Source organism: Aegilops tauschii, chromosome 4, assembly GCF_002575655.3.
Source record: "Aegilops tauschii subsp. strangulata cultivar AL8/78 chromosome 4, Aet v6.0, whole genome shotgun sequence".
NCBI classification, from domain to species: Eukaryota; Viridiplantae; Streptophyta; class Magnoliopsida; order Poales; family Poaceae; genus Aegilops; species Aegilops tauschii.
Genome location: NC_053038.3, coordinates 71,339,700 through 71,411,206, shown reverse-complemented (window position 1 = coordinate 71,411,206; position 71,507 = coordinate 71,339,700). Strand labels below are relative to the sequence as shown.

General features: G+C 44.7%; 4 protein-coding genes and 1 long non-coding RNA gene across 9 annotated transcripts; 2 read left to right on the top strand and 3 right to left on the bottom strand.

Annotated features, from left to right (window-relative positions):
• Positions 1-26,737: 26,737 nt before the first annotated feature.
• Positions 26,738-34,197, top strand: LOC109733440 (DExH-box ATP-dependent RNA helicase DExH10). 3 transcript variants are annotated; one of them, XM_020292660.4, is made up of 17 exons: positions 26,738-26,954; positions 27,662-28,678; positions 28,941-29,255; positions 29,464-29,568; positions 29,675-29,743; positions 30,563-30,730; positions 30,807-30,878; positions 30,953-31,069; positions 31,261-31,482; positions 31,608-31,766; positions 32,213-32,302; positions 32,391-32,486; positions 32,558-32,711; positions 32,791-32,939; positions 33,031-33,126; positions 33,338-33,430; positions 33,874-34,197. In XM_020292660.4, the coding sequence occupies exons 2-17, from the start codon at positions 27,680-27,682 to the stop codon at positions 33,982-33,984; spliced, it is 3,015 nt and encodes a 1,004-aa protein (XP_020148249.1). In that variant the 5' UTR covers positions 26,738-26,954; positions 27,662-27,679; the 3' UTR covers positions 33,985-34,197. The 3 variants fall into 3 exon arrangements, with proteins under 3 accessions (XP_020148249.1, XP_073352401.1, XP_045083351.1); XM_073496300.1 differs by having other exon boundaries at positions 26,739-27,571; XM_045227416.2 differs by having other exon boundaries at positions 26,745-26,954; positions 27,595-28,678.
• A 5,320-nt stretch (positions 34,198-39,517) lies between these two features.
• LOC109733441 (uncharacterized) lies at positions 39,518-42,432 on the bottom strand. Of its 3 annotated transcripts, none has more exons than XR_012181392.1 (5): positions 42,077-42,432; positions 41,853-41,994; positions 41,413-41,624; positions 41,086-41,304; positions 39,518-39,945 (listed from the first exon to the last, which is right to left on the bottom strand). It is a non-coding gene; the product is annotated as an uncharacterized lncRNA (long non-coding RNA). The 3 variants fall into 3 exon arrangements; XR_012181390.1 differs by having other exon boundaries at positions 39,605-40,635; XR_012181391.1 differs by lacking the exon at positions 39,518-39,945 and adding an exon at positions 40,296-40,635 and having other exon boundaries at positions 40,805-41,304.
• Positions 42,433-43,408: 976 nt separating this feature from the next.
• LOC109733442 (cleavage stimulating factor 64) lies at positions 43,409-48,904 on the bottom strand. Its single transcript, XM_020292663.4, has 10 exons — positions 48,700-48,904; positions 48,067-48,145; positions 47,286-47,460; positions 46,239-46,272; positions 45,882-46,120; positions 45,718-45,795; positions 45,125-45,160; positions 44,625-45,035; positions 44,091-44,336; positions 43,409-43,870 (listed from the first exon to the last, which is right to left on the bottom strand). Exons 1-10 carry the CDS (start codon positions 48,740-48,742, stop codon positions 43,739-43,741), a joined length of 1,473 nt encoding a protein of 490 aa, XP_020148252.1. The 5' UTR covers positions 48,743-48,904; the 3' UTR covers positions 43,409-43,738.
• A 1,013-nt stretch (positions 48,905-49,917) lies between these two features.
• LOC141021663 (uncharacterized) lies at positions 49,918-51,596 on the top strand. The gene is made up of 2 exons (XM_073497516.1): positions 49,918-50,875; positions 51,592-51,596. Exons 1-2 carry the CDS (start codon positions 49,918-49,920, stop codon positions 51,594-51,596), a joined length of 963 nt encoding a protein of 320 aa, XP_073353617.1.
• Positions 51,597-52,724: 1,128 nt separating this feature from the next.
• Positions 52,725-62,360, bottom strand: LOC109733443 (probable catabolite repression protein creC). The gene is made up of 11 exons (XM_020292664.4): positions 61,861-62,360; positions 61,082-61,396; positions 60,884-60,992; positions 60,698-60,797; positions 59,927-60,014; positions 59,758-59,841; positions 57,994-58,090; positions 57,815-57,902; positions 54,401-54,506; positions 54,217-54,309; positions 52,725-53,610 (listed from the first exon to the last, which is right to left on the bottom strand). Exons 1-11 carry the CDS (start codon positions 62,026-62,028, stop codon positions 53,170-53,172), a joined length of 1,689 nt encoding a protein of 562 aa, XP_020148253.1. The 5' UTR covers positions 62,029-62,360; the 3' UTR covers positions 52,725-53,169.
• Positions 62,361-71,507: the final 9,147 nt, after the last annotated feature.

The following is a 71,507-nucleotide window of genomic DNA, read 5'->3' as shown; positions in this document are numbered from 1 at the left end:
AGCGCTCTGGATACGAATGAATGGCGAAAAAATGGATGATTAAGAGGTGCACCGGCATGAGAAAACATTTGAAACGAGGAAAGGAATATGATCAACACTGTAAGCTTGAATTGGATCCACCGGAGAAGAAACAACAACGAAGGATGATGAACTTGAAACTGTTGAGCATCTTCATGAGAAATCACCGGTTAAGAACATGGAGGAAAAGAATGAAGAGACTTCACATCCATAAGATGGATACTTGATTAAGAAATCTGAGTGTTTTAAGAAAAAGGGTGGGAGGGCGGGAAAAACAAAGACAACTTGGGACGGATGAAGCAAACACCGTTGCAAAGAACTGAGAATTGATCTCGCGAATGTTGAAAAGATCGGATTTACTTGAAGAGAAGCACACCGTTTGGGAAGGAATTAACATGGCAACCTCGATGATCAAGAAGGATTAGTATTCACATAGCAATATGAGAACACCGTTTAGGAAAAATATGGATTCAACATTTGACTTCGAAGCAACTCGAATACCATAAATAAAACAAAACCAAGGATTGGCTTGCGGAATAAGCCGGAACAAACATATGATAGAGATTTCGTCCGAAGTTTTCGTGGTGGGGCCCACACGGGCTCGATCGTACAGCACCATCATGTACAAGGCAGTGCACATGACATACGAAACGTCCCCGAGTCGGCATAGCCAAGGACTCTTTAAGACACTACGAGACCACTGTAAAACCAACCGTGGAAAGGCGGACCACTAGACGTCGAACCCCAATCTCATATCATGCGTCTGTCGGAAAGATATCCTAAGAGCTACTTGAATTCCCACTTATAAACTCCCGAAACTTTCTGGTTATGCAATCTGGTGTTGGGGATACAGGGGACACAAAATATATCACCCAAACTAGCAATCCCTAGATCCAGCTGTATCCATCCGTCAACACATAACCAAGAAACCTTCGGAAATCGTGTACCTCAACCTTCGAAAAACATCCGTTATACGAGTTATGGCAATAGTCCCGAACTCCCGCCCCAGTACTGGGTGGCGTCGAGGTGATCTCACCAACAACTGCATAAAAGAGATTTTCGATGTCGGCGAAACTCAGGTATTCCAGAACTGCAACGATAAAATTGTGTCGACAACACCTCGGAGCTCAACTCCCCGGGACACTGCCACAACCCCTAAATGTCAGGAGGCACCAAGAACAATGTTCTCGTTACAAAACCATTGGAACGATTCCAAGATACCCGCGTGATCCTAAAAAAAATTTTAGTGAAATTTGAGGAGAGAAGAGTCAAAACTTCTACGTCAGGAGACCTCACCAGAGCGACGAAGGGGCTGAGGAGTAAAAAGAATCCTACTCTCCGATATATATAATCCTAAGACTCAAAACATTTTTGTTCTAGACTCAACAACGCCAGCGATTAGATCAAGCAGGGGGCTCCTAAGTCGGGGATGGCTCTGATTACCAACTTGTAACGCCCACGATGCGGCTATATCTCCCACGTGTCGAGGCACGACTTAGAGGCATAACCGCATTGTGGTTTTGTCGCAAGAAGGGTCATCTTCACACAATCCCATGTAATGAACAAGAATGGGATAACGAGAGTTGGCTTACAATCGCCACTTCACACAATACATAAATATAATTCATACATCATCCAAAATACACACATAGACCGACTACGGTCAAAATCCAAATGAAAAATAAGATAACCCCAAATGCTAGATCCCCCGATCGTCCCAACTGGGCTCCACTACTGATCATCAGGAAAAGACACATAGTAACGACCACGTTCCTCGTCGAACTCCCACTTGAGGTCGATCTCATCATCTGCACTGGCATCGTCGGCACCTGCAACTGTTTTGGTAGAATCTGTGAGTCACGAGGACTCAGCAATCTCACACCCACGAGATCAAGACTATTTAAGCTTATAGGAAAGGATGGTGTAATGAGGTGGAGCTGCAGCAGGCACTAAGCATATATAGTGGCTAACATACGCAAAAGAGAGCGAGAAGAGAAGCAACGGAACGGTCGTCATCTAGTAATGACCAAGAAGTGATCCTGAACTCCTACTTACGTCATTCATAACTCAAACCGTGTTCACTTCCCGGGCTCCGCCGAGAAGAGACCATCACGGCTACACACACAGTTGATGTATTTTAATTAAATAAAGTGACAAGTCCTCTACAAACGGACATTAACAAATTCCCATCTGCCTCATAACCACGGGCACGGCTTTCGAAAGATATTACCCTGCAGGGGTGTCCCAACTTAGCCCATCATAAGCTCTCACGGTCAACGAAGGATAAACCTTCTCCCGGAAAGACCCGATCAATCTGGGAATCCCGGTTTACAAGACATTTCGACAATGGTAAAACAAGACCAGCAAAGCCGCCCGATGTGCCGACAAATCCCGATAGGAGCTGCACATATCTCATTCTCAGGGCAACACCGGATGAGACATCCTACGAGTAAAACCAGACCTCGAGTTTCCACGAGGGGGCCCCGCAGTCTACTCAGTTCGGACCAACACTCGAAGGAGCACTGGCCCGGGGGGGTTAAAATAAAGATGACCCTCGGGCTCGCGAAAACCCGGGGGAAAAGGCTTAGGTGGCAAATGGTAAAACCGAGGTTGGGCCTTGCTGGAGGAGTTTTATTCAAGGCGAACTGTCAAGGGGGTCCCATAAATCACCCAACCGCGTAAGGAACGCAAACTCAAGGAACATAATACCGGTATGACGGAAACTAGGGCGGCAAGAGTGGAACAAAACACCAGGCATAAGGCCGAGCCTTCCACTCTTTACCAAATATATAGATGCATTAATTAAATAAGAGATATTGTGATATCCCAAAATATCCATGTTCCAACATGGAACCAACTTCATCTTCACCTGCAACTAGCAACGCTATAAGAAGGGCTGAGCAAAAGCGGTAACTTAGCCAAACAACGGTTTGCTAGGAAAGGATGGTTAGAGGCTTGACATGGCAATATGGGAGGCATGATATAGCAAGTGGTAGGTAGCGCAGCATGGCAATAGAGCGAACAACTAGCAAAGCAAAGATAGAAGTGATTTCGAGGGTATGGTCATCTTGCCTGCAAGGTTCTCAGAGTTGTCGAAAGCTTGATCCTCGTAAGCGTACTCAACGGGTTCCTCGTTCACGAACTCGTCTCCTGGCTCTACCCAAGACAAGAACACAAGCAATGGAACCACAATCGAACACGGGAAATGCACAAGCAACACGATGCACAACAAGAATGATAAGCAAGATATGATATGCGATGCATATGCGTGCTCCGGAAGGAAAATGATGAACAAGGCAGTAACTTGGCAAACCAAGCATTCCACTGGAAAGATGAGATGATTTCGGTTGAAATCGATATAAAGATCACCGGAAACGGATGCACGGTTTGCAAATGGCAAGCAAAACAAGAATGACACGAATCTGCAATTAACAGCATGATAGCACTTAGAATGCAACAAGAAACTATGCTACAGTACTCCAACATAGAAACAAAGCATATGAAAGTAATCTATAGGTGATGCTTGACAAAATATAAACACTAAGCTACGGCTAGATCACACTACAGCAGGTTTAAACAAGCATGGCAAAAGTGCAAAAGATAACAGGTTCACAGACTTGGTGAAATTACTGGACATGACTGAAACAGCATCAGGTCGCAATATTCAGAGCACGAAAACAACATGCTACAGGAACTTAACATGGCAAAACAAGGCATGGCAGTATTCTACTAAAAGCATATGACAAAAGTCCCTTACTGACCATAAGCCAAAAAGGACCAGAAGATATGATGGCAACCAAGTAAACATAGCAAGTTTCGTTAACAGGTTTCAGACTTGGCAGAAAACAGAGTATGACAGAAACAGACATTATGAGGGTATCTTGGTGAGCTTGATGCACTCACCACAAAGTAATGCATGACAAAATAAGCATACCTACAGGAAGATGGCATGTTTATAAAGCTATCCATGGCAAGAGCAATTACATAGCATGTATGAAACAACTACAACAACCTTGGCAAAATTGAATAACACGTAAACAATCTGCCAGAAATATTTTATAGCAAAAGTAGAGCAAGCTTGAGTCATGCTATGGCACTCCATAATTGCAAACAAGGGCATGAATGGATCAATTACAACAATATCTACAAAACATCCTTACTGGACATCTCCAAAATAAGCATGGATCTCTCTGTAGCCACATGGATACATAGCAACAAAATAACAGCAGTCACAGACCTAGAGAAAATACTAAGTCTCTGAAATCAGAAACATTACGATGCCTAGTTTGCATGCTTGTGCTAGTCACCACAGAGATCACAAAAATACATGGCATACACCTCTGTAAAGATGGCATGGCATACAACAAAACACATGTAGAGCTCATGCCCATAAGATGCACAGATTAAATGCAACAAAAATAACAAATCCTCAAGTTTTGATAAGTAACAGCAGATCACAGCAACTAGCACTCTTGCACCAGAGATTTTGGCATCAAGATGGGCTCAAATGAACATGGTGCAATGGAACAAAATGAAGAGCATCACGAGACAAACATTTCGGTATATTACACGCGCGAAACGGAGCTATATGCAGAGAGTTATGATGCGATGAACATAGCAATATACTGTGAAAATATAAGGAGTTGGAAATATTTTGACGGGGGGAAAGTCAACCTAGGGTCTCCTCGATCGGATCTGGAGCAGGCGGCCTCGAGCTCGCCGGTGGCCGGAGCTGGAGCTGCTCACCGGAGCGGGGAGGAGGAAGAGGCGGCCGGCTGAAGGGAGGAGAGGCGGAGGGGGCGACGAGCGGGGCCGGCGGAGCTCGCCGGCTCGGGCTGCGACCGCGGCGGAGGGCGGCGGCGGCGCTCGGGCCTCGGCGGCGCGAGCGGGCGGCGGCGCGGGCACGCGAGGAGGCGGGCGCGAGCGGGCGGCGGCGCGGGAGGAACGGGCCGGGAGGGCCCCGTACGGGCTCTCCGGGCCGGCGGCGCGGGACGGGCGGCGGTGACACGTGGCGGCGGCTGGTTGGACGCGGGCGGCGGTGGAGAAGCGTCCGGCGTGGTACGGACACGTCCGGTGGCGGCAGGGAGATTTTTAGGGTTTTGATCTGCGAATGTATTCGGAGGGGGAGGGTATATATAGGTAGAGGGAGCTAGGAGAGTCCAAATGAGGTGCGGTTTTCGCCCACACGATCGTGATCGAACGACCTACAGCATGGAAGTGACTTAGAGGAGTTTTGGGCTGTTTAGAGAGGGGTTTTGCTGCAACACACAGAAGGACTTTGCGGTTACCCGGTTAACCGTTGGAGTACCAAACGACCTCCAAATGGAACGAAACTTGACCGGTGGTATACCAAGGCCACTTGACAAGCCTCGGTCCATTCCGAGAGCGTTCAACACCCGCTCACGAAAAGAAAACAAGAGGGGTGCACCGGAGGAGGTGGGAGTGCCGGATTGCAAAACGGACAACGGGGAAAATGCTCGGATGCATGAGACGAACACGTATGCAAATGCAATGCACATGATGACATGATATGAAATGCATGACATGAACAAAATGCAAAACGAAAAACAAACCCGACCACGGAGGGAATATCATAACACATAGCCGGAAATGGCAAGAGTTGGAGTTACAAATATGGAAAGTTACATCCGGGGTGTTACAACACTCCACCACTACGAGAGGATCTCGTCCCGAGATCTAGGATGGCACCGAAGGGAAAACGGAAGAGGAAGAGGTAAAACAAAATTGCTTCTTTGACAAACGAGTGAAACCAAAGAACCTTGAGAGGTCTCAAAGCTTGAGGAAAAGACACAACGGAGATAAGCGAATTGAGAGCACTCCGTAGTAAACGGAAGCAAGGAACACCATGAGAACCTTGAGGTTAATTGACACGATAGATATTTAAACCACTCCGGTTAAAACAAGATAGGGAAGGAATAAGAATGATATAATTTGGGCAGCACTCCGACTGTAAATGGAAGGAACTGAATATGATCTCGACAAGATGAGAGGATACTCGATGAATTTACCAACACACTGCCTCCGTAACTAATGAAAGAATGGCACAAGGGGTAAGAAAGATTTCAGACAGCACTCCGGTTGAGAAGGGAGGCAAAACTTACCAAAATGGGAAGAACTTGAAAAGAGGGCACGACACTCCGGTTGGAAATGGATAAGCACGAAAAGAACACGGTCCTCACAAACCGAGAAGATGAGTGAAGAGAGCAACATCACAATGCCTCCGGAAGAAATAAATAATAGAAGATAGATCCTTGGAATAAAGAATGTAGAAGAAAATGACAACTTCTGCCACAAATGAGCTTGGAAAACATCCTTCCAAGAAGGTAATAACGGAGTGGGCTTATGGAACACATCTCAAAATTATGAGGTGACAAACGGCCACTAAAGGAAACCAATGGTTTGAGTGAGAGCACCAAGGCGATGAAAAGCTTCTTTCACCAAGAGGATAGGAGAAAACTTGGATCATTGATAAGCACCACAAATAGCTACATTCCTTAGGGAAGGTTGTAGGTGAAAAATAACCCAAGATAACTCCAACAAAGAGATTGACTGGTCGAAAAAAATTAGAAAGGTTGAACCAACGATGAAAAGAATTTGAAATATCTTGGAAAGACATATGACTGATGATAACTCATTCTTACGTCAAACTTTGCAATGAATTTGAGAATAACTCCGGAAAGAATTATAAGAGTCAGGTAAGATCCTGGGAAAAGACCTGTGGGTTAGGGCCCACTCAAAATAAACACCGTTGAATGATTAAAAGAAAGATTGCGTCGGTTGAATTAAATGGCTTGAATGAGATAACAACCTCAAAATAGCTTAAACTGATTAAGAATGGCAGCTTGAATTTTCTGAGATATCTTCAGCGCTCTGGATACGAATGAATGGCGAAAAAATGGATGATTAAGAGGTGCACCGGCATGAGAAAACATTTGAAACGAGGAAAGGAATATGATCAACACTGTAAGCTTGAATTGGATCCACCGGAGAAGAAACAACAACGAAGGATGATGAACTTGAAACTGTTGAGCATCTTCATGAGAAATCACCGGTTAAGAACATGGAGGAAAAGAATGAAGAGACTTCACATCCATAAGATGGATACTTGATTAAGAAATCTGAGTGTTTTAAGAAAAAGGGTGGGAGGGCGGGAAAAACAAAGACAACTTGGGACGGATGAAGCAAACACCGTTGCAAAGAACTGAGAATTGATCTCGCGAATGTTGAAAAGATCGGATTTACTTGAAGAGAAGCACACCGTTTGGGAAGGAATTAACATGGCAACCTCGATGATCAAGAAGGATTAGTATTCACATAGCAATATGAGAACACCGTTTAGGAAAAATATGGATTCAACATTTGACTTCGAAGCAACTCGAATACCATAAATAAAACAAAACCAAGGATTGGCTTGCGGAATAAGCCGGAACAAACATATGATAGAGATTTCGTCCGAAGTTTTCGTGGTGGGGCCCACACGGGCTCGATCGTACAGCACCATCATGTACAAGGCAGTGCACATGACATACGAAACGTCCCCGAGTCGGCATAGCCAAGGACTCTTTAAGACACTACGAGACCACTGTAAAACCAACCGTGGAAAGGCGGACCACTAGACGTCGAACCCCAATCTCATATCATGCGTCTGTCGGAAAGATATCCTAAGAGCTACTTGAATTCCCACTTATAAACTCCCGAAACTTTCTGGTTATGCAATCTGGTGTTGGGGATACAGGGGACACAAAACATATCACCCAAACTAGCAATCCCTAGATCCAGCTGTATCCATCCGTCAACACATAACCAAGAAACCTTCGGAAATCGTGTACCTCAACCTTCGAAAAACATCCGTTATGCGAGTTATGGCAATACTCCCGAACTCCCGCCCCAGTACTGGGTGGCGTCGAGGTGATCTCACCAACAACTGCATAAAAGAGATTTTCGATGTCGGCGAAACTCAGGTATTCCAGAACTGCAACGATAAAATTGTGTCGACAACACCTCGGAGCTCAACTCCCCGGGACACTGCCACAACCCCTAAATGTCAGGAGGCACCAAGAACAATGTTCTCGTTACAAAACCATCGGAACGATTCCAAGATACCCGCGTGATCCTAAAAAAAATTTTAGTGAAATCTGAGGAGAGAAGAGTCAAAACTTCTACGTCAGGAGACCTCACCAGAGCGACGAAGGGGCTGAGGAGTAAAAAGAATCCTACTCTCCGATATATATAATCCTAAGACTCAAAACATTTTTGTTCTAGACTCAACAACGCCAGCGATTCGATCAAGCAGGGGGCTCCTAAGTCGGGGATGGCTCTGATTACCAACTTGTAACGCCCACGATGCGGCTATATCTCCCACGTGTCGAGGCACGACTTAGAGGCATAACCGCATTGTGGTTTTGTCGCAAGAAGGGTCATCTTCACACAATCCCATGTAATGAACAAGAATGGGATAACGAGAGTTGGCTTACAATCGCCACTTCACACAATACATAAATATAATTCATACATCATCCAAAATACACACATAGACCGACTAAGGTCAAAATCCAAATGAAAAATAAGATAACCCCAAATGCTAGATCCCCCGATCGTCCCAACTGGGCTCCACTACTGATCATCAGGAAAAGACACATAGTAACGACCACGTTCCTCGTCGAACTCCCACTTGAGGTCGATCTCATCATCTGCACTGGCATCGTCGGCACCTGCAACTGTTTTGGTAGAATCTGTGAGTCACGAGGACTCAGCAATCTCACACCCACGAGATCAAGACTATTTAAGCTTATAGGAAAGGATGGTGTAATGAGGTGGAGCTGCAGCAGGCACTAAGCATATATAGTGGCTAACATACGCAAAAGAGAGCGAGAAGAGAAGCAACGGAACGGTCGTCATCTAGTAATGACCAAGAAGTGATCCTGAACTCCTACTTACGTCATTCATAACTCAAACCGTGTTCACTTCCCGGGCTCCGCCGAGAAGAGACCATCACGGCTACACACACAGTTGATGTATTTTAATTAAATAAAGTGACAAGTCCTCTACAAACGGACATTAACAAATTCCCATCTGCCTCATAACCACGGGCACGGCTTTCGAAAGATATTACCCTGCAGGGGTGTCCCAACTTAGCCCATCATAAGCTCTCACGGTCAACGAAGGATAAACCTTCTCCCGGAAAGACCCGATCAATCTGGGAATCCCGGTTTACAAGACATTTCGACAATGGTAAAACAAGACCAGCAAAGCCGCCCGATGTGCCGACAAATCCCGATAGGAGCTGCACATATCTCATTCTCAGGGCAACACCGGATGAGACATCCTACGAGTAAAACCAGACCTCGAGTTTCCACGAGGGGGCCCCGCAGTCTACTCAGTTCGGACCAACACTCGAAGGAGCACTGGCCCGGGGGGGTTAAAATAAAGATGACCCTCGGGCTCGCGAAAACCCGGGGGAAAAGGCTTAGGTGGCAAATGGTAAAACCGAGGTTGGGCCTTGCTGGAGGAGTTTTATTCAAGGCGAACTGTCAAGGGGGTCCCATAAATCACCCAACCGCGTAAGGAACGCAAACTCAAGGAACATAATACCGGTATGACGGAAACTAGGGCGGCAAGAGTGGAACAAAACACCAGGCATAAGGCCGAGCCTTCCACTCTTTACCAAATATATAGATGCATTAATTAAATAAGAGATATTGTGATATCCCAAAATATCCATGTTCCAACATGGAACCAACTTCATCTTCACCTGCAACTAGCAACGCTATAAGAAGGGCTGAGCAAAAGCGGTAACTTAGCCAAACAACGGTTTGCTAGGAAAGGATGGTTAGAGGCTTGACATGGCAATATGGGAGGCATGATATAGCAAGTGGTAGGTAGCGCAGCATGGCAATAGAGCGAACAACTAGCAAAGCAAAGATAGAAGTGATTTCGAGGGTATGGTCATCTTGCCTGCAAGGTTCTCAGAGTTGTCGAAAGCTTGATCCTCGTAAGCGTACTCAACGGGTTCCTCGTTCACGAACTCGTCTCCTGGCTCTACCCAAGACAAGAACACAAGCAATGGAACCACAATCGAACACGGGAAATGCACAAGCAACACGATGCACAACAAGAATGATAAGCAAGATATGATATGCGATGCATATGCGTGCTCCGGAAGGAAAATGATGAACAAGGCAGTAACTTGGCAAACCAAGCATTCCACTGGAAAGATGAGATGATTTCGGTTGAAATCGATATAAAGATCACCGGAAACGGATGCACGGTTTGCAAATGGCAAGCAAAACAAGAATGACACGAATCTGCAATTAACAGCATGATAGCACTTAGAATGCAACAAGAAACTATGCTACAGTACTCCAACATAGAAACAAAGCATATGACGGTAATCTACAGGTGATGCTTGACAAAAGATGAACACTAAGCTACGGCTAGATCACACTACAGCAGGTTTAAACAAGCATGGCAAAAGTGCAAAAGATAACAGGTTCACAGACTTGGTGAAATTACTGGACATGACTGAAACAGCATCAGGTCGCAATATTCAGAGCACGAAAACAACATGCTACAGGAACTTAACATGGCAAAACAAGGCATGGCAGTATTCTACTAAAAGCATATGACAAAAGTCCCTTACTGACCATAAGCCAAAAAGGACCAGAAGATATGATGGCAACCAAGTAAACATAGCAAGTTTCGTTAACAGGTTTCAGACTTGGCAGAAAACAGAGTATGACAGAAACAGACATTATGAGGGTATCTTGGTGAGCTTGATGCACTCACCACAAAGTAATGCATGACAAAATAAGCATACCTACAGGAAGATGGCATGTTTATAAAGCTATCCATGGCAAGAGCAATTACATAGCATGTATGAAACAACTACAACAACCTTGGCAAAATTGAATAACACGTAAACAATCTGCCAGAAATATTTTATAGCAAAAGTAGAGCAAGATTGAGTCATGCTATGGCACTCCATAATTGCAAACAAGGGCATGAATGGATCAATTACAACAATATCTACAAAACATCCTTACTGAGCGTCTCCAAAATAAGCATGGATCTCTCTATAGCCACATGGATACATAGTAACAAAATAACAGCAGTCACAGACCTAGAGAAAATACTAAGTCTCTGAAATCAGAAACATTACGACGCCTAGTTTGCATGCTTGTGCTAGTCACCACAGAGATCACAAAAATACATGGCATACACCTCTGTAAAGATGGCATGGCATACAACAAAACACATGTAGAGCTCATGCCCATAAGATGCACAGATTAAATGCAACAAAAATAACAAATCCTCAAGTTTTGATAAGTAACAGCAGATCACAGCAACTAGCACTCTTGCACCAGAGATTTGGGCATCAAGATGGGCTCAAATGAACATGGTGCAATGGAACAAAATGAAGAGCATCACGAGGCAAACATTTCGGTATATTACACGCGCGAAACGGAGCTATATGCAGAGAGTTATGATGCGATGAACATAGCAATATACTGTGAAAATATAAGGACTTGGAAATATTTTGACGGGGGGAAAGTCAACCTAGGGTCTCCTCGATCGGATCTGGAGCAGGCGGCCTCGAGCTCGCCGGTGGCCGGAGCTGGAGCTGCTCACCGGAGCGGGGAGGAGGAAGAGGCGGCCGGCCGAAGGGAGGAGAGGCGGAGGGGGCGACGAGCGGGGCCGGCGGAGCTCGCCGGCTCGGGCTGCGACCGCGGCGGAGGGCGGCGGCGGCGCTCGGGCCTCGGCGGCGCGAGCGGGCGGCGGCGCGGGCACGCGAGGAGGCGGGCGCGAGCGGGCGGCGGCGCGGGAGGAACGGGCCGGGAGGGCCCCGTACGGGCTCTCCGGGCCGGCGGCGCGGGGCGGGCGGCGGTGACACGTGGCGGCGGTGGAGAAGCGTCCGGCGTGGTACGGACACGTCCGGTGGCGGCAGGGAGATTTTTAGGGTTTTGATCTGCGAATGTATTCGGAGGGGGAGGGGTATATATAGGTAGAGGGAGCTAGGAGAGTCCAAATGAGGTGCGGTTTTCGCCCACACGATCGTGATCGAACGACCTACAGCATGGAAGTGACTTAGAGGAGTTTTGGGCTGTTTAGAGAGGGGTTTTGCTGCAACACACAGAAGGACTTTGCGGTTACCCGGTTAACCGTTGGAGTACCAAACGACCTCCAAATGGAACGAAACTTGACCGGTGGTATACCAAGGCCACTTGACAAGCCTCGGTCCATTCCGAGAGCGTTCAACACCCGCTCACGAAAAGAAAACAAGAGGGGTGCACCGGAGGAGGTGGGAGTGCCGGATTGCAAAACGGACAACGGGGAAAATGCTCGGATGCATGAGACGAACACGTATGCAAATGCAATGCACATGATGACATGATATGAAATGCATGACATGAACAAAATGCAAAACGAAAAACAAACCCGACCACGGAGGGAATATCATAACACATAGCCGGAAATGGCAAGAGTTGGAGTTACAAATATGGAAAGTTACATCCGGGGTGTTACAACACTCCACCACTACGAGAGGATCTCGTCCCGAGATCTAGGATGGCACCGAAGGGAAAACGGAAGAGGAAGAGGTAAAACAAAATTGCTTCTTTGACAAACGAGTGAAACCAAAGAACCTTGAGAGGTCTCAAAGCTTGAGGAAAAGACACAACGGAGATAAGCGAATTGAGAGCACTCCGTAGTAAACGGAAGCAAGGAACACCATGAGAACCTTGAGGTTAATTGACACGATAGATATTTAAACCACTCCGGTTAAAACAAGATAGGGAAGGAATAAGAATGATATAATTTGGGCAGCACTCCGACTGTAAATGGAAGGAACTGAATATGATCTCGACAAGATGAGAGGATACTCGATGAATTTACCAACACACTGCCTCCGTAACTAATGAAAGAATGGCACAAGGGGTAAGAAAGATTTCAGACAGCACTCCGGTTGAGAAGGGAGGCAAAACTTACCAAAATGGGAAGAACTTGAAAAGAGGGCACGACACTCCGGTTGGAAATGGATAAGCACGAAAAGAACACGGTCCTCACAAACCGAGAAGATGAGTGAAGAGAGCAACATCACAATGCCTCCGGAAGAAATAAATAATAGAAGATAGATCCTTGGAATAAAGAATGTAGAAGAAAATGACAACTTCTGCCACAAATGAGCTTGGAAAACATCCTTCCAAGAAGGTAATAACGGAGTGGGCTTATGGAACACATCTCAAAATTATGAGGTGACAAACGGCCACTAAAGGAAACCAATGGTTTGAGTGAGAGCACCAAGGCGATGAAAAGCTTCTTTCACCAAGAGGATAGGAGAAAACTTGGATCATTGATAAGCACCACAAATAGCTACATTCCTTAGGGAAGGTTGTAGGTGAAAAATAACCCAAGATAACTCCAACAAAGAGATTGACTGGTCGAAAAAAAAATAGAAAGGTTGAACCAACGATGAAAAGAATTTGAAATATCTTGGAAAGACATATGACTGATGATAACTCATTCTTACGTCAAACTTTGCAATGAATTTGAGAATAACTCCGGAAAGAATTATAAGAGTCAGGTAAGATCCTGGGAAAAGACCTGTGGGTTAGGGCCCACTCAAAAGAAACACCGTTGAATGATTAAAAGAAAGATTGTGTCGGTTGAATTAAATGGCTTGAATGAGATAACAACCTCAAAATAGCTTAAACTGATTAAGAATGGCAGCTTGAATTTTCTGAGATATCTTCAGCGCTCTGGATACGAATGAATGGCGAAAAAATGGATGATTAAGAGGTGCACCGGCATGAGAAAACATTTGAAACGAGGAAAGGAATATGATCAACACTGTAAGCTTGAATTGGATCCACCGGAGAAGAAACAACAACGAAGGATGATGAACTTGAAACTGTTGAGCATCTTCATGAGAAATCACCGGTTAAGAACATGGAGGAAAAGAATGAAGAGACTTCACATCCATAAGATGGATACTTGATTAAGAAATCTGAGTGTTTCAAGAAAAAGGGTGGGAGGGCGGGAAAAACAAAGACAACTTGGGACGGATGAAGCAAACACCGTTGCAAAGAACTGAGAATTGATCTCGCGAATGTTGGAAAGATCGGATTTACTTGAAGAGAAGCACACCGTTTGGGAAGGAATTAACATGGCAACCTCGATGATCAAGAAGGATTAGTATTCACATAGCAATATGAGAACACCGTTTAGGAAAAATATGGATTCAACATTTGACTTCGAAGCAACTCGAATACCATAAATAAAACAAAACCAAGGATTGGCTTGCGGAATAAGCCGGAACAAACATATGATAGAGATTTCATCCGAAGTTTTCGTGGTGGGGCCCACACGGGCTCGATCGTACAGCACCATCATGTACAAGGCAGTGCACATGACATACGAAGCGTCCCCGAGTCGGCATAGCCAAGGACTCTTTAAGACACTACGAGACCACTGTAAAACCAACCGTGGAAAGGCGGACCACTAGACGTCGAACCCCAATCTCATATCATGCGTCTGTCGGAAAGATATCCTAAGAGCTACTTGAATTCCCACTTATAAACTCCCGAAACTTTCTGGTTATGCAATCTGGTGTTGGGGATACAGGGGACACAAAACATATCACCCAAACTAGCAATCCCTAGATCCAGCTGTATCCATCCGTCAACACATAACCAAGAAACCTTCGGAAATCGTGTACCTCAACCTTCGAAAGACATCCGTTATGCGAGTTATGGCAATACTCCCGAACTCCCGCCCCAGTACTGGGTGGCGTCGAGGTGATCTCACCAACAACTGCATAAAAGAGATTTTCGATGTCGGCGAAACTCAGGTATTCCAGAACTGCAACGATAAAATTGTGTCGACAACACCTCGGAGCTCAACTCCCCGGGACACTGCCACAACCCCTAAATGTCAGGAGGCACCAAGAACAATGTTCTCGTTACAAAACCATCGGAACGATTCCAAGATACCCGCGTGATCCTAAAAAAAATTTTAGTGAAATCTGAGGAGAGAAGAGTCAAAACTTCTACGTCAGGAGACCTCACCAGAGCGACGAAGGGGCTGAGGAGTAAAAAGAATCCTACTCTCCGATATATATAATCCTAAGACTCAAAACATTTTTGTTCTAGACTCAACAACGCCAGCGATTCGATCAAGCAGGGGGCTCCTAAGTCGGGGATGGCTCTGATTACCAACTTGTAACGCCCACGATGCGGCTATATCTCCCACGTGTCGAGGCACGACTTAGAGGCATAACCGCATTGTGGTTTTGTCGCAAGAAGGGTCATCTTCACACAATCCCATGTAATGAACAAGAATGGGATAACGAGAGTTGGCTTACAATCGCCACTTCACACAATACATAAATATAATTCATACATCATCCAAAATACACACATAGACCGACTAAGGTCAAAATCCAAATGAAAAATAAGATAACCCCAAATGCTAGATCCCCCGATCGTCCCAACTGGGCTCCACTACTGATCATCAGGAAAAGACACATAGTAACGACCACGTTCCTCGTCGAACTCCCACTTGAGGTCGATCTCATCATCTGCACTGGCATCGTCGGCACCTGCAACTGTTTTGGTAGAATCTGTGAGTCACGAGGACTCAGCAATCTCACACCCACGAGATCAAGACTATTTAAGCTTATAGGAAAGGATGGTGTAATGAGGTGGAGCTGCAGCAGGCACTAAGCATATATAGTGGCTAACATACGCAAAAGAGAGCGAGAAGAGAAGCAACGGAACGGTCGTCATCTAGTAATGACCAAGAAGTGATCCTGAACTCCTACTTACGTCATTCATAACTCAAACCGTGTTCACTTCCCGGGCTCCGCCGAGAAGAGACCATCACGGCTACACACACAGTTGATGTATTTTAATTAAATAAAGTGACAAGTCCTCTACAAACGGACATTAACAAATTCCCATCTGCCTCATAACCACGGGCACGGCTTTCGAAAGATATTACCCTGCAGGGGTGTCCCAACTTAGCCCATCATAAGCTCTCACGGTCAACGAAGGATAAACCTTCTCCCGGAAAGACCCGATCAATCTGGGAATCCCGGTTTACAAGACATTTCGACAATGGTAAAACAAGACCAGCAAAGCCGCCCGATGTGCCGACAAATCCCGATAGGAGCTGCACATATCTCATTCTCAGGGCAACACCGGATGAGACATCCTACGAGTAAAACCAGACCTCGAGTTTCCACGAGGGGGCCCCGCAGTCTACTCAGTTCGGACCAACACTCGAAGGAGCACTGGCCCGGGGGGGTTAAAATAAAGATGACCCTCGGGCTCGCGAAAACCCGGGGGAAAAGGCTTAGGTGGCAAATGGTAAAACCGAGGTTGGGCCTTGCTGGAGGAGTTTTATTCAAGGCGAACTGTCAAGGGGGTCCCATAAATCACCCAACCGCGTAAGGAACGCAAACTCAAGGAACATAATACCGGTATGACGGAAACTAGGGCGGCAAGAGTGGAACAAAACACCAGGCATAAGGCCGAGCCTTCCACTCTTTACCAAATATATAGATGCATTAATTAAATAAGAGATATTGTGATATCCCAAAATATCCATGTTCCAACATGGAACCAACTTCATCTTCACCTGCAACTAGCAACGCTATAAGAAGGGCTGAGCAAAAGCGGTAACTTAGCCAAACAACGGTTTGCTAGGAAAGGATGGTTAGAGGCTTGACATGGCAATATGGGAGGCATGATATAGCAAGTGGTAGGTAGCGCAGCATGGCAATAGAGCGAACAACTAGCAAAGCAAAGATAGAAGTGATTTCGAGGGTATGGTCATCTTGCCTGCAAGGTTCTCAGAGTTGTCGAAAGCTTGATCCTCGTAAGCGTACTCAACGGGTTCCTCGTTCACGAACTCGTCTCCTGGCTCTACCCAAGACAAGAACACAAGCAATGGAACCACAATCGAACACGGGAAATGCACAAGCAACACGATGCACAACAAGAATGATAAGCAAGATATGATATGCGATGCATATGCGTGCTCCGGAAGGAAAATGATGAACAAGGCAGTAACTTGGCAAACCAAGCATTCCACTGGAAAGATGAGATGATTTCGGTTGAAATCGATATAAAGATCACCGGAAACGGATGCACGGTTTGCAAATGGCAAGCAAAACAAGAATGACACGAATCTGCAATTAACAGCATGATAGCACTTAGAATGCAACAAGAAACTATGCTACAGTACTCCAACATAGAAACAAAGCATATGACGGTAATCTACAGGTGATGCTTGACAAAAGATGAACACTAAGCTACGGCTAGATCACACTACAGCAGGTTTAAACAAGCATGGCAAAAGTGCAAAAGATAACAGGTTCACAGACTTGGTGAAATTACTGGACATGACTGAAACAGCATCAGGTCGCAATATTCAGAGCACGAAAACAACATGCTACAGGAACTTAACATGGCAAAACAAGGCATGGCAGTATTCTACTAAAAGCATATGACAAAAGTCCCTTACTGACCATAAGCCAAAAAGGACCAGAAGATATGATGGCAACCAAGTAAACATAGCAAGTTTCGTTAACAGGTTTCAGACTTGGCAGAAAACAGAGTATGACAGAAACAGACATTATGAGGGTATCTTGGTGAGCTTGATGCACTCACCACAAAGTAATGCATGACAAAATAAGCATACCTACAGGAAGATGGCATGTTTATAAAGCTATCCATGGCAAGAGCAATTACATAGCATGTATGAAACAACTACAACAACCTTGGCAAAATTGAATAACACGTAAACAATCTGCCAGAAATATTTTATAGCAAAAGTAGAGCAAGATTGAGTCATGCTATGGCACTCCATAATTGCAAACAAGGGCATGAATGGATCAATTACAACAATATCTACAAAACATCCTTACTGAGCATCTCCAAAATAAGCATGGATCTCTCTGTAGCCACATGGATACATAGCAACAAAATAACAGCAGTCACAGACCTAGAGAAAATACTAAGTCTCTGAAATCAGAAACATTACGACGCCTAGTTTGCATGCTTGTGCTAGTCACCACAGAGATCACAAAAATACATGGCATACACCTCTGTAAATATGGCATGGCATACAACAAAACACATGTAGAGCTCATTCCCATAAGATGCACAGATTAAATGCAACAAAAATAACAAATCCTCAAGTTTTGATAAGTAACAGCAGATCACAGCAACTAGCACTCTTGCACCAGAGATTTGGGCATCAAGATGGGCTCAAATGAACATGGTGCAATGGAACAAAATGAAGAGCATCACGAGGCAAACATTTCGGTATATTACACGCGCGAAACGGAGCTATATGCAGAGAGTTATGATGCGATGAACATAGCAATATACTGTGAAAATATAAGGACTTGGAAATATTTTGACGGGGGGAAAGTCAACCTAGGGTCTCCTCGATCGGATCTGGAGCAGGCGGCCTCGAGCTCGCCGGTGGCCGGAGCTGGAGCTGCTCACCGGAGCGGGGAGGAGGAAGAGGCGGCCGGCCGAAGGGAGGAGAGGCGGAGGGGGCGACGAGCGGGGCCGGCGGAGCTCGCCGGCTCGGGCTGCGACCGCGGCGGAGGGCGGCGGCGGCGCTCGGGCCTCGGCGGCGCGAGCGGGCGGCGGCGCGGGCACGCGAGGAGGCGGGCGCGAGCGGGCGGCGGCGCGGGAGGAACGGGCCGGGAGGGCCCCGTACGGGCTCTCCGGGCCGGCGGCGCGGGGCGGGCGGCGGTGACACGTGGCGGCGGCTGGTTGGACGCGGGCGGCGGTGGAGAAGCGTCCGGCGTGGTACGGACATGTCCGGTGGCGGCAGGGAGATTTTTAGGGTTTTGATCTGCGAATGTATTCGGAGGGGGAGGGGTATATATAGGTAGAGGGAGCTAGGAGAGTTCAAATGAGGTGCGGTTTTCGCCCACACGATCGTGATCGAACGACCTACAGCATGGAAGTGACTTAGAGGAGTTTTGGGCTGTTTAGAGAGGGGTTTTGCTGCAACACACAGAAGGACTTTGCGGTTACCCGGTTAACCGTTGGAGTACCAAACGACCTCCAAATGGAACGAAACTTGACCGGTGGTATACCAAGGCCACTTGACAAGCCTCGGTCCATTCCGAGAGCGTTCAACACCCGCTCACGAAAAGAAAACAAGAGGGGTGCACCGGAGGAGGTGGGAGTGCCGGATTGCAAAACGGACAACGGGGAAAATGTTCGGATGCATGAGACGAACACGTATGCAAATGCAATGCACATGATGACATGATATGAAATGCATGACATGAACAAAATGCAAAACGAAAAACAAACCCGACCACGGAGGGAATATCATAACACATAGCCGGAAATGGCAAGAGTTGGAGTTACAAATATGGAAAGGTACATCCGGGGTGTTACAAGGGATGTCTGTCTGAGTGGGAGTTCATTAAATAATTTGATTAGATTAACTTAATTATCATGAACATAGTCTAAAAATCTTTGCAATATGTCTTGTAGATCAAATGGCCCACGCTAATGTTGCCCTCAACTTCAACGCGTTCCTAGAGAAAACCAAGCTGAAAGACGATGGTAGCAACTACACGGACTGGGTCCGTAACCTAAGGATTATCCTCATAGCTGCCAAGAAAGCATATTTCCTTGAAGCACCGCTAGGTGACGCACCTGTTTCCCCAGCAACTCAAGACATTATGAACGTCTGGCAGTCGCGTAGTGATGATTACTCCCTGGTTCAGTGCGGCATGCTTTACAGCTTAGAACCAGGGCTCCAAAAGCATTTTGAGCAGCACAGAGCATATGAGATGTTCCAAGAGCTGAAAATGGTTTTCCAAGCTCATGCCCGGGTCGAGAGATATGAAGTCTCCGACAAGTTCTACAGTTGTAAGATGGAGGAGAATATTTCTGTCAGCGAGCACATACTCAAAATGTCTGGGTTGCACAACCGCTTATCTCAGCTGGGAGTTAATCTCCCGGATGACGCGGTCGTTGACAGAATCCTTCAGTCGCTCCTACCTAGCTACAAGAGCTTTGTGATGAATTTCAATATGCAGGGGATGGAGAAAACCATTCCTGAGGTATATTAAATGCTGAAATCAGCGGAGGTGGAGATCAAAAAGGAACATCAAGTGTTGATGGTCAATAAAACCACTAGTTTCAAGAAAGGCAAGGGTAAGAAGAACTTCAAGAAGGACGGCAAGGGAGTTGCCGCGCCCGGTAAGCTAGTTGCCGGGAAGAAGCCAAAGCATGGACCCAAACCTGAGACTGAGTGCTTTTATTGCAAGGGAAACGGTCACTGGAAGCGGAACTGCCCCAAGTACTTAGCGGATAAGAAGGCCGGCAATACCAAAGGTATATATGATATACATGTTATTGATGTGTACCTTACCAGCACTCGTAGTAGCTCCTGGATATTTGATACCGATGCGGTTGCTCATATTTGTAACTCAAAACAGGAGCTGCGAAGACTGGCGAAGGACGAGGTGACGATGCGCGTCGGGAATGGTTCCAAGGTCGATGTGATCGTCGTCGGCACACTACCTCTACATTTACCTACGGGATTAGTTTTAAACCTCAATAATTGTTATTTAGTGCCAGCTTTGAGCATGAACATTGTATATGGATCTCGCTTAATGCGAGATGGCTACTCATTTAAATCTGAGAATAATGGTTGTTCTATTTATATGAGAGACATGTTTTATGGTCATGCCCCGCTGGTCAATGGTTTATTCTTATTTAATCTCGAACGTGATGTTACACATATTCATAGTGTGAATGCCAAAAGATGTAAGGTTGATAATGATAGTCCCACATACTTGTGGCACTGTTGCCTTGGTCACATTGGTGTCAAACGCATGAAGAAACTCCATGCAGATGGACTTTTGGAGTCTCTTGATTATGAATCATTTGACACGTGTGAACCATGCCTCATGGGCAAAATGACCAAGACTCCGTTCTCCGGAACAATGGAGCGAGCAACCAACTTATTGGAAATCATACATACTGATGTGTGCGGTCCAATGAGCGTTGAGGCTCGCGGTGGTTATCGTTATGTTCTCACCCTCGCTGATGACTTGAGTAGATACGGGTATGTCTACTTAATGAAACATAAGTCTGAGACCTTTGAAAAGTTCAAGGAATTTCAAAGTGAGGTTGAGAATCAACGTGACAGGAAAATAAAGTTCTTATGATCAGATCGTGGAGGGGAATATTTGAGTCACGAATTTGGCACACACTTAAGGAAATGTGGAATTGTTTCACAACTCACGCCGCCTGGAACACCTCAGCGTAATGGTGTGTCCGAACGTCGTAATCGCACTCTATTAGATATGGTGCGATCTATGATGTCTCTTACCGATCTACCGCTATCATTTTGGGGTTATGCTTTAGAGACTGCCGCATTCACTTTAAATAGGGCTCCATTAAAATCCGTTGAGACGACACCATATGAATTATGGTTTGGGAAGAAACCTAAGTTGTCGTTTCTGAAAGTTTGGGGATGCGATGCTTATGTCAAGAAACTTCAACCTGAAAAGCTCGAACCCAAGTCGGAAAAATGTGTCTTCATAGGATACCCTAAGGAAACTATTGGGTATACCTTCTACCTCAGATCCGAAGGCAAGATCTTTGTTGCCAAGAATGGATCCTTTCTAGAGAAAGAGTTTCTCTCGAAAGAAGTAAGTGGGAGGAAAGTAGAACTTGATGAAGTACTGCCTCTTGAACCGGAAAGTAGCGCAGCTCAAGAAAATGTTTCTGTGGTGCCTGCACCGACTAGAGAGGAAGTTAATGATGATGATCAAGGAACTTCAGATCAAGTTACTACTGAACTTCGTAGGTCCACAAGGACATGTTCCACGCCAGAATGGTATGGCAACCCTGTCCTAGAAATAATGTTGTTAGACAACGGTGAACCTTCGAATATGAAGAAGCGATGGCGGGCCCAGATTCCAAAAAATGGCTTGAAGCCATGAAATTCGAGATAGGATCCATGTATGAAAACAAAGTATGGACTTTGACAGACTTGCCCGATGATCGGCGAGCCATAGAAAATAAATGGATCTTTAAGAAGAAGACGGACGCGGATGGCAATGTGACCATCTATAAAGCTCGGCTTGTTGCTAAGGGTTATCGACAAGTTAAAGGGGTTGACTACGATGAGACCTTCTCACCCGTAGCGAAGTTGAAGTCCGTCCGAATCATGTTAGCAATTGCCGCATTCTATGATTATGAGATATGGCAAATGGACATCAAAACGGCATTCCTTAATGGTTTCCTTAAGGAAGAATTGTATATGATGCAGCCGGAAGGTTTTGTCGATCCTAAGAATGCTGACAAGGTATGCAAGCTCCAACGCTCAATCTATGGGCTAGTGCAAGCATCTCGGAGTTGGAACATTCACTTTGATGAGATGATCAAAGCGTTTGGGTTTACGCAGATTTATGGAGAAGCCTGTGTTTACAAGAAAGTGAGTGGGAGCTCCGTAGCATTTCTCATATTATATGTGGATGACATACTATTTATGGGAAATGATATAGAACTCTTGGAAAGCATAAAGGCCTACTTGAATAAGTGTTTTTCAATGAAGGACCTTGGAGAAGCTGCTTATATATTAGGCATCAAGATCTATAGAGATAGATCGAGACGCCTCATTGGTCTTTCACAAAGCACATACCTTGACAAGATATTGAAGAAGTTCAATATGGATCAGTCCAAGAAGGGGTTCTTGCCTATATTGCAAGGTGTGAGATTGAGCACGGCTCAATGCCCGACCACAGCAGAAGATAGAGAAAAGATGAGTGTCATTCCCTATGCCTCGGCCATAGGGTCTATTATGTATGACATGCTGTGTACCAGACCTGATGTAAACCTTGCCGTAAGTTTGGTAGGAAGGTACCAAAGTAATCCCGACATGGAACACTGGACAGCGGTCAAGAATATCCTAAAGTACCTGAAAAGGACTAAGGATATGTTTCTCGTTTATGGAGGTGAGAAGAGCTCGTCGTAAAGGGTTACGTCGATGCTAGCTTCGACACAGATCTGGATGACTCCAAGTCACAAACCGGATAAGTGTATATTTTGAATGGTAGGGCAGTCAGCTGGTGCAGTTGCAAGCAAAGCGTCGTGGCGGGATCTACATGTGAAGCGGAGTACATGGCAGCCTCGGAGGCAGCACATGAAGCAATCTGGATGAAGGAGTTCATTACCGACCTAGGAGTTATTCCTAATGCGTCGGGCCCGATGGCTCTCTTCTGTGACAACACTGGAGCTATTGCCCTGGCCAAGGAGCCCAGGTTTCACAAGAAGACCAGGCATATCAAGCGTCGCTTCAACTCCATTCGTGAAAATGTTCAAGATGGAGACATAGATATTTGTAAAGTGCATATGGACCTGAATGTCGCAGATCCGTTGACTAAACCTCTTCCACGAGCAAAACATGATCAACACCAGAACTCTATGGGTGTTCGATTCATCACAATATAACTAGATTATTGACTCTAGTGCAAGTGGGAGACTGTTGGAAATATGCCCTAGAGGCAATAATAAAATGGTTATTATTATATTTCCTTGTTCATGATAATTGTCTATTGTTCATGCTATAATTGTGTTATCGGGAAATCGTAATACATGTGTGAATACATAGACCACAACATGTCCCTAGTGAGCCTCTAGTTGACTAGCTCATTGATCAATAGATGGTTACGGTTTCCTGACCATGGACATTGGATGTCGTTGATAACGGGATCACATCATTAGGAGAATGATGTGATGGACAAGACCCAATCCTAAGCATAGCACAAAGATCGTATAGTTCGTCTGCTAAAGCTTTTCTAATGTCAAGTATCATTTCCTTAGACCATGAGATTGTGCAACTCCCGGATACCGTAGGAATGCTTTGGGTGTGCCAAATGTCACAACGTAACTGGGTGGCTATAAAGGCACACTACAGGTATCTCCGAAAGTGTCTGTTGGGTTGGCACGAATCGAGACTGGGATTTGTCACTCCGCATGACGGAGAGGTATCTCTGGGCCCACTCAGTGATGCATCATCATAATGAGCTCAATGTGACCAAGGAGTTGATCACGGGATGATGTGTTACGGAACGAGTAAAGAGACTTGCCGGTAACGAGATTGAACAAGGTATAGGGATACCGACGATCGAATCTCGGGCAAGTATCATACCGGTAGACAAAGGGAATTGTGTACGGGATTGATTGAATCCCCGACATCGTGGTTCATCTGATGAGATCATCATGGAACATGTGGGAGCCAACATGGGTATCCAGATCCCGTTGTTGGTTATTGGCCAGAGAGATGTCTCGGTCATGTCTACATGGTTCCCGAACCCGTAGGGTCTACACACTTAAGGTTCGGTGACGCTAGAGTTGTTATGGGAAATAGTATGCAGTTACCGAATGTTGTTCAGAGTCCCGGATGAGATCCCGGACGTCACGAGGAGTTCCGGAATGGTCCGGAGGTGAAGATTTATATATGGGAAGTCATCATACGGTCACCGGAAGTGTTCGGAGGTTTATCGGTATTGTACCGGGACCACAAAAGGGGTTCCGGGGGTCCACCGGGAGGGTCCACCTGCCCCGAAGGGCCCTATGGGCTGTATGTGGAAGGGAACCAGCCCCTAAGTGGGCTGGGCGCCACCCCCCTAGGGCCCATGCGCCTAGGGTTGGGGGGGCCCTAAAGGGGGCGCCTCCCTTGGCTTGGGGGGCAAGCCCCCTCCCCTTGGCCGCCGCCCCCCCTCTAGATCCATTTGGAGGGGCCGGCCCCCCTTCCCCCTTCGCCCTATAAATAGAGGGGTGGAGGGAGGGCAGCAGCACCCTTCCCAAGGCGCAACCCTCCCCCTCTCCAACACCCCCTCCTCCTCCGTTGAGCTTGGTGAAGCCCTGCCGGAGAACTGCAAGCTCCACCACCACGTCGTCGTGCTGCCGGAGCTCTTCCCCAACTTCTCCTTCCCCCTTGCTGGATCAAGAAGGAGGAGACGTCCCCGGGCTGTACGTGTGTTGAACGCAGAGGCGCCGTTGTTCGGCACTTAGATCGGAATCAACCGCGATTTGAATCGCTGCGAGTACGACTCCTTCATCCGCGTTCTTGTAATGCTTCCGCATCGCGATCTTCAAGGGTATGAAGATGCACTCCCCTCTCTCGTTGCTAGTCTCTCCATAGATTGATCTTGGTGATGCGTAGAAATTTTTTAATTTCTGCAACGATCCCCAACAAATAAGAGGGGGAGGGGGTGCCCAAACTTTGCGGGAACTTGTGAGTTCAATAGGTGCGACGCCGTGAGTACATATAGGTGGGAGGGAAGGAGCCCGACTTGGAGGAGAAGGTCCCTTCCCTAGGACGGCGGCCAAAGAGATGGGGCCCCTCCTGCTATATCCGAAACGTACGAAATATAGTAAATATTTTAAATGCAGATGTAGTAGGGGCTAGCTAGCTACTTTTGTAGCCTTATTTAGTTTGGTTGCCTACGCTTGCTCTCCGGCGCGCTACGGCAACACCCCCTGCTTGCTTGCACCCTCCATTTGTACGGAAGGCAAGGAGTGAAGGGCGCCACCTACATGGGCCTCAAGGGGTTGCCCATGTCGCCTATTCCAGGGGTTGCCCTCTAATAGGCCTAGCCTATTTGGGGCGGACCATGGCCCCTATATTTATTTCTAAGTCATAACCACGCACGCACACGAGGCCGTACACGTATGCAGGTAGATACACATATACACTAGGTTTTGTTTATATCTCAAAATATTTAAAGTACATATACTTCAAAAATCATTTTTATAATTTTAAAAAAATATTTACTGCACATTTAAAAGGTGTTAATGTGGTGTAAATTTTTTGTACAATTTTTTAAAAAAGGTCCGTACAGTTCAAAAAAAAAATCATGACATTTAGAAAATATTCACGTGTTTCAGAATATGTTCATCATGTTTTTTAAAAATATACAACAATAAAAAATACATAAATTTTTAAAATATTTCATACTATTAAAAAATTGTTCGTAATATTTAAAAATAAAATGTGTCACACATTTCTAAAAAAATGTTCATGACACTTAAAAAAGTTTTTATACAATGTAAAAATGTTTCATACCATCCAAAATATATACATAACATTTAAAAATGTCCACATGTTCCAAAAGTATGTTTGCAATTTTCAAAAAGAATGTTTGCATAATATAAAAAATGTTTCATACCACTCAAAAAATGTTCAATGTGTATTTAAAATATTTAAAATTTATTAAAAAATGTTCAAACATGTATTTAAAGAAATGTTCATCATGTATTTAGAAAATGTTCAACATGTGTCAAAAAAATGTTACATGATGTATAAAAAAATATACAACATGTGTTGAAAAACCCAACATGTATTTAAAAAAGAAAAAAAGAAATACTTTAAACAGTGAAAACCGATAAAACACATATAAAAGAGAAGAAGAAAAAACCACATGAGAGGTTGTAAAACCGGTCCATAGAACCTTCTCAAAACTGCTTCAGGGAGCGTGAGAGACAAGGCAGGTCTCAGTCTCGCAACAAGCGAGATATAGTCCCTGCGGTCAGAATGTACTGACATTTGTTTTTTTTAAGGAAAAAAAGAATGTACCGAGATGGTGGTGTGGCCAAAAATTGCACTGGATCTGCTTGGTTTGGGCTTTTCGGTCCGAACCCATTCTCGGTGCCCATCGGCGATTCTGCGACGGGTTCGGACGAGCGAGAGGGGTTGCCTGCCACCGGCCGGAGCGCTGCCCGACCACGCTCCCCATCATCAGAAATCAAGAGCGAAGGGCGGGCGAGAGGGGTTGCCTGCCTCCTCCAGCTCCGCTCATCTGGCGCCGCCTCCCCGCCGCGCTGCTCCTTCCTCGCCGTCAAGAGAGTGAGAGAGAGGTAAGCCCTCGCCGAGATCTGTCTATTGCTCCAGCTCCTCGCGGGCACGTTCTTCCGGTGCGCGTTCCGGGCCTCGATTCGGCGTTCGTTGCGACGGCGGCGGAGGTGCCAAGAGCGTAGGACCCGTTTCCCTCCCAAACCATTCCCAGGCCGAGCTGTTTGCACGCACGAGAACAGGAGCACGAGGAAAGGGGAAAAGACTTATGGGGCCCCTTTCTGCAGTTTTTCCACTAGGGTTTTGGGATGATGCTGATTCTTAGGTTCCTGATGTTCCAAGGTTCAATTGAACCTCATTCCCCATGCTATGTAGCTTGCTGGGTTCGATTCATTCCGCTTTTGTATTCCCAGTCAATTTATTCTGGCATTTTTCTCTAGTAATTCTTTAAATTGTATATCCGTTTTGTGTGGTGGGAATTGCTGCAAGTGATTGTGGGAAGTATATTACGAAGCTTTTGGGATGCTCCGTTTCCGGCTTAGGGTTTTAGTCTCGTTTTAACTGGTACTGTGGTGTTGGAATGTTGCAAGTTGGCCATCGTTTGCCATATCCAGAACTTCCTTGATATGTTAAGCTGTAATTTCAGTCTAGCTCTGCTGCTCCTACCCATTCATGTCTGCAAGTAATGTCTTCTTTTCTTTCTAGGCATGCAATGCAAGTAATGCCTCTGATATTCTACCGCTGCAATTGGCTCATGTTTCTAATGTGATAGGTAAATCCTATCGAAAAGATGGAAGAGGTGGAAAATACCAGCAAGCGCAAAGCACCCGAGCTGGATTCCGAGGACAGTTCCGCTGCCGCTGTTATGAATGGACATCAGTCGCTGCCTGGCTCGGCTGCCAAACGTCAGAACCTCGCCCGGTCGTGCATCCATGAGGTTGCTGCCCCCAATGGCTATGATTTGTCTAAGGACGAGGCCGTACATGGGACCCTTTCAAACCCTGTGTTTAACGGGGACATGGCCAAGACATACCCGTTTCAGCTCGACCCCTTCCAGACTGTCTCGATCGCCTGCTTGGAGCGGAACGAATCTGTCTTGGTCTCAGCTCACACCTCTGCGGGGAAGACGGCCATTGCTGAGTACGCCATTGCAATGTCGTTTAGAGACAAGCAGAGGGTTATATATACCTCTCCACTGAAGGCTCTGAGCAATCAGAAGTACCGTGAGCTTAGCCAGGAGTTTTCTGATGTTGGCTTGATGACTGGTGATGTCACGCTTCAGCCAAATGCTACTTGCCTGGTCATGACGACGGAAATCCTGAGGGGAATGCTCTATAGGGGTTCCGAGGTGATCAAGGAAGTTGGTTGGGTTATATTTGATGAGATCCACTACATGAAGGACCGGGAGAGAGGCGTTGTGTGGGAAGAGAGTATAGTTTTCCTCCCCCCTGCCATCAAGATGGTCTTTCTTTCTGCTACCATGTCGAATGCAACCGAGTTTGCTGAGTGGATATGCAATCTGCACAAGCAGCCTTGTCACGTGGTGTACACAGACTTCAGGCCGACACCGTTACAGCACTACGTGTTCCCAATAGGTGGGTCTGGTCTCTACCTCGTAGTAGATGAAAATGGTCAGTTCAGGGAGGATAATTTTCTGAAGCTGCAAGACACATTTGCGAAGCAACCTAGTCAACTAGATGGGAAGAAGAGTGGTGGGCCTAAAGCCAGTGGTCGAATTGCAAAAGGCGGGAATGCTTCTGGAACTTCTGACATATACAGAATTGTCAAGGTAGGCAGCCACTGACATACTTTAGTGCAAGATAAATTCTGGCTTTATTGTGCTTTCTGAATTTACAAATAAATAGATGGTTTACGCTTTCTTGTACAAGCATGCATATTTTGTAGTTTACCACGTGCTGGCTTTAAAAACTAGGGAACATTCATGTCTCACTTATTGATGATATTCACTGTTTAGCTGTTGATGTTTTATAGTTTGGTTTAATTTCTTCCAGTCTTATCCCTGATTAATTCTGATGATTGCTAATTTGCAGATGATTATGGAGCGCAAGTTTCAACCAGTCATTATTTTCAGCTTTAGTAGAAGGGAATGTGAGCACCATGCGATGTCGATGTCAAAACTTGATTTCAACACTGAAGAAGAAAAGGATAGCATTGAACAGGTTTTCCGCAGTGCTATTTTCTGTTTAAGCGAGGAAGATAGAGGTTTACCTGCTATAGAGTTGATGTTGCCTCTTCTTAAACGAGGTATTGCAGTACACCATTCTGGACTGCTTCCAATAATTAAGGAGCTGGTGGAATTGCTCTTCCAAGAAGGTCTTGTGAAAGCTCTCTTTGCTACTGAGACGGTGCGCGTTTTAACCTCATTGTCCCACTTGACACTAAACTTATTTTATCCATTGACATGTGCATAATTTGGAACTATACTCCTCAAAGGGACTTCTATTTTTTATTTTTGAAATAGAGAAAGTCAGATAACTATTTCTTTATACTTTCTGGAATTATTTTCACTCTTTAGTAGCAGCATTTGATTAACTCATGATTGTTATTCTTCAGTTTGCCATGGGACTGAACATGCCTGCAAAAACAGTTGTCTTTACATCTGTCAAGAAATGGGATGGTGATAGTAACCGTTTTATTGGTTCTGGAGAATATATACAGGTAAATCTAATGTACATGAAGTGAAGTCAGGCATATATATGTAGAGTTAGTAGGTGGAATAGAATGTACAAGCCCTTCTCACAATAATTTTGTTTTTTCTTTCTAGATGAGTGGAAGAGCCGGTCGGCGTGGCAAGGATGAACGTGGCATTTGTGTTATAATGATAGATGAACAGGTAAGGCTGTGTAGTCTTCCCTTACAACTTTCTTTGTTCTTAATATATTTTATATAGCACGATGATTGTGCGTGGAATTTGTATGTCTTTCTACTACAATAATTTGATCAAATGCATCCCCCATTCAGATTCTGCAGTTGTCTTTTTTTTTGAACCGGGCATAACCCCTTTCCATTACTTATCATAACGGAAATTGCAGTTGTCTTTCTGCGTTGATTATGATAATTAAATGTGGTAACTGATTACTGCTTTATTTTTGTCAAACGCAAATCATTGCTATTTTACTTGTAGTCATGGTTCTGATTTTGGTAGATGTTTACCAGTTTGATATTTGAACCTAACAGTTTTTATTAGTTAATTATGGGTATGCAGTGGCATGTAGTTGGAAGTCATTATAAGCTTAATTTTTTAGACTATTGAACTTTGCATTTGAAAGATACATGCGCTGTTCGTAGTTCTCACCTCAGTAGTTGTGTTGAAGAGTCATTTTGTTCTGTTGAAGTTGTCCTCCCAAGAGACATTGTTCTATGTTCATGCTTGAATTCTCATAACAAGCTTTACTTAGCTTGCAATACTTGTTACGCAAAATTAATTTGCTCCAATTCTTAGTAGTTGTGTTAACATTCATTTTGCGCTATTGAAGCTGTCCTGCAAGACACTTGTTTTGTTCCATATTCATGCTTGAATTGCTTTTCGAGATTTATTTTGCATACCGTGATTCTTATGCAACATATATGCGCTAAAGCTTTTGTGTTGTGCTCACGTGCTTCCTTTAGTTTGACATTTGGCCTTTGGTCATAACATAATTTAACTTTTCAGATGGAAATGAGTGTTATCAAGGACATGGTGTTAGGTAAACCAGCACCTCTCATCAGTACTTTCCGACTGAGCTACTACACTATTCTGAATTTGCTGAGTCGCGCGGAGGGCCAATTTACTGCTGAACATGTGATCCGGAATTCATTCCACCAGTTTCAGTATGAAAAGGTCTGTATCAACCTTAAAGATGCCTTTTATGACATATCCTTTTGAATGCCAAAGATGAGCTTCCGTTGCTTTTCAGGCATTACCCGAAGTGGTTCAGAAGATTACAAGGTTGGAAAATGAAGCTAGCTTGCTGGGCTCTTCTGGAGAGGTATGCTATTTCGGTTGTAGTATACATTATTGTGCTTCTGTTTGACTAACAATGTATCACCTCTACTTGTACAGAATGATCTTGCTGAATATCACAAATTAGGGCTTGATATATCTGAACTTGAGAAGAAAATCATGTCTGAGATGATTAGACCAGAGAGAGCTTTGTTATATTTGGTTCCTGGAAGGCTGGTACGTAACTATTTCTCCTAGGTTCTGTTCTTGCTTGAGGATGACTGATAAGAAACAACACACACTATGAATACTGTGTATTTCTGTTCATCATTTTCCTTCTTTGATGAATTGCTCTGTTATGACTTATGATGTGGATTCTGTAAAATTTACACAGATTCCATTTCACTGAGTAATTTGCATCATGGCAGGTTAAGGTGAGGGATGGTTCAACAGACTGGGGATGGGGTGTGGTTGTAAATGTTGTAAAGAAACCTCCAGCATCTAGTAGCCTCCCCCCTGCATTAAGTGCATCCCGCAATAATAACTATATAGTGGATACCTTGCTTCATTGTTCTTCTAGTTTGAGTGAGAGCGGATTGCGTTCAAAGCCATGCCCACCTCGCCCTGGGGAGAAGGGAGAAATGCATGTGGTGAGTTGAAGATCGTGACAGAGGATTTTATTGTGGTCGTTTATCTTCAGTTTGCTAGTCATATTATTATTCTCATTTAGCGTTGGCCCAAAATTTAGTTTTGACTAATGTTCAGATATTTGCAGGTGCCTGTACCATTACCTTTGGTATGTGGTCTAAGCAGCATTAGAATCAGCATTCCATCTGATTTGCGACCACCTGAAGCAAGACAAAACATACTTTTTGCAGTTCAAGAACTAGGAAAGCGTTACCCCCAAGGACTTCCAAAGCTAAATCCAATTACGGTGAAAATTCGTCTTACATAATGCCTCTTTTAAGTTCATTGTTAATTTTGCACTACAAGTACCATTTTTGTTTAGAGAGGCTCAGAGTTCCAAAAAAAGGAAGTCAAATTTATGTTGTCAGGTTTTGGATGTACATTCATTAGCACAGCTCTCCGGATGAGATATATCATATCCGTTTTTCCTCAGTACATCGTCCATGCATGATATGCAGACGGAGAAAACAAATGCTATAGCTAAAATACTGATATGGTCTTCACCTGCTTATTTCTAGTCTGCAAACCCTTTGATGCGCTCCCTTGCTCTACCTTCTGCTGGCATTCCTTCGTGTCACATTTAGTTGGTCCAGTTTCTCAGATCATTCTTTCCTAAAAATAAATCACCTGTCATCCTAAAGCGATCATTTTGAATCATGGTGTCATTTTTTGACATTCTGGTATAATTAATAGGACATGGGTATTGAAGAACCTGAATTAGTCGACCTGGTTCATAAACTTGAGGATCTTGAGCAGAAACTGTGTTCTCACCCACTTCATAAGGTATGCCTTATTGTCACCTTTCAATTAAGAAATGCCCAGTCCCATTTTTACTTGATGCACTTTTTTTTTTGCTATTTTTGTGTCTCAGTCCGATCAAAGTGAACAGCAACTGTCATGGTACCAAAGAAAAGCTGAATTGAATCATGAAATTCAGCAACTAAAGTCAAAGATGCGGGATTCACAGGTTGGTTGAATGTTTGTATGATTGATCCTTGTTAAACAGCTAAATGGGTTCTCACATTCTCCATCATTCAGCTACAAAAATTTAGGGATGAACTGAAAAACCGGTCTCGCGTTCTGAAGATACTGGGTCATATTGATGCGGATGGTGTTCTCCAGTTAAAGGGGCATGCTGCCTGTTTGATAGACACTGGGGATGAGCTGCTTGTCACTGAACTTATGTTTAATGGTACCTGTTTAATATGACTGTGGGTTCAGTTTTTGCTTACTTTACATTCAGTATTGCATTAATATGTTTATGTGACTAGGTACATTTAATGATCTTGATCATCATCAAGTTGCTTCCGTTGTTAGCTGCTTTGTTCCGTGTGAGAAATCAAGTGAGCAAATACGCCTGAGAAATGAGCTTTCTAAGCCAATGATGCAGCTCCAGGAGGCTGCAAGGAAAATAGCCGAGGTGCATACTTGTTGTATCATCACTATATCGCCACCCATCTCCCTGGTCCCTATGCTTGATTGGGAACTCTGATTTCTCACTCTTGTTTTAGGTACAACGGGAATGCAAATTGGACATCAATGTTGAAGAATATGTTGAATCAACTTGTAAACCCTACCTGATGGACGTCATATACTGCTGGTCAAAGGTTGGTCAGACTATGCAGTTCATTAAACTATAGATCTTGTGTTCCTTTTTTTTGGAAATTCTCTGGGCATTAAGATATCTTATTTCCAATTGTGACATTGATTCTCATCATGCATAATCTCGACATCTGATGCAATCATACTCTGCATCTGTACTGCTGCTGCAGTTTTTGTAGTAATTATGTGTAGAGTCCTGAAACATTTTCCTCACAGGGCGCCACCTTCGGAGAGGTGACAGAAATGACTGACATTTTTGAAGGAAGCATCATACGGCTAGTTAGGAGGCTGGATGAATTTCTGAATCAGGTAAACCACCTGTTGGTTCTGGGCACTATTACTAAAATCACTTGGATAATGAGAGTGTCTGTCTTTGGTTATCCCATTTGACTTAAAGTGCATGCGAATAAAAAAAAATCTGCCTTTGATTGATCCATTAGATCAATGTGCATGTGAATACAAGTGTGACATGTCCTTCTAGCGAAATGTCCATAAACTGTCAACATTTACTCTCAACTGTGACATGACTGAATATGATGAACAAGTTGGACTGTAGCTAGATATGTAAGAAATGTTATCAATTTCTGTTTATCTCCATATATAGAAGTTGTGATTGGCATCTGACTTTCTTCTTTGGCCTTTTCTGCATGCCCAACACTTTACTTTCCTATTACAAAGTTCTGTAAATAGTCAAGAAAATAAGCTTGCTTTGTTTTCCTTTGTCGTACCAACTGACTTAATTTGTTTGCCAGCTAAAAGCCGCTGCTGAAGCTGTTGGGGAGGTCAACCTTGAGAGCAAGTTTGGATCGGCGAGTGAGAGCTTACGCCGTGGCATCATGTTTGCTAACTCATTGTATCTGTGATGAGTACTCCAGCAGTTGTAACATACAGTATATGTTAACAAACCAAACGTAGCTGTTTTGTTTTTTGTTTTTGACAGCCCTTATCTGTGGGAGTGTAGGTTGTAGCCTTGTACCCTGGTAACCCCTAGGCAATTTATTTTGGAAACTCTTATCCAGGCATTTTATTTTCGAAATTCTCCAGGCATTGAGACTTATTTAGTAATTTCACATAAATTTGACGGACTCTTTTTCAATTCGATTAACTTTTATTAAAACCGATGAACTTTTTCAGTTCTAATAAACTTTTTTTTAAATCGATTAACTCTTTTTTGAAACCAATGAACTTTTTTGAATTTCCATGATTTTTTTACAAAATTGATGACCTTAGTTTCAAACTCGTGAACTTTTTTGGGGAATCAATGAACTTTTTTTAAAAACGGATGAACTTTTTTACAAAATCAATGAATGCTTTTTCAAAATAGATGATTTTTTTCAACTTCATGAACATTTTTTTTCATATTTGTGATCTTTTAAAAAAAAATTGAACTTCTTCAATTTTGTGAACCTTTTTTGAAATCGATGGACTTTCTTCAAATTTGTGAAGTGTTTTTTGGATTTCGATGACCTTTTTTCCACTTCGAGATTTTTTTTGGAGTTTGTAAACTGTTTTTAAAATCTGTGAATATTATTGAATTCACGAACTTTTGTCGATTTTTTTCAATTTTTTGCCTTTTTTTCATAGGTCAACGTTTGATCAGTCAACGGTCGAACGAAGCGTATATTTTTTTAACATAGTACAGACGCAAGCGCTCATACATACGTGCATACACTCACCCTATGAACGCACGCACGCACATCTACCTCTATGAGCACCTTCGAGAGATTGAGCCGGCATATCATCTTGAGATTTATGAAGTCACTGTAGGCGCCTCCTCGCATTGAAAGCGCATCGCCGGACATCCTGACATAAATCTAGGAATAATGCGAGCATCAGGGTTATACCACTGTCCCACTAACCATCCAACCACATGTTGGTTCGCAGCGTATGTTTTGTTTTGATTGAAGTGGAGAACGAGCTTAAATTTAAGGATAACGAGCGTACGATTTTTTTCAGAGAAGGAGATCAAGCGTACGTTTTTTTTAGGAGATGAACAAGCGTATATAGGTTTTTTTTTTAGGGTTGGAAGCACTTTATTCAAACATAATGTTTTATGGCATACAAATAAAACCTGGCTTAACAGATAACCAGATGTGCCTCCCAGGAACTAAAGGAATAGCAGCTTTGGCCAAAACATGTGCTTCAACATTGAACTCACGCTTCTGATGGACTATATGTACCTCTTGAAAGCTTTGCATCTTCTTCTGGATTTCCTTTATAATCATTCCCGACATCCCTTTGTGAACTCCTTGTACATTCTCAACAGTAGCTGCACAATCCGTTGATAATACAACCTGCCGGCAAGCTAAGTCAGCTGCTAAAGACAAACCCTTGCCGCAGACCAGCGCTTCAAGGATCTCGGGGTCGGTTAAATATGCAAAACATACTGCTGAAGATCCCAAGTATTCTCCGTGCTCACTTCGACACACAGCCGCAATGGCTCCCTTGTCTCCATGCCTGCCCACTGCTGCATCAACATGTATTTTCACTGAACCCTGGCTTGGAGCAGTCCATCTACGACCAGCATTAGAAACTTGCTGCCGAACACCTATGTCAGCTTGAGGTAGAACCTGGGCCCTCTTGACAGAAATCTTTTTTTTTAGAACCCTCTTGACAGAAATCTGGCCGAGATCAGTCAGGTATCTCTGAATGAAGAAAAAAGTTGTGAGCGGAGATTGAAAATTTGTGAAAACACTCGTCACGCTTTGGTCGATCTGGTGGGCAAGGCGTACAAGCGTACATAGGTTTTTTTTTTGAGACAATCAAGCGTACATAGGTGTGAGCTGAGTGATTTGCTTTCTGCCTCGTGATGGGCCGGCCCACCAAGAGCCGCGTGGGCGCCAGAAACTCCAACCGGCGCTGGTCAGAGCTCCCAATTTGTTTTTTTAGACAAGCTCCCAATTTGTTAGCCTTGTAGCGTCGTACATTGGGCCTTGTAACGTCAAGTATTCGGCCGTGCAGCACGTAGCGCCACGTGGCCCGCTTTGCAACATGGCAGTCCAAATTTTGCAAAAAAAAAAAAGCTAAAAAAACGGTGGATGGTTTTGTGGGGGGAAACGGCGTGTGACCTTGCGACAACGTTCGCTCGGTTTGCAGCAACTTTGATCTGTCTTGCAGCGTCAAGCGTCCGACTTGCAACATTTATTGTATCACACATTTGCGTGCTTCTGTCTTGTAACAAAAGCCACCCGGACTTTCAGTGGCACACGTCCAGCTTGCAAAACACACGGATTTTTCTTTAAAGGCAACTAATGCTCCTTTTTATTTTATTTTGAACTAGGCAAATAATACTTTTGCTTATTCTTTCACGTTCCCCTCTTGAGTTAATAACAACAATCGCAGTGCCATGTTTTTAATAGAAAGCTTGTCGTGTCTTGTAGCTAGTGCATGGCAGCAAATACACTGGGATGTAGAGCCATGGACATTAAAACATTGGAGATGAATAGATAAAAAAAATTCTCATAAAAGAAAAACACGTACGCAAATGATTCAAGCTCCAGGCGGAGCCACACACGCAGAGAAAGTCTGAGACAATCCGTCAAAACAGGGGTCTGATTAGGGGATCAGATGCATCGGGAGAAATCAGTCGCCTGATTTGAACGTAATATTCTACTAGTAGAATGCCCGTGCGTTGCTACGGGCTTTTGATATATTTTTATGGTGTTATATAAAACATAATGCATGTTAAATTTTACATGTAGAGAAAAAAAAACACAGGCATAATCTGATAATAATATAAGTCCACTTCATATGTAATGTAAATTGATAAAAAGGCACTTTGACGATGTATACATACAGTGATGATCCAACTAAAAATCGGTTACAAATTAAGATCTACTTGACGCGTTTAAGTAATTCTCGCACAATATTAGAAATGTTATTTTTAGCTTCATTTGCATGATATTTGAGCAAGTATATTGAAAACTTCATAATCAAGCAATATATGAATACTTCACATCGAAGGTCTTACAATGTGTAACGAAGAATACTCATCATGCAAACCGGATGAACCAGTCTTTTACCGTTCCATCAGGGCATAAAATAAAAAACAAAATGGCCAGACACATCCTTGCAATTTCCTAAATTAATATTATCTTGAATATAGTGAAAACAAAAATAAATTCTTGTGTTTTGAATGTTATGATAATGGAATGTATAAATTTACCGCCCATGCTTGATCGAATACCAGGCGAAAATAACCGTTGTAATATATATATATATATATATATATATATATATATATATATATATATATATATATATATATATATATATATATATATATTGGAATTTCAGCCGGGTTGCTTTATTTCGAGTGCGCCGGTGGTTGTGGTTCTGGGAAGGCCAAAGCCAGTGCCTTGGTGGGTCGTGGGGATGTTGGACTGTAGGGTGGCGGCCTTGATTGTGGGAGGCGTGGCGTTTGTGGGCAGAGCGTGCTTCTTGGGTGCGGGTAAGCAACCATGGCTACGTGGGTGGCGGGAGGTTGACAGAGCTTAGATGCGACGGTGGTGTGTGAGCGCTGGGGTATTCAACTTGCCCAGTTCCGTTACTGGCCGACTGCGGTGACGACACTCGACGTCGTACCCCTTCCTGAAGGCCCCGTCGTGGCGTTCTCACTCCGGTCGTTTTGCTCCAGGTGAAAACCTCATCCTCTGGATCAGGCGGTGGCGACTTCGATGGTCGTACCTTTCTAGGAGGCATCGTTCTGGAGACCTGGCTTCGTTCTCGATTTTCACGGTGCAGGTCTCCATCGGCGCCAAGCGATCTCCATAGTTTGCTTGGTGTGGGTGGAGTGGTTTATTGGTGCCCGGCACCTTTGTATCTTGCCTTGGGTGTGTGCGTTGTGTGCGGTAGTCTTGTGTGTTTTGTATTGGTTCTTTGATGTACTCAGTGTTGCTTTATATATAAAGCGGGGAAAACCCTTTTTCGTCAACTTCAGCTCAAAAACCTCAGTTCACATGTTATGCGCCTCCAGCAAAAAAATGATAAAGGAAATTTTACAGCCATGGGACAAAAAAAGAAGGAAAAAAAATCTAAAACAACCACAACGCTCTCACTCCTAGGGAGGTGAGCCTAGCTCACTTGGCTAGTGGAGTGGATGTACAACCCAGCCACCCAGGTTCAAGTCCTCATGGGCGTGAATTTGGATTCTTATTATTTAAAAAAAAACTCACTGTGGGGGGCTTCCCCTACCGCTTTCCTTTCAAAAAAAAAACGCTCTCACTCCTCCCTGGCCACTCACTCTTTCCCCTTCGTCTCGCCGCGGCAGGCCGGCAACGATGGGCAAGGGCGGTGGCTCTCTTTCCAGTAAGAGGCAGCGCCTCCGGCTCCCGCTGGCCCTACATTGTTGTACCACTCCTTCATCCCGCCCCAGCGCGGTGGCGCACAATGTCTGATTCTGGTTGTGGCCACGCCCGGCGACTCGCACGCACCTTGCAGCGCGAGGTGGGCTCCGTCCCATGCGCTCAGGGAACCAGCTCGGTGTCCTGGATACCATCCCCACGCCGTGCACACCTGGATCATGTGGTGCACCCCAACGCCGACGGCTTCTCTTCGCCGCCGAGCTCCTCAACCCGCAGGCCACCTTCCATTGGTCAGCTGCTCCCCTCGCTTCTATGAATCCGAGACTTTCCTATATTGCAGTCAATATCTATACAATAATATGGGAAAATTCGTTTCTGATCCTCAGCACATCTGGTCCTGAAATCACGCCCACCCACTTTACTCGGGATCTATGTGTTTTCTGTATTTAGTCTCGTATCCGGCAGAAGTATTGTGGTGGTATTCCAGGATGGACCCGACGCAATAATTGATCGTTCAACAAGTCCGTCGTCCCAGGGAAATCGTGGATGGATCAGGAAATTTTCTAGGCCTGCCTGTTCGGTTGTGTGTGTGAATCCCACCTACCAGCCGCTGTTGTTCAAAAAAGAATACCAACCCCTCAAAAAAGAAAGACACAATTATTTTTGGCTAAGCTTAGAAGTGAAATTCAGTGCAAGCCTTGAAAAAAAAAATTGTGGTCTTCCAGTTTTGAGTGCTACACAAACGATCTCCTTCATACACTTTGTTCGCACGACGTTGAGACACTCTTGCCAAATATTATTCGAAACCCAAGCTCCAAAGAATACAGGTTATAGACTCTTTTCACATATTATTCCAAGTACAAGCTCTCAAGAATACAGGTTATAGAAATGTAAGCTTCCCCCGAGGAGTCAAAACTCATCCTAATCTCTGGCTTCCTACATTATCGGATGGGCTTATCAGCATACCTCCTGATCATTTCTTCCAGCGGACTGACTCTACCAGGACAAGGTGCTGTATCAAGAGGTGCACGGCCACGAACTGCAATTTTATATGCAGACGTTTTAGGTGTTGCATTCACTGGACATGGTATCATTACAAGAAGGAAAGGTGCGCTCTGCCGCACCAGTTCTTCACTTCGATGCTGATACAACTTTCTTTTTACATAATCATTCTTCAGGATAGTTGCACCTTCACATTTTATTAGAAATGAAAACTGTGAAAGAGCCACATCAACAATATAGTTTCTTCTAACAAACTCTGAGATTTCAGAGCAGGTTAAACTTGCAGCTGTCACGTATGTGGATGTGCAAAGCATATCAGAAACTCAGGATACTTGTAGAATTAATCCACTCTAGATTTTAGAAAGAAAGAAAAACTCATTTTTCAGAGTTAAGGTCATCACACACACAGCCAGTGTGTCATTCCTCCTTGGACTACTTCAACATTTCTCATTATGCAGTCAGCTTACTCCTCCCTAGCTTGTGTCAAAGAGCCCAGCGCATACCTCCAATCTCTGTTGTCTTCACCTCGTCAAAAATGTATTCATGTCTACAATTGTTAGGAGAAACAACACAATAATATTGGCAAGTAGGTACTGTAAAACAACACACAATACAAATCGTCGACAGTTGGCAGTGCTCGGGTACAAAATTACGTGGCTCTATAATCTCTTCAAATCAAGAACCAATTTAACTATGAACAGAAACATATTTGCCTCTCCTTCAGTTCAAGGCCCACACTTTCCCTCTAAGGATGAATTGGACTGAAACAATGAAAATAAATTCGGTTCCGACATGATTGGTGCGACAATGAACATAAATTTTCCAGCACGAACATAAACTAAAAAAGTCTTTACGCCTTAAACCTGAAATCAACCCAGAAGTTTCACTTTTTAACAACATGATCTGCATTGGACAATCAGAGAGATATGACAAATATGGAAAATTCATGAAGATTGTGCTGATGAAGGTTCTGATGTGAACATGACCCCCATTGATGAACAACAAAAGGGAGGGCCATGATGGTCTGTTGTTGGGGAAGGAGAGCAAGCACAAGAAAGCTAGGTCGCAGCAAGGCTTGGCGCATCTCCGATATGTTGTCAGCGCCATCCTACCGAATAATCTTCCTTCCCACTGCTGCCTCAGTCGTGCTGAACCCGCTGGAGCTGGATGCACAGCCCAGGGGAGACAAGCCAATGACGGGCATAAGCTCTGCATTGGATTGGAGTCTTATAACATTAAAAATTATAAAATAGATAATACTATCGTCAACTAAAAATTTAATTAAATAGAAAAGTTGTAGCTATAGTTTTCTGTTGTGCCACAACTGTCTGGTCGTACAATGGTTATGTGTTTTGCGTGCTGAATTAAACCTTCTTACCCTAACATTTCCTTTAGAACTGCAGGTGCCACTCGTCACTCCATCTAAAAACAATCTTGGCTAGTCCATCTATGACATGATCCATCTAAAAACTTCTTGGCTAGTCGTATATATGAAACACCAATTCGCATTAGTATGACCAGAAAAATCACGAGGATACCCAGCTGAAACGAGTAATCACAGCACCGGGCATATATGCTCATGCACAAGTATGTGACAGTGCTTGCAAAAATCAAAACCATTCTGTCTGAAAGTTTCAGAACTCTAATTTTACTTTTTACCTTCTGGTCGACCTGGGCGCCTCCGTGTTCACTTTCCCGGTCGATTCCACGGACTGGGTTGACTACTGTTTCCTCTTGCCGCCAGAATCCCGGGGCTCAGCAGCTCCGCCGAGGTGCCCAACCACAACCGCGCATGAGGAATCGGCGCCAGCCATGTCTGTCGCCACTAAGTCCCTCGCCGCCAACGGATCTGGCACCTCAACGTCCGCAACCACCTCTCTGATCGGAAACCAACAGCATGCTAAAAAATCAAAGGCCCGTGGTTGCCATAGTCCGCTCTCATGTATGCAGGGCGAAAAGATCGGAAGAATACGACGGATCAATTACCTGTCAACCGGATCCAGTAGAAATTCGAGTCCGTTGTCAGGCAGGGCACCGTCTTCTCCCATATTGCCCGCCGCCGCCATTCTTTTCGCCTTCCGCCGACGAGATGCAGTACCAGCCCCTGTCGTACCAGCCTCATGTTCTTCTTGGGAAAACTGAAAGAAAACGTTTGTTCAAACGTACTTCAGCTCCTGTCGTCAACCTGTCCACAAAGACTGTAGCAAAGTTCATCATGCTAGGACAGATGCAGTACCAGCCTCATGTTCTTCTTCTTCTTTAAAGGAAACTATAGGACATATACTCAGATAATTGGAAATTTGCGCAACACAACTATTAGAAAGAATAGAAGATCCACCTTCAAAAGAAGCAAACACAACTACTGGAATTCGTGCTAATTTTTTGCTGTTGTACGAACAATTGAATTGAATAACCAACGAACATACATGCTCAAATAGAAGTCCTGGATTCAGAAATTCCTTGCACGTTCGTCGGATCGATGGCGCTCCCAACTCGGACTTGGATCCACGTACGTGTACATTCAATTTCGTCTACTGCATCCAGCGCAAGAATTTCTAGATTTTCTTCCTGTGGAACTTGTGATCAGATCAGATCAGTTGATCGACCATGGACGTGGTGACCATGGCCGTAGAGTTCGATAGCGGCGGACCTGGAGCTCCTGATGGCGGTCCACGAGGCGCTGGCAGCGTCGGATGTGGCGACCCCGTGTCCAAAGCAGGCGGCCATGGCCGAGGCCGAGGGTCCCCTCTTGTCGGCCATGGATGCCATGGCGGCCATGGCACACAAGCCGCGTGAGCGCAGATTCGATCGGGAGCCCCTTCCTTGACGAGCATGAGCGCGTCGCGGACGTGTAGCTCTGCCGCCTAACCTTGGCGATCTGATAGCGGATCCGGCGATGGGGAGAAGCGTGGGGGTGGTGGAGGTGGCTGAGAGGGAGATACGGTAAGGCGGGCGGCGGCGGAGCGGGAGATGGGGGCGACGGCTTCTCCTCGAGGGGATCGATACGAGAGGTGTTTGTGCGGGGTGGTTTTTTTTTTTTGCGTGCGTGTGGTGGGTGCGGGGGACGAAAAAAACCAGTCGAAAAAAAACCAGACGAAAGTGGGGGGACTATTCAACCAACTCGTCCATTAGGAGTAGAGATTCTGAAAGAAATCACATGAGCGTACACCAAAGTACTCCCTCTATAAACGAAAATTCATCCTGGAGCCCGGACTCATCTGCACCTCATCAGCAAAAAATTCAAAAAAAATACTAGAAAAATTCAAAAAAATTCAAAAAAAATTTGAGTGGTAGATAAGTTGATACGTGAGGTCCGCTCCAAAATTCAACTCATTTGGATATCTGTGTAGGCCTCGGCAAAAAAGACAAATCGGGTCAAAACAGTTTGTGAACAGTAAACTTTTTCACCGACCCCGATTTTGTCTTTTTTACACAGACTTGCTCAAATGTCCAAACGAGTTGAATTTTGCAGCGAACCTCATGCACCTAATTATCTACCACCCGAATTTTTTTTTGAATTTTTTGAATTTTTCTAGTTTTTTTTTGATTTTTTCCGTAAGCGCGGGTGCAGATTCGCCGCACTCATCTATAAAGTACTGGTCTCTCCGTTCACTTTTATAAATCATTTCAGACAAGTGAAATTATGCTGTTTTGCACACTGTCTGAAACATCTACAAAGCCTTTTATAAAAGTGAACAGAGGGAGTATATGACTTCACAAAGAGAGTAGTACGCAAACTATGAAAAATAGCAAATACTAGTACATTTCGTGTGGGTGCAGGGCCACAAACGAGAACTGTTTCGTAGATTTAGAGTTTTTTATTTAAATTCGAAGGGCACATTCAGAAACTCGAATTTTATGGGGGAAAATGTGGCCGCAAATACTTTTTGCAAAATTGATACTGATACCCACGACAGCGATGTAACAAATTTATCATGCATACAACCGGTGCCTTCAGCAATAGTTTTCAGAGCGTCGGAAATAAACAAACATAACAAAAATCTGATTCTGCAACAATTCCAGAACACAAATACAACTCCCTCTCTTCATAAGATTATTCTTTTCTAAAATGTTACAGAACTAATGGACAATTATCATCTTTCTTCACAACTTCTTTTGCCACCACATTTTTACCTCAACTTTACAAAGAATGCCAAATAAATCAGTCATCAGGAGCAAAACTGATGGCCCAGAGATACCAACAAAGTTGAGAAGTTACGTGTGTGTGTGTGTGTGGCTAGACGAGCCTTCTTCAATGTTTGACTATGTAGGTTAACAATTTCGCTGTGCTTAATCAGCTGGTGTTATGCCGCTATTTACCAGCTGATAGCATCTTCTGAAGCTGTAGCACCTGCTGCTGCTGCTCCACTGGCAATGAACTCAGCTGCTCAGGTGTTAGTTGTAAGACTTGCTGCAGAAGGGCTGACTCGTCGTCCTGTGTGAGCTGCACCATTACAAGAAGAGTTGGAGTTGTGAACACATGAGAATTTGAAGTCTAAGAAACCTTGTGCCTCGGTACAATTCAATTGCAGAGAAATGATGCAAAATGTTTAGAACTTTAGTTAGGTCAGATTCTGCAGATACTTTACCAGCATCCAAGAATGTAAGGTATAATAAAATAACAGGAAAGCTGGAAAATGAAACTGAAATTCAGAGGCGATTACCTGAGGCGCTTCATTCTCTGGTTGCTGGAAGTGAACAGCACCAGAACTATAGCTCCCTGATGGTCCAGTAGGGACCACTACCTGCGATGGAGCAGAATAAACAGCAGGACTATTGTTTACAATTCCTGGCGTTGATGTTCCATCCTCCAATTTTCTCAATTTCGAGGGATGGTCTAACTCTGCCTGATGACTAGCTCGATCAGGCAATCTAATCTCATTGGGGAGTATCTCAGGTTCAGCACCAACCTGCAATGTGACACAAAGAGTTCAATTTTGTAGACGGTAAAATTAGTGAATCTTGTCCATGGACTGACAGAAACAACTTGACTAGAAAAAATCACTTAATTTGCGTAGGCAAACATACACAAATAGTTAATGTACTGTACAGTTTGGTTTCGAGTACATAGTTTACATGTGTTCTGTAAATTAGAAGACCCAATCAAGATGATTAATAAGTCAACGCAAAGTTTGGCTTGCTACTTATCGCACCATTAATGAAAAACCATAAGCTCCTCATATGTGAAAAAGAAATACCTGGGGGAGATGAGGATTGGTCAAGGGTAGTTGCTGTACATTAGTTGGCATAACTGGTGGTCTAGGGTGCTGTGTCAAAAATGAAGGCTGAACTTGTGATATCAAGCCTCCTGAGTTTACAAGGGGTTGAGTAGGAACACTGGAAGAGGTGCCGAAGGGCTGAGATAGCATTGGAGGGTGTGCCAGCACCCCAGGCTGATGTCCATGCGGAAACATTTTGACTGGAGGCTGAGATGAATGCTGATACTGAGGAAAGTTATGCAGCGGTGCAGTTTGTTCCTGCATGGCATTAGGGTTTGGTGGAGGTCTATGAACAATTGGTAGCACAGCATCTGGCTGCGGAAATGATTCATTGAGGTGAGAAGATTGTGCCAACGAGCTAGAGGGCTGTTGGCTCTTAGCCATCTGCATCTGCGAATTCGACAGACCTGGGTTAGTATATTAGAGAATCAGGAAAACATTAGGTAGTACATCAAACTCAGAACAAAGCAAGAATATACCATCTGAGGTGTCACCAGCCCGAGCATTATCTGTGCCTGCATTACAACAAGAAAAAGGTTATGATGTTCTAATAATATTCCATTCTACCCTAGAGTGAACTAAACAATGAACAAAAGTATTTTTAAAAAGCTCTTCCATGGAATCACAAGGCTCAACATATAAAGTTGGCTGGCCTTCCTGTCTTTCAACAATGGCCTCCACATGAACGCAACAAATATTTGATCTACAACTATTCAATAAATTAAGGGAACGTAATTTTTTTTTTATCTTTTTGCCTTCTGGGAGAACAAGACAACCATGAATCACATCAAAGTTCTAACAAACATAACCAGAATACTTGAGTTGGTTAAATTTATATTAAGAAGGGTGTATGAAATTTGTGAAGATGAATGAAGCATAACTAACAAAAATAGGCACAAATTTTGGGTGAAGAACTCATACAGACTCCATTATGTTATATTTTGGACAAGTACACAAAAACAGGAACAGAAAGTAACACTCCCTCTGTATCAAAAATGACTGTCAAAAAACGTCTTATATTTTGATACGGAGGTAGTAATTGATTAATTGAGCAATCAGTCGCAAAGCTAACCTGAAATAGGGCCTTTGGAAGCTGTGGAATTCCTTGCAGCAGTTTTTTGGCAAGGTCGTTATTTTGAGTAGTTAGGGTCTGCCATAAAAAAAGCATTAACAAGCTAAAACTAGCAGTGAGCAATTTTTAATCTTCATGAATTGATATTGATATTTCAAGATAACCTTCAACTCAGACATGATTTGATACAACTGATGCCTTGACATCCTGGCCAAGTAATGGGTAAGAGGGTCGTTTCCAAGCCCAAATTGGACAGGTAAACCATTTTGTACATTTGCAGTTTGAGCTCCCCCAAGAACGCCAGCCATCACAGATGCAGCGTGTATTGCCGGTGGAAGACCAATAAGCTGATGAAGGCTGGTGTCCCCTACAGCGGGAGTTGTGGTTAATTGTTTCTGAGCATCTGCAGGATTCCATCAAAAACCCAATGTCAGCGCACAGGGATATAAAACTGGCAAGTTCGAAATCTTGAACATACACATAAACTAAATGATCATCAAGAAATTAAATTTGAAACCAACCAACAGTAGATGACATTCCCGGTCCTCCACGACCCTGCAATGCATAAACATATCAAAAATAAGTCAATATCTGCTTCTTTATTGACAACTTCAATTGGTTGAGATTTCCTACTGTCCATGCATGAAATAAATTTTGATTGCACTAACTCCATTTTCGTAATGAAACTACTTAGTTTCAAATGTACAAAGTTACAACATGGCAGTGAAAACTAGTGACCTTATCATGCAATAATACTTCACTATGATCTCCAGAAAATTTAGCATAAAAATAGTGTCCCTATGTAAACCACTATCAACCAATCAACTGCGTCCAGTTGTGAAACTTAGATACACAGTATTTTCTTGTGGATGCATTCTGACAACTTGGCAACAAAATCAGCACATACATATCAGCGTCAGTCACTGGTGTGGGGATAGATACAAAGGCTGCTGATAGCAGCTAAGGACATCACACTTATTTTGAGAGAGAAAGGTAGTAATAATGTAACAGTAAGCCAAAAGAGAAAGTCAACTGTATATATCATTTCAGAGATAAATTTACTAGTAATTGCAACACCATTGCTTGAGCATATCACAAAGGATGCGACTATAGATGCATTGACCACATATACATCCTCTACAAGATAATTCTTCTTTTGCTATTTGCAGAGAACCTCACGTGTTCAGTACAATTCTGGAGATCTTTGTAAGCATGACATTGCTTTTGTTACCCCAGTAACTTTGGCACGTTACTTTCGTAAAAGAAGGCAGAATCGAGACATTGGGGATGATTTTGGAACCGCGATACCAAAGAAGATTCGCAATACCAGAAAGACAATTCCACCAAGGTAATTTGGCAGAATAGCAGGTGTGCATATGTACAGACAGGAATCTGTACATACATACACATGCCGTGCGAGAAAGCAAAACAGGAGACACATGGTAGTTGGAGAAAAGATAAGTATTATAATTCATGGGAACCAAAACCATACAAGCTTTCATCTTAACATAGGACTTGCTGGGTGAGAAATAAGGTTCTTCTACAGTAATAGACTGAGGATCTTCCACCTTTTCTCTATTTCTGTCAGTGTTCCTCCCATTTTCAGCAAAATCAACACGTAACTGACGACCATTAACGTCATGACCCTGAAGGTTCCGGCGTGCACTTAGAGCTGTCTCTTCATCCTTGTATTCACAAAATCCATAACCTTTCGGCTTTCCGGTTTCCTTATCAACAACCAGTCTGCAAGCAATTTTGAGCAGTCAGTATCTAGCAGTCACAGCTCAACAGTGTCATCAGCTTCGTCGAATGCTAAAAAGGTTATCAGGGATAGAAATAACTCATAACCAGTTTCAGTTATCAGGGATAGAAGCAGCAAACACGTGTATCTTAGGGTTTCTTGTTATTTTTGTTAAGGTTAATTTCCATTTGCATGTGTAGTCCAGAAAGTGATCCCGTAACACTAGCTATATCAGACATTCAGGATATCATTTCAGCACTCAACACTCTTATCTTTCGAAAGGCCCGAGGCAGCATCCATAAGCAGGGCGACCCCTAAGACAATCTATTAAGTTCTGAGATCATGCTTAGCAGCAGTGTGCAATACAGCCATCATACTTAAACAAAATCAATATTCCAGATGTTACACGTTGGATTTAAAAGCATCATGTCCATATAGCTGGCTAACAATTTCCTCATTTTGAAAGAGAATGAAAGAGGGCACAAGGATTTTAACAGATACTGAATAATCCAATAATCTAACAAATATGTGTATCTGCACAACATGGTCAAATTAGAAAACTACATGGTGGCACACACACACAACTGATAGGGTTTGCACAACTAAACCTGAAGGAGACCACCGGCCCGACTTCCTCGCATATCTGCACGAGCTGCTCCTCCGTCGCATCGTACGGAATGTTCCCAACTGCAACCAAATTCAACAGCCAACACCGGGGTCAATCGAACTCAAGAACCTACTCATACCACAGCAACTGAACCAACTCAAAATGTGCGGTAAATATCAGTGTCACACACGTTGAATACAGCACAAGCCAACTGACGGGCACCTTTGTTTGGGGGAAAACAACCCCAAAGGCGTGACGAACAGGAATGATAAAAAAAAAAGGGCAAACCCTAGACAGTACGAAAACTCGAATGAAATGGAATTAGACTCCGAATCTAGCGGCGGGAGCAGCTAAACGCGCTTCGTGCCACCCAAAACCGCACCGGCCACCCACACACGACGGGAAATCCACGGGGAATCAACGGAGGATGCAGCGGCGATTGGGGCCCAAATCGAGCTCTACTCGCGTAGCCGCCAATTGGGGCCAGACCACTCCCACCCGAACCGCGGCGAGAGCTCCTAGCCCGCGGATCGAACCGGAGGAAGGAGCGAGCACGCACGCACGCACATAGAACGCGGAGACCCCGGGAGGGGGCAGGGGGCTGTGAGAGAGAAGGGCGGGGAAGGGGGCGTACCGAAGACGCAGCGGTTCTGGGGGCCCGCGGGGGCGGCCGCCATGCTCAGCTGAGGTCGCCGGCGGCGGCGCGGGGCGGCATCGGCGGCTGGGTAGGGGCCGGAGGCGGTGGTGCGCTGCTGCTGTTTGCGGCTTGCCTCGCTATTTCCAGCGAGTCTGGTCTGGTCTGGATACGTTTCCGCGGTCTCGCTGCCCAGGTGTTCGTTTATATTGATGTTACGTTTCCGTTTCCGGTCACGTTTCCGTTTGCGTGATCACTTCAGAGTTAAGCCAACGGCAGGATTGCAATGAAGGCCTGATCATAAAAAAGAAAATGTTAGAGCAACTCCAATAGGGCGACCCATTTCGTCCGCGGCCGTTCGTTTGGGTCGGCGCGGACAGAAAAGGCGGCCCAACGCGCCGACCCAAACGGACGCATGTCCGTTTTTCATCCGCGGGCGACCCATTCCATGCCCATTTTTTAGCCTGATTTGCGTCGGTGCGGACACGCGCGCGCTCGACTACTCCTGTCCCCGGGCCCGCTGGTCTGTGGCACATTGGCCTCCCCTCTCACCCCCCCGGGCCAACAAGCAACCCTCGCCCCACCTCCTCCGTCACCAACGCCGCCGCCTATTTTTGGCGGCGACTCTTCCAGCTGCTGCCGCCTCCACATCCGCCCAGCAACGCCGCCCCTGCCCCCAGTCGCCCGCCGCCGCCGTTTTGCCGCCGGGGAGCAAACTGTTTCCCGCCGCCGCTTCACCCACCGCACAACCGCCCGCGACCAAAAAGACGCCTCGCCGCCCCCGCCACATCCGACCGGCACGCTCGTCGGACGCCGTCACACTCGTCGGACGCCGTCACACTCGTCGGACGCCGGCAGGGCAGCTAGCTGGTCTATGGGCGCCGCGTCTCCCCTCGCCGGCCGTCTCCTTCTTCGACGCCCGCAAGCTGTTCGACAGTTTGCCAAGGTACGAAAATGGACTCCGCCGACGAGTTATTTTTCCACAGTTTCCTTTGCGACTCCGACGATCCGTCGTCCGATGACGAGGAGGAGATATTGACTGCCGTGTTGGTCCATCACCACCTCAACAACCAGCGGCCGTTGTTCCGTGGCTCCATTCCGGGCCACCTTCCGGCGTTGAATCGTAACCGAGAGAGCGGGCATTTCCTTCTCTGGAAGGACTACTTTGATACAACAAACCCGTTGTTCAAACATCACAAATTCCGCCGCCGGTTCCGTATGAGTAGGCATGTTTTCAACCGTATTAGAGAGGGAGTGGTCGGCTATGATGACTACTTCGAGTGCAAAGAGGATGCCGTCGGCAAGATTGGTTACTCCTCTTATCAAAAATGCACTGCCGCCATCCGAATGCTTGCATACGGAGTGCCCGGTGATCTCATTGACGAGTACGTCCATATGAGCGAGTCTACATGCCTAGAGTCCCTGTATAAGTTCTGCAAGGCTATGATTGCTGTGTTTGGCCCTGAGTACTTGAGAGAGCCGACAGCTGAAGATACAGCCCGTTTGTTGGCGATGAATGCCAGTAGGGGCTTCCCGGGGATGCTTGGCAGCATAGACTGCATGCACTGGGAGTGGAAGAATTGCCCTTCTGCTTGGCAAGGGCAGTATAAGGGACATGTCAGAGCTTGCACTGTCATACTAGAGGCCGTGGCGTCTCAAGATCTCTGGATCTGGCACTCTTTCTTTGGCATGGCTGGATCACACAATGATATCAACGTGCTTCAGCGTTCGCAGGTGTTTGCTAGGCTTGCCGAAGGCAACAGCCCACCGGTGAACTTTACTGTCAACGGCCACAACTACGACAAAGGGTACTATTTGGGTGACGGTATCTATCCTCAATGGACCACTATTGTCAAGACAATACCCAACCCTGTCGGAGAGAAAAGGAAAAGATTTGCCCACGAGCAAGAGAGTGCTAGGAAGGATGTCGAGCGTGCCTTTGGTGTTTTGCAATCTCGATGGGGCATCGTTCGGTATCCTGCTAATACTTGGAGCTGCACGCAGAAACTATGGGAGGTGATGACTGCTTGTGTGATCATGCACAATATGATCGTAGAAGACGAGCGCCCGGAACGTCTGTACGATCAAGGCTTTCAGTTTCAGGGTGAGAATGTTGTGCCTGAGCATGGAGTAGCAGCAACATTTGAGCAGTTCACTCAGTTTCATGAAGACATGCGTGATTGGGAAACTCACGTGCAACTGCAAAATGATTTGGTTGAGCATATGTGTACTCATGTTGGCAACCAATAAATGTATCTTCTTTTATTCGTTTGCAAAACTATGTGAAACATTTTTATTTATATTTGGCTTGTAAAACTATACTATTTATTTGGGCGGCTAAACTATATTGCTTGTTATTTCATTTCACAATATGTTTGAATGCAAATCAATGTAAAATTGGGCGGCCAGCCGACCACGCCTGCACATATGGGTCGGCGCGTTGGGCGCGCTGCCGACCCATATGAAAAACTGGGCGGACGCCGGGCGGGCGGCCGACCCAAACAGACAAAAAACGGACGAAATCGCCGTCCGTTTGGGTCGGCCCGTTGGTGTTGCTCTTACCATTGAAGAATTAAAGTAAGTACTTTGTATAATATAGGGTGATATAGGTGGGTTATAAGAGGTGCCATGTCAAATTCATGATGAGTTGAAAAAGAGAGAAGATAAACACAATAGCAGCCAGTGGCGGACCCAAGAATACGGCAAGCCTCAGGCTCAACGAAGGAAATTGTCTCTACGCCCCAGGCAGCTGCCTGGGCTCTAAATCCGCCTCTAGTAGTAGCTATAGCTGTAGCACGGGTTTCAAGTTATAAATATAAAAGAAGTGGGTGAGTTGTGTACTAATAAAATAATAAATGGCTATATCTAACTATCATATTTGTTGGTTTTTAGGTTAGCTATAGATAAAATGGGGCAATGCTAATGCGCAGCCGCGCACCGGGGCGAGCGATTTCCGACAAGATCATTGCCCTATATTAGGCAAGCACATCAAGCCATGCACCCCTTTAAATTAGGAAGGAGAAAGAAATAAGAGCCGAGGAAGGGGAGGGGAGGGGGGATTAGAATTGTGGAAAGGGAGAGATTGGGATCGAGCGTCCCAACGCTCGTACAATTAGCTCCACTATCCCTATCCCTACAATTACAGTGCTCAAGTTTCATGACATGCATTGGAACATGATCAACCATGGCGTGGAGTCCAACCCACAAAAAAATGAAGACAATGCTTTAGTGAACATTCAATTATGCACTTGGACATTTTTTTTAACGGAGACAAAAGTTTTGCCTCGTCCATTAATTAAGAAGAAAAAAGATGCCCGATTAATTCATGGGAAACCAAGCTAAAACCGTTACAAACTTGGTCACGAAAAACAACCAAGCCACAATCCCATGATGCAAGCGGACTACTCCCACATCATGACACAAGACCCAACACACTGCCCCTACAACCCGTCGGCATATGCAACTCATCCTCACAAAACTTCCCCCACAAAATAAGTTGAAAGAAAGACATCATCAAGCAACCACGACCTTTCCTATAGCGCCAACATATACAGGATGAAACTTAATAATTGTGTCCAAAGTTGTCCATGTGTTTGCATGTTTATTTTTTAAGACCTAGGCAGTTTTTGGAGTCTGTATACAATGTGTATTTAGCTTACTCTAAACTACACTGCTTTGCATTATAAATGCCAGCAGTTCCCATCAGCCAAAATCACCCCTGGACCAAACAAAGAATCAACAACAACGACAACTCAACCAAATTTCAGTGATAGGTCCAAAACCTTCAAACTCATCTCTCGTGGATGAGAGGAGAGCACATTTCACAGTTGAAATACTAGTCCAAATAGATAGTAGAAAGCATAAGACATAGGTAGCAGAACATAATCATTTTAATTCAGATTGGTCATGCATTCCCTTCTGTTCTTAACATCAACTTGCCTCAAACTTGTGTGGGACAACTCAAGCATTTTGTTTCTCATAAGAGTACATTCAAGTGACAAATCAACACTCAAAAGAAGAAGAAATGGAATACAATACCCAAGGGGATTCAGAAACATTGTATAAACAACAACAGTAATTTACAGTTCCATTGATAACACAAGCAGGAAAGCAACGTTATGGGGGGCAAATGGAATCTGATCTGTAACCTCCAGAGCGCCTAATAAGTGAAGATACCATTAATATGCAAAGAATGGGTACATACTCTAATCTATTGAGATGTTATGGAAGACCAGACAAATGATATGGAACAACAACCAGTAAACTTGTACTATTCATCTGGGGGCAATATCTGTATCTGTACAGGAACAAGTTCCGTTATTCTTTTGTCACATAGACATCTATGAAGCACGCCTCTGTCGCTGGCAGACTTCCCAGCGAAGCCCTGCGTCACTAATCGCCACGTTAGTGACAAGATATGAGTAGCCATGGCTGAGCAAGCATGATAAAAATGCAAGCAGAAGCCTTTGGTCATGAGAAAATAACAGATGATGGTTGCTTGAAGCTAGAGCTGGAAGTGCCTGCTTTGTTTGGTGATGTTATCATCTTATCCTTGGAGATGGCATTGCCAGCTGCCAGCTCAGAAGAATTTGGCCGCTGGCTGTTTTCACTGTGTTGTGGCCTGGCCCAGATTTTGATTAGCCCCTCACGGCATATGGTGACGATCGATTCACTGGTGAATTCTAGGCCAGAAAGGGGATCAGCATGTACTCTGTGTGCAACGAGGGGTGAGAGCTTTGGTACGTCTCGCATCCGTGGAGACGGCTGAAGAACACCAGTAGGAGGAGGACATGCACTGTCCCAGTGTGCAGAAGGGCTTCCACTGCTAAATGTTGGGGAGCCGCTGGAAGGATGTCGAAGTGGCACAGCAATCTCATCCATTGCCAAATCCCAGAGAAGAAGTTGGGTATCCTAAGTGCATGCAAAGGTGAAAATACATTATTTCCAGTACTAACCCAGTACGAAAAGCAATGCTAAATGGTAGCTGAAGCATAGACCACATCCTATGCCCAAGATAAAATCATGGAACCTCAAGTTGTAATACTTGGTCAAGAGTATATATATTCGATGCCAGAGCTTAAGAATAAATACACAAAACAGATAGACAATAACCTATTTCGAATTCAAGATACATGAAATACAATGGAACTTATTTGTGATACCCAGTCCCTCATGAACAGGTGATAAGTGGCACAGAGTGTAGCACAACTTCTTAAGCAAAAAAAGCTAGTGAGACACATGAATCATGATTCATCAACTCGGTAAGAATACTAATGAACAAGAAGCAAGCATGCTCATTTTTCACAACTGCAAGTCACCTAAGCAACCCAACAAGTAACCAATACAAAATTCAAATATCACTAGCATTTAAATCCTTGTCGGTATCACAAGTATACAAGGAAACAAACAGATTATTCTATGATGTATCATTATGATTTCCGTTAGAATAAAAACCATAAAAGTTACAAATTAGGCCCAGATTAACAAATTCATTCATTCATATAAATTTACTGGTACCTGGCCAACAGAACCAAAGCGATACATGGCATTTTCTCCTGCGTCATCAGAACTTGGAGGGGACCAATACGAATCAAAGGCAACTGAGCTAACCTGCAACAGAAAAGGAGATCTGCATCAAAATTGGAAGTTCCGATAAAAGCATCAATATACTGCACAAAGACAACTGTAATGATAGTAGCACCCATGATGTATGCCCCTCGCCCCACGCAACCATCTTTCTGTCATCCATGCTCCATACTTGCACAAGATCATCTTCCCCACCTGATAATATATATTTTCCATCCGCACTGTAACAGGAGAGCACAAACAAGCCAAATTATTAACATCTTCAAGGGCACGCTGTTATACAATTATGTGGTAAAAACGTTAGCTTCACAAATCACAACTGTTGTGAAATGGCACAAATAAATCCAATTACATCAGGACAATGGTACAAGCAAGACTAGCTATATTGTGACTACATGCAAAGTTGGATGCAAGTATACATCACTACTTAGAATGTTACACGATATTCATCAAACTTCCTGTGAAACCAAATAAGAAAATAAGCCAATAACGTCAGGACAGAGAAGGCCAAGAGAGCCTCGAGTACAAATATGAAATTTTGATACAATGTTGTATCAGACGATGATATCTTTAAAGTTTGATTCCATGACATCTCAAAAGCTGGGATTCCAGATGCTTGCCATAACAAGGTAGTCAATTCATGTACAAAAGCATAAGCGGAAGTGCCAAGTCAACACAACTTTCAATAAGCAGGTGGACAATAACGAACTTCTATTTTATACAGTATATACCATCAATAATGACAGCAATTTGCAAGCAACCAAATCAGGCAAACTTTCAGTATAAGATCTTTCAACTTTCAACCATGTGCTGTGTTTCCAAGAACTTGCCGTGCCCCAATTTATCGCTAGCAGAAATCATGGCTAATTGTACAAAATGTGCCATTATCAATCCATGTCCCTTCAGTTTCTTATAGTTAATTAAAAACCTTACTTGGTAGCCTGCAATTGCGAGTTCTTATCGAGCAACTAACAGACATCATCTCTAGATGCAGACACATTGCGTTCTATACTATATGATGAATGATTGAAGTTTAAGATATAATCAAAGAAAATGACAAGCATGCTGCACCAAGTATGTTTCTGCTAGTTTTCTATAGAATTTATCCATCACAGGAACACTTAGAGCATCTCCAGCCGCGCCCCCCAGGGCGACTTTTTTCGCGCCGGCGCCGAAAAAACGCCCGAGTCGCGCCCCCAAGACGCCGAAATCCGCCGGCTCGGGCCCGTTTTTGGGGCCGGCGATCCCAGGCCGAACCCAGCGCACTGGGGGGGGGGGGCACTTGGGGGCTCCGGCGGAAGGGAAAAGAGCGTCTGGGCCACCACTGTCAGGCGAAAACGCACCTTTGCACGTCCAGATTACCCCCCCCCCCCCCCCGCGTGCACGCCCTCCCGCCGCCTTGCCAATCCCGCTGCCGACCACCCCCCACCACCGCTAGATAGGCCATTCCCCCCGCCGGAAAAGAAAGGGTTCCGCCGCGGCATCCTCACCCCGTTCCTGGGCGAGTTCTCCGGCCGCGCACGGCAGGATACCGGCGGCTGCGCGCCTACCACGCCTGCCAGGTGTTCGGCGATTTGTCTGCTCGGCCATGGAGGAGGACGAGGAGGAGGCGCTGCTGGAGGAGGAAGCCGATGCCGATGCCGACGCCCAAGACGAAGAGCATCTCATGGTCGTCGCCGCCTGGCCAGCCTGCTCGCGAGCAATGCAAAGCCGCAGCAAGGTGGCTCGGCGCCAGGCCGAATGAAGGTGAAGCAGAGGCATCGACTGGAAGGCTATTGCTTGCTCTACTCCAACTACTTCGCCGATGCTCCATTGCACGGTGACAAAGTATTTCGGCGCCGTTATCGGATGAGCCAAAAGCTCTTCCACAGGATTGTGAATTCCATCCGGGAGTTCGACAACTACTTCAAGTGCAAGAAGGATTGCACCGGCACACTTGGATTCACCTCACTCCAGAAGTGCACGACAGCTATGAGGATGCTAGCATACGGAGCTCCCGGTGATTCACTCGAAGACTATGGACGCATGGCCGAGTCCACGACCATTGAGTGTTTCTACAAGTTCTGCAGGGCAGTGGTGGCAGTGTTTGGACCGCAATACTTGTGATCACCCAATGCTGAAGACACTGCTCGGATCCTAGCACAGAATGCAGCAAAAGGATTTCCTGGGATGCTTGGAAGCATCGACTGCATGCATTGGAAATGGAAAAACTATCCATTTGCTTGGCAGGGGATGTACAAAGGCGCCAAAGGCGGTTGCAGTGTGAGGCAATGGCCACACACGACCTATGGATTTGGCACTCCTTTGGTATGCCAGGAACTCACAATGACATCAACGTACTGCAGTGCTCCCCTGTCTTTGCCAAGCTTGTTGAAGGTCATTCTCCTCCGGTGAACTTCGAGGTCAATGTGCGACACTACAACAAGGGATACTACCTAGCAGATGGCATCTATCCGAGATGGTCCACATTTGTGAAGACTATCTCAAACCTTGTGGCAGGAGGCAAGTACTCCCACTTTGCGAAGGTTCAGGAGGCTTGCAGGAAGGATGTCGAGCGGGCATTTGGTGTGCTCCAATCTCGATTTGCTGTTGTCCGGTACCCCGCTCAGACCTGGTCGAAGATCAAATGTGGGAGATCATGACTTGCTGTGTCATCTTGCACAACATGATCATTGAGAGCGAGCAGGAAGAGCCAGTGTTTGACACTGAACCATATTACATGTAGGGTCCTCTTGCCCAAGTTGATCACCACCGACCGGCAACCTGGACGGCCTTCCTCAATATGCGTCAAGAGATCCGAGACCCACTGGTGCATCAACAACTGCAGCAGGATCTGGTGGAGCACCTATGGAGGCTCAAGGGCAACGCCTAGCTCGACGTGTGATGAAATATGAGTTTTTATTTGTTGAACTATATAATTTGTATTGAACTATTTGTTGTCGAACTATTTGATTTCTATTGACTTACTGTGATGAACTGTGTGATAAAAAATAGCTTCTGTTGAATTTGCGCCGAAGCACGGCGAATATGGGCCGATTTGTGCCGATAGCGGGCCAATTTTGCGCCGAAAGTGGGCAACTTTGCGCCAAAATTGGGCCGATATCGGCGCCTGGGGGCGGCGGCTGGGAACTCAATCGCCCCCAAGCCGATTTTAGCGCCGGTTCACCCCCAGGCGGCGATATTTCAAGCCCCCTGGGGGGCGAATGGCAGGATATGCTCTTAGCTACTGCTCTTGCACCGTTTCATATGTAAAATTGGCCACTTCTTATGAAGATCTAAAAAGTTAATTTACAAATGGTGTTATGTGATTCACAGATGAAACAAGATTACAAGAGGTAAGCTCATATACAATCCTAGAATAATCAGTCAATAGCAGAACTGATGCAACTGCGCAAAAAGATAGGGAAATATGAGTTTCTGTTTTTGTGAACATCATATCTGAACTACTAGTTAGTAAAAGGTAGGTGCAGGCATGCGACAAAATTGGCACCAAATACCAGAGTAACAGTAAATGCAATTGGCAGTTTACCTCCATGAGCAACACAAAAGAGCACCATAGTAACTTTTCCCACCAAATATTAGTTGTTCTTTCGCGAAGTCAAATACTCTTAAATAACCTGCATATAATCGAACAACTTAAGTACAATGTGTCACCAATAGGAAACCTTTATCACATGTCAATTCTCGTTCTTGGCTAGACAAAATTACCATCTCGCCCAACAGTTGCCATGTAAGCTCCATCCGGCGAAAATGAAATGGCATTGATTGCACCTTGACAGATGTGCCATCTTGCAGTAGGATTGCTCTGCAGCATTATTTACATCCCATAATCAATGATAGCAGCTACAAATTTAAATTCATCATGTTCAGGAATTTCTTGAGTTTCCTTGAATTAATGTTTTGCAGCATTAAAAGAACATAGCAAAAAATAGTAACTTCCAGGTTCTTAGTACTGGTTCCAGTATGGTCTGCTGGTAAAGTGATGCTACTTGAGAACTTGGCATTTCCTAATATGATCGAAATAAAAACCAAGTGACAGGTAAACACCACTGCACTAAATCCAATGCAGGTTGACCCAGCATAAACAGTCTGTGCTCTATGTCAACTAGCAAGTGTGAGGACAGTTCGACCACATGAAGCTTGTGTTGAACGTGTCAACTACTAAGTAAGAACACGAGAATGAGCTTGTGGAAAATTAATTTTCTGCCATCTTCAACAACTGGGGAATATATGATCCGTAATCCCAGGATACTGGTCTATCTTCACAGTTTACATAGAAATGGAGACTACTGCACTATGTATGGTCTCACGTATCTACCAAGTTCGTGACACATAATTTCAACCATGAGATAGCAAAGAAAATAAACATGCGATCAACTTAATTGTAGGAAAGTAAATGTGGTGTTCCCCTTCCCTAGAGGAACTTCTCTAATTATAAGAAAGTAAATGTGGTGTTCTCTTCCCTAGAGGAACTTCTCTAATTATACGAAAGTAAATGTGGTATTCCTCTTCCCTAGAAGAACTGTTCTTGTCATCGAAGAACTCATGTAAAAAGGGAAAACGGTACCATCCTTGTTTCCGATACAAATTAAATTGTCATACACTTCACCCAGATGAATTAAACCAGAGTAATTTGAGGGTTATTGTGTCGCATGGGTGGGGCAAGCCTCATGACTCCCATACTTTGTTGCAGACATTCTTTTCCGGCATGTTATAATATCTAGTTTACATTGTCGCAGATGTTACACAAGATAATGTAGCAATTAAGTCTATTTTTGCAAGCAAAGGCTATTTCAATATTTAGTTTGTATTGTTGTAAATGTTATCTCACATGCCGCGACAGCTGACTTAAGGTTTTTGCATACATATTATTTTGGAGTGTTTCAATAAAGCATCAAAAGACGTTGGAATGTTCAAATTTATGTGAGTTTTAGAGATGTTGGATACGATATTCCACAAAATGCTTTCATGTGCAATAAAACAAGATTTGACAAATATTTGCAAGGGCGTATGCACACTCTATTTGTGTTCAGCATCCCTGACACAGACTTACAACATGCTGATGCTGAAAATGCTACCATTAGTTTTTTAAAATGCTACAATACATTTAAAATGACTGATGGATCATTCTATCTTTTAAGGGATGTTACAAAGTGATAAACAACTAGAGATCATAAAATCTAATAGTGAACTAAAAAATGATTATAAAACTGATATTACAAGCATATACATCATGGATATCGAACCCAACAAATTATTGTGTTAGTAGTCCAGCTACTGCATGTTAGGCATCGGTTTTCACAGATGCTCAGGTGGTAATTATTTCCTTCAAAAAGTTTCCAGAACAAGTACCTCTCTATTACCAAATGTTTAAACATGACAGCATAAATGACCATGCCTGTACACTTTTAAGTGAAGAAAAAAAATCAAATGCCATAACTATTTAAACAAAAATCAAGTGCCCTAAGATACCTTATTGGACTTTGCATGTGAAATCACCAGCTGATTTTGATCCCTTACAGTTGGAAATGCCCAGTCAGCACTTCCATCCTTGGACTGGACATAGAAAATAATTGGTTTAGATTTGGCATAATGGAGTATGATTACTTTGTAACAAAATTCGATGACAGTAGGCACTCACTTTGTCATACACATACAGATTCCCATCAGCATTGCTGACAACAAAAATGCCTTCACGCTCTGGAACCCATGCAACACAAGTACAGCGGCTGCAATAACGGCATCTAGTAAAGTCAAACTTGAACCAGTTGCAAATATTCAAGTTTTTTCAACCAGTATTTACATCTATATAGATAGTCCCACAACCTATGTCTAAATATTCGCTTTAGATGCTGACTAGCCAAGGGATGTATATCACCTCAGCTATTCATACCAGTCCCCCACCCCCGCCACACACACACACACACAAGATGCTTACACTAAACACTCCTCGCACGCTCCATAAAGAAGAGAGGAACAGGACAACTATCGGACCCACCATGGTAGGGTGGCATTAAGGGATATTCAAAACAGGGGAATGTCGACATCTCTCACATGCCAATTTGAATCAGGCAGCATGAAAAGACATGCAATACAAAGCATGTTGCCAGGCATAAAGCAAAACAAATGTTTGCTACTATCGACTGAGCACCATCAAAATGAGGAGCTCAAATGAAGTTTTCGGCCCTAGTCCTTATCCATTAATAATAGCAACAGTTTCCTATAAGTTACAACTTCTAATAATGCACAAAAGGAAACTCTGAGTCAGACCATCTTTCATAGTTATCCTAAAACAATAGTGTGTTCAGGACGTGGCATAAAACAAAAATATGAAGAAAAATTTTGTTACTTGTAAGGTAATTCTCATACAAATTTATCACTTCCATTATTATTTTAAAGGAAGCACACATGCCTGTTGGCAGTTCCATCTTTGTCTTTATTGATAAAATGCTGAGACATAACAGGCTTCTTTCCAGGATCTTGCAACTGTTGCCTCAATGACATTGAATAGACTGCACAATGGACACATATAACTCGTCTCGGTCTCAGAACAGAGTTCAATTCTAAGAACAAAGCATTCCAAAAAGAAAGCACTGACCATCTCCTGACCATAATCCAACAATCACGTCATGCCCATCTTTGGCCTCCGAGTCAAATGCATGACAAACTGGGTTTGAGTTGCTGAAGTGGATGGACTTTACTGGATCCTGGTGCAATTAACAACTTGATCAGAGAAACGCAAGGCTGCATATTTGTAAGTAAAACTTTGGCATGCATTGGACAAGGGAACTAATACTTTGTCATGTGAGTTGAGATCACTAATGAACAGTGTATCTGCGGTATTGAAGATGATGTATGTTCCCTTGCCATCGTAATTCGCCACGGCTTGAGATCCACCAACGCCTGTTGACGTACCAACGCCGCCACCCACACGGCTGCTCCCTGAAACAGCCCTGCTGACACCGTTGCTGCCTGCAAAGCTAAGTGTCCGGCTCCCATTCCCGGTACCAAGCAGTCTTGCAGCTGCAGATCGCATGCCACTGCTGGAACTTGGTGTTGACGGTGTAGAGCCCTGCCCCACCGGTTTCTCCTTCAAATATGCCACTGTCATCTGCCATCGTGAAAGTTATTGATGTAATCTTAACTTTTCATAATATACGCAATGAAGTCGATCATCACGAAGCAAGCAAATAACTAAAACAATCGCGTATACAGTTAGAATCCCAGACAAGAAACCCCTCTAAATTCATCACTCTGCGAGGTTCCATAAATGGTCACCGGTTAATACTTGCAACCGAGGACGCCGGTCTTACCAGAAGAACAGTAACCTGACCAAAAATGCCACGATCCAAAACTTACCCGAAACCCTAACTAAAACCAAATAAAACCCAACCAGATACGCGAAAAAAACACGCCTGAATCCGGCACCTGATCAGGTCAACACCCAACGCCACAGCTCAATTCCCCATCCCATCCGAGCGACCCATCGAGATCCCAATCCCCGTCCCAACCCGCGCGCTAACCGCAAACCCCGGGACGTGATCGCCGGTACCGCGGAGTCGCCGCCCTTCATACCTCGGAGACAGTCTTGCCACCAGAGCTGTGGTTGTAGTGCAGCACGGAGGGGGAGTGGGTCTTCTCGTACTGCAGCTTATGCCGGCCCTCGGGAGTCTTGAAGTAAGTCTTGAGTCCAGGCGCGCCCCCGGCGGCACCGCCCCCGCCAGCCGACGACGACGTCGCCATACCCACGGGCACGGGCCGGCACCAGCGAGACCGCTGGCGGGTCACAGGAAGCCCCCACCTCCGCGATCGCCTCCGAAATGCTTACGCCCGCGCGGCCATCTCACGCCTCCGCCGCCGTGACTCGCCGCCGTGCTAGGAGGCGAGTGAGGGTTAGGGTTTTGGGGATGGTCAGATTGGGATCGATGCGACGGGGAGGCGGTTCGATTTGGGATGAGGGAGGACGGTGGGGAGAGTGGAGAAACAGAGACCTGGTGCTGGTGGTAGGAGGAGGAACGGAAATGACTCACCTTTTTCTTCTGCTTTGTTCACTCCTCTGAATAACTCTTTTCGGTGCAAGGACTATGGATCCAATTGCAACTATAGGAACTAGGACAACCCCACTTGCTGCCGCAATTGCCTGCAAATTTGATTTATGGACATGAATTACAGATTAATAATATGAGAATTAAAACAGAAAATACATATTGATTATGCATGAGGCTTACAACAAGGGACTCCATCTCGTCCATGTTGTTTGTCCGTCGTCATTGACGTACTCAACACCATGGTGCAGCATGCCGTTCTGCACGGGGTCTTGCAGCGCCTCATCACCAGGCACACGGCGTGTACCATCTCCCTCTTCACGGATGATGTCGTCATATTCTGACATCCCGACGATCGCGATCTTCAGGCAGTGCGCACCATTCTTCACCTGTTCGGCAAGGCATCTGGCCTCAACACCAACTTCGCCAAGTGCCTGGTTACCCCCATCTGCTGCCCTCCGGATGTGTCCTAGCGTGTTGGCGAGTCCCTAACCTTACCTGTTGCTGCCTTTCCCATAACTTATCTCGGGCTTCTACTATCGGTGCGCAAAGTCCCTCCTCGACGCTCATGCCCCTAGTCGACATGATTGCCAAGCGGTTGGGCACCTGGCAAGCATCCCTCCTCACGAGCGGCGAGCGTCTTGCCCTCGTGCGCGACACGTTCTATCTGCCATCCCGATTCACTTGCTCCTGGCCATGGCGATTGCACCTACTATCCTGAAACTCGTCACCCGCTTAATCCGGGACTTCCTCTGGCATGGTCGTAAGGAGGCGCGTTCAGGTAACTACCGGTCAATTGACCCAAGGTCTGTCAGCCACTTGATCTCGGAGGGCTCGGCATCCACGACAATTGACCCAAGGTAACTACCAGTCAATTGACTCAGGGTTCGATGGCTATGGCTTCGGGATACCGATCCTTCCCGACCATGGCACCATCTGCCTTTGCCGAAGGACGCTGCTACTCGGGACATCTTCCGCGCTTCCACCACTTGGACGTTGGGCGATGGGAAGACATGCCACTTCTGGTCAAATCATTGGCTAGATGGCAAATCGACCGGCGAGATCGCACCCACCCTCTACAAGCTCGTCACCCGGCGCATTCGGAACAGGCGTCTGGTTCATGACGGCATCCTCAACTGGGCATGGGTCCGCGACATCCGAGGAGTACTTGGTAACTTCCCGACCTTGGGTCAATAGACCGGTAACTACCGTTCAGCTAATTGTTCATCAGGAAAGCTATCATCAATAGGGAGTGGGTCATCAAGAACATTTTCTAATCTAGACAAGTTGTCTGCAACAGGATTCTTAGCTCCGTTTCTATCAATAACATGTAAATCAAATTCTTGTAGCAAGAGAACCCATCTAATAAGTCTAGGTTTAGTATCTTTCTTATCCATAAGGTATTTAATAGCAGCATGATCGGTGTGAACAGTTACTTTGGAATCAACAATATAAGATCTGAACTTATCACAAGCAAATACAACTGCTAAAAATTCTTTTTCAGTAGTAGCATAATTTCTCTGGGCACTGTCTAGAGTTTTACTAGCATAATGAATAACATTCAATTTCTTATCAACTCTTTGTCCTAGAACATCACTTACCGCATAATCACTAGCATCACACATAATTTCAAAGGGTAAATTCCAATCAGGCGGCTGAACAATAGGTGTAGAAATCAAGGCTTTCTTAAGTATTTCAAATGCTTCTATACGATCATCATAAAAAACAAAAGGAACATCTTTTTGCAAGAGATTAGTGAGAGGCCTAGAAATTTTAGAGAAGTCTTCAATAAGCCTCCTATAGAAACCAACATGACCAAGGAAACTTCTTATACCTTTGATATCTTTAGGACACGGCATCTTTTCAATAGCATCTACTTTAGCTTTATCAACTTCAATACCTCTTTCAGAAATTTTATGCCCTAAGACAATACCTTCATTAACCATAAAGGGACACTTCTCCCAATTCAAGATAAGATTAGTTTATTCACATCTCTGCAAAACTCGATCAAGGTTGCTCAAGAAATCATCAAAAAAAGTTCCATAAACGGAGAAATAATCCATGAAAACCTCAACAATCTTTTCACAAAAATCAGAGAATATAGCAGTCATACATCTTTGAAAGGTAGCAGGTGCATTGCATAAACCAAAAGGCATACGTCTATAAGCAAAGGTACCGAAAGGGCAAGTAAAAGTGGTCTTCTCCTGATCATCTTTTGACACTGGTATCTGAGAAAAACCAGAATAACCATCTAGAAAGCAAAAATGTGTATGTTTGGATAGTCTTTCTAGAATTTGATCAACAAAAGGTAGAGGGTAATGATCTTTCCTAATAGCTTTATTCAATTTACGAAAATCAATTACCATTCTATAACCTGTAACAATTCTTTGTGGAATCAATTCATTCTTATCATTAGGAACAACAATAATACCTCCCTTCTTAGGGACACAATGAACGGGACTTACCCATCTACTATCAGCAATAGGATAAATTATACCTGCCTCCAGAAGCTTTAGTATTTCATTTCTTACCACTTCTTTCATCTTAGGATTTAACCGCCGTTGGTGATCAACAACTGGTTTAGCATCACGCTCCAAATTAATTTTGTGCTGACATAGAGTGGGACTAATGCCCTTAAGATCATCAAGAGTATATCCAATAGCGGCACGGTGCTTCTTAAGAGTTTTCAATAATTTATTTTCTTCATGCTCTGAAAGGTTATCACTAATAATAACAGGATATATCTTCTTTTCATCAAGATAAGCATAGTTCAAAGAATCAGGTAATTGTTTAAGCTTAAACACAGGATCACCCTTGGGTGGAGGAGGATCCCCAAGGATTTCAACAGGCAAATTGTGTTTCAAAATAGGCCCCTGATTAAATAATATTTCATCTATTTCCCTTCTTTCATTCATAAACATATTATTTTCATGGTCTAGCAAATATTGTTCTAAAGGATCAGTAGGGGGCACGGCAATAGAAGCAAGACCAATAATTTCATCCTTACTAGGCAATTCTTTATCATGGGGTTGTCTACGAAATTTAGAGAAATTAAAATCATGAGACATATCCCCTAAACCAACAGTAACAATATCTTTCTCGCAGTCTATCTTAGCATTAACAGTATTCAAGAAAGGTCTACCAGATATAATGGGACAAAAATTATCTTGTGGGGAACCAAGAACAAGAAAATCAGTAGGTTATTTAATTTTCCCACACAAGACTTCAACGTCTCTAACAATCCCAATTGGTGATATAGTATCTCTATTAGCAAGCTTAATAGTAACATCAATATCTCCTATCTCAGCAGGTGCAACATCATTCATAATTTCTTGGTATAAGGTATACGGAATTGCACTCACACTAGCACCCACATCACATAAGCCATGATAACAATGATCTCCTATTTTAACAGAAACAGTAGGCATGCCAACAACAGGTCTATGTTTATCTTTAGTATCAGGTTTAGCAATTCTAGCAGCTTCATCACAGAAATAAATAGCATGCCCATCAATATTATCGACCAAGAGATCTTTAACCATAACAATACTAGGTTCAACTTTAATTTGCTCAGGGGGTGTAGGTGTTCTAGTATAACTCTTACGAACCATAGTTGAAGCTTTAGCATGATCCTTTATTCTAACAGGAAAAGGTGGTTTCTCAATATAAGCAGTAGGAACAATAGGATCAACATTTGATGGGAGGATGATATTTAAACCACTTCTCCTTAGGGAGATCAACATGAGTAGCAAAAGATTACCCCAATGTCACCTCGGGAATCCACGAGTTGAGTGCCAAAACACATATCAAGTGAATCAATATGATACCCCGTTGTCACCACGGGTATACATAGCAAGACATACATAAAGTGTTCTCAAATCCATAAAAGTATTCAAATCGATAAGAACGAAATCTCAAAGGGAAAACTCAATTCACAACAAGATAGAGAGGGGAAAACACCATATGATCCACGGGTATACATAGCAAGACATACATAAAGTGTTCTCAAATCCATAAAAGTATTCAAATCCATAAGAACGAAATCTCAAAGGGAAAACTCAATTCACAACAAGATAGAGAGGGGAAAACACCATATGATCCAACTATATTAACAAAGCCCGCGATACATCAAGATCATGACATCTCAAGAACACGCGAGAGAGAGAGAGATTAAACACATAGCTACTGGTACAAACCCTCAGCCCTGAGGGTGGACTACTCTCTCCTCATCATGGTGGCCGCCGGGATGATGAAGATGGCCACCGGTGATGATTTCCCCCTCTGCCAGGGTGCCAAAATGGGGTTTAGATTGGTTTTTCATGGCTACAGAGGCTTGCGGCTACAGAACTTCTGATCTATCGACTCCCTAGGGTTTTTGGAATATTTGGGAATTTACAAGGCGAAGAGGCGGTGCGGGAGGCCACCAAGGTGGGCACAACCCACTGGGCGCGCCCGGGCCTCCAGGCGCGCCCTGGTGGCTTGTGCCCCCCTCGGGGCTCCCCTCTGGCACTTCTTTGGCCCACTGGATGTCTTCTGGTCCAAAAAAATCTCCAAAAAGTTCCGCTGCGTTTGGTATTGATTTTCTATGAAGTAAAAAACAAGCAAAAAACAGCAACTGGCACTGGGCACTATGTCAATAGGTTAGTCTCAAAAATGATATAAAGTTGCTATAAAATGTTTGTAAAACGTCCAAGAATGATAATAAAACAACATGGAACAATAAAAAATTATATATACATTGGAGACGTATCAGGCAAGCGCGCGTCGCTCCCCGTATCATGAAATTTGTCAACATGCAGTTACCCGAGGGGCCAGGCGCTCAGAAGCCCCGCATGCAGCGTCTCGCGCACTGACCGGCGTTAGCCGCCCATCTAGAAGGCTTCGCGAGATGAAGGCTTCGGGGGCCGAGCCTTGAGAGGTGCGCCTCAAGTGCCGCATGGATTCCTCGTGAGCCGTGGCTCGCTCCGCACCGCTCTCCGCAAAAGCTAAGTCTAACCACCTCACGAGACGCGACTATCACCACTAGAGTCCCCTCTTCTCACGACCTCGGTGAAGGCTGGCACCTTTTTCTTCGCGCGAGCCGCTTGCGCGTCAAAGGGGGGCTCCTAGAGCATCGCTTCTCAGGAGCCCTCACTAGCTCTTGGTGCCCCTCGCCTCTTAGCCTTGTCCAGGCATCGCGACGTGACATACTAGTGATGACCCACAAGTACAGGGGATCTATCATAGTCCTTTCAATAAGTAAGAGTGTCGAACCCAACGAGGAGCAGAAGGAAATGACAAGCGGTTTTCAGCAAGGTATTTTCTGTAGGTGCTGAAATTATCAGTAACACATAGTTTTGTGATAAGATAATTCGTAACAGGTAACAAGTAACAAGTATAGCAAAGGTGTAGCAAGGTGGCCCAATCCTTTTTATAGCAAAGGACAAGCCTGGACAAATTCTTATATAAAGCAAAGAGCTCCCGAGGACACATGGGAATTATTGTCAAGTTAGTATTCATCATGCTCATATGATTCGCGTTCGTTACTTTGATAATTTGATATGTGGGTGGAATGGTGCTTGGGTGTTGTCCTTACTTGGACAAGCCTCCCACTTACAATTAACCCCTCTCGCAAGCATCCACAACTACGAAAGAAGAATTAGGATAAATCTAACCATAGCATGAATCATGTGGATCCAAATCAGCCCCTTATGAAGCAACGCATAAACTAGGGTTTAAGATTCTGTCACTCTAGCAACCCATCATCTACTTATTACTTCCCAATGCCTTCCCCTAGGCCCAAATCATGGTGAAGTGTCATATAGTCGACATTCACATAACACCACTAGAGGAAAGACAACATACATCTCATCAAGATATCGAACAAATACCAAATTCACATGATTACTTATAACAAGACTTCTCCCATGTCCTCAGGAACAAACGTAACTACTCACAAAGCATATTCATGTTCAAGATCAGAGGGGTATTGAATATCATTAAGGATTCGAACATTTGATCTTCCACCGAACCAACTAGCATCAACTACAAGGAGTAATCAACATTACTAGCAACCCATAGGTACCAATCTGAGGTTCTGAGGCAAAGATTGAATACAAGAGATGAACTAGGGTTTGAGAGGAGATGGTGTTGGTGAAGATGTTGATGGAGATTGACCCCCTCTTGATGAGAGGATCGTTGGTGATGACGATGGCTTCGATTTCCCCCTCCGGTAGGGAAGTTTCCCCGGCAGAATCGCTCTGCCGGAGCTCTAGATTGCTCCTGCCCAGGTTCCGCCTCGAGACGGCAGCGCTTCGTCCCGAAAGCTATCTTCTGATTTTTTTTCTAGGTAAAAACCCTCCATATAGCCAAAGATGGGCACCGGAGACCTGTCAGGGGGGCCACAAGCCTTGGAGGCGCGCCTAGGGGGTAGGGCGCACCCCCAGGCTTGTGGCCCCCTGGTGGGTCCCCTCTGGTATTTTCTTCGCCCAATAATTCTTATATATATATATATTCCAAAATAATTCTTCATAAATTTTCAGGACTTTTGGAGTTGTGCAGAATAGGTCTCTTAGATTTGCTCCTTTCCGGTCCAGAATTCCAGCTGCCGGCATTCTCCCTCTTCATGTAAATCTTGTAAAATAATAGAGAAAAGACATAAGTGTTGTACCATAATGTGAAATAACAGCCCATAATGCAATAAATATTGATATAAAAACATGATGCAAAATGGATGTATCACGCGCGTCTTCAACCACCTCTACCTCCAGGATGCCGGCATCGACTTCAACGTGGTGGTCGGCCCTGTTGCTCCTGAGGCCCGTGCCGCTGCTGCAGCGGGCGTGAAGGGCCATGTGGACGTGCTGTTGAAGAAGTTCACCTGCATCCCTGACGCCGAGCCCTCGGCAGTGGAGGCAAGCGGCGGCGATGACGGCGGCGGCAGCGATGTCGACGACGAGCTCGCCGTGACTAGGAAAAGCAGCGGTGACGGCCATGGCGATGATGAGCCCTCCTCCTAGATTTTACCCTGCGACACTTATCATGCCTTGTGGAGGCGTAAGCCTTGTTTGAATTTGCAAAACATTTGGTGCCTGTAATAACTGTTTGAACTCCGTGATTTCCTTTTCGTGCTTGGTTTCCTTCTTGTTTGCCTTTGTGCTCTGCGTCGGCTGGGCCCAGCCCGACGCATACCTTGACCGCCATTGGGATGTCCGGATTGCCAGGAAGAAACCAAGGGGCAAGGGGCTACGTGACTAGTGAGGCCCCTGAGTCGCAATGCTCAGGGGTCCCCCTTGACGTGCGAGCGGCCCTCATGAAGGAAACATGGGTGGCGATGAGGTTAATCCGGAGTCCGTCATACCTTTCCTCACCAGCCTTCGCATGGGAGGGGCGCGAGAAGACCAGGTACCAGCACTACAAAAAAAATTACACTTCTGTGATGATACGTGTTTGTCACAGTAGGTCATGTTTTCTGTCATGCATGTACATCCATGACGATTTTATGATAGAATCAAGATAGTCATACCTGTGTTGTCGTAAAAGTGTTCCATGACATTACCAAAATTATCATCACAGAAGTGTCCACTTCCATGATGACAAATCGCGCGTCATAGAAGTGCTTTCGTCAAGGGTAACCGACACATGGCATCCACCATAACGGGTCGCCGTTAAGCTATCGGGTTCCGGTTTGGATCCGATAACCCGTTAACAGCCCGGACCAATGACAATTTTCCATGTGTAAAATTCTCATTCGTCGATGATCCACGTGTCGGCTCAACATTGGGACATATGTCAACCGTCCATTTGTCAAGAACCGCCAATGAAACATTGACACGTGGGACGGCCCAATAGAGGCCCATATAGGTTTAAAAGCCGGCCCAGGAACAGGCCCACAAGATTTCGTCAGGTCTAATGGGTCGTCCCGTTAACAGCCTAACATTTTCTGGAACAAATTATAGCCCACATCAGATACGGGCCGTTAAATAACTGCAATATTCTGGGCCAGTTTACGGCCCATATCAAATCTGGCCCGTTAACAGCCTGCAATAGTTTGGGCCAAATTACAGTCCATACCTGATCCGGCCCATTAACTGACTTTCATTTCTTGGGCCAAATTACGACCCATAACAGATAAGGCCTTTTTTAACAGCTACTGTGTCATTGGGCCCATTGACGGCCTGATTTGCTCTTCGACCTCTTAATGGCCCGTTTAACAGTTCAGCCCGATATTAGTTTCGGCCTATCAGCGGCCCTGTGTACATATGGGCCTCTTTCGGCCCGGTTTCACTTTCGGCCATTTAAAGGCCCAAGTTGCACCTGGGCCTAATTATGGTCCGTAGTTACTTTTGGCCTCTTAACGGCCCATAGTCTTCATGGATACATTCTATCCCAGACTGCCTATCGGCCCGTTAAAGGCCCTTCAGAGTGTTGGGCCTAATTTAGGCTCGTCATACATTCGGCATGCTTCCCGCCTGTCATGTAATTGGGTCAGCCAAGACCCAAAAACATTTCACCCTGTTAATGGCCCGTCACCCGAATGGGCCAATAATGGGCCGATTTATATTACAGCGTGATGTCGGCCCGTGATTTGTTCACCATAATTAAGGCTGAATCTAGTTTTCAATCTGTTAAAAACCTATTTAATTTTCCGGCCCAATTAAGGCAAGCGGTTTACTCGGCCTTTTAAAGGCCCGAAACTAATAGTGGGCCAGATTAAAAGTAGACCTAACTAATGGCCCAAGATGATTGTAGGCCCACGGTTCGGCCCGTACTAGCGATTGGCGGCCGGCCAGTTTTAGTACAGAAATTATTATTTTATAAACCTAACCTGTTGGCGCATTGCACGCCGATCGAAGATTACGACCTTTTCTCAGAGCGACGATAGCAGAAACAACAAATAAATTACAGCATCGTGATGAAGAATAAACCTAGACTATACAACAAAGAAATTACAGCATATTACATCCCCTGTTCATCAAAGTTCGCCGCCAGTGATAATAATAAAGGGCAACCAGACAACAGATTCATGGGTCGGTCGCCACCAGCGGAAGTTAACAGGTCGCCACCAGTGGAACTTAACAGGCCGACAAAATAATAGACAGAACCGACAGCACTTCAACATAGTTCAAGAAAGGTTAGCCCGACCCAGGAGCTGCAGCGCAAGCAGCTTAGCAACCTGATGAGACTGCGCTTCTTTGA

Bases quoted from the DNA above. Each gene is read 5' to 3' on its own strand.
- LOC109733443 (XM_020292664.4), bottom strand. From the start codon at position 62,028: ATGGCGACGTCGTCGTCGGCTGGCGGGGGCGGTGCCGCCGGGGGCGCG. The intron at 59,842-59,926 runs GTGAGTGCCTAC...TTCTATGTCCAG, and splicing joins ATCTGTATGTGTATGACAAA to TCCAAGGATGGAAGTGCTGA. The intron at 54,507-57,814 runs GTAAACTGCCAA...CTCCTGTTACAG, and splicing joins CTTTTGTGTTGCTCATGGAG to TGCGGATGGAAAATATATAT.
- LOC109733440 (XM_020292660.4), top strand. From the start codon at position 27,680: ATGGAAGAGGTGGAAAATACCAGCAAGCGCAAAGCACCCGAGCTGGAT. The intron at 33,127-33,337 runs GTTGGTCAGACT...TTTTCCTCACAG, and splicing joins TCATATACTGCTGGTCAAAG to GGCGCCACCTTCGGAGAGGT. The intron at 33,431-33,873 runs GTAAACCACCTG...TTTGTTTGCCAG, and splicing joins TGGATGAATTTCTGAATCAG to CTAAAAGCCGCTGCTGAAGC.
- LOC141021663 (XM_073497516.1), top strand. From the start codon at position 49,918: ATGAGTAGGCATGTTTTCAACCGTATTAGAGAGGGAGTGGTCGGCTAT.
- LOC109733442 (XM_020292663.4), bottom strand. From the start codon at position 48,742: ATGGCGGCCGCCCCCGCGGGCCCCCAGAACCGCTGCGTCTTCG. The intron at 44,337-44,624 runs GTATTTCTTTTT...GTCACATTGCAG, and splicing joins CCAATCCTCATCTCCCCCAG to GTTGGTGCTGAACCTGAGAT. The intron at 43,871-44,090 runs GTAATCGCCTCT...GTAATGGTGCAG, and splicing joins CAGAGAATGAAGCGCCTCAG to CTCACACAGGACGACGAGTC.